Source organism: Ranitomeya imitator, chromosome 3 (assembly GCF_032444005.1).
Source record: "Ranitomeya imitator isolate aRanImi1 chromosome 3, aRanImi1.pri, whole genome shotgun sequence".
NCBI lineage: Eukaryota > Metazoa > Chordata > Amphibia > Anura > Dendrobatidae > Ranitomeya > Ranitomeya imitator.
In genome coordinates, this window is record NC_091284.1 from 409881120 (window position 1) to 409953208 (window position 72089).

Here is a 72089-nt window from a genome sequence, read left to right on the forward strand (position 1 = left end):
CCCTTGTGAAAATAAAAACTTGGGGGCTAAAAAATCTTTTTTGTGGAAAAAAATATATTTTTTATTTTCACGGCTCTGCATTATAAACTTCTGTGAAGCACATGTGGGTTCAAAGTGCTCACCACACATCTAGATATGTTCCTTAAGGGGTCTAGTTTCCAAAATGGGGTCACTTGTGGGGGGTTTCCACTGTTTAGGCACATCAGAGGCTCTCCAAACGCGACATGGCGTCCAATCTCAATTCCAGCCAATTCTACATTGAAAAAGTAAAACGGCGCTCCTTCACTTCCAAGCTCTGCGGTGCGCCCAAACAGTGGTTTACCCTCACATATGGGGTATCGACGTATTCAGGAGAAATCGCACAACAACTTTTGTGGTCTAATTTCTCCTGTTACCCTTGTGAAAATAAGAATTTGTGGGCGAAAAGATCATTTTTGTGTAAACAAAAGCGATTTTTTTTTTTTTTTTTTATTTTCACGGCTCTACGTTATAAACTTTCACAGAAAAAATGCGATTTTTTTTTTCACGGCTCTACATTATAAACTTCTGTGAAGCACATGGGGGTTCAAAGTGCTCACCACACATCTAGATAAGTTCCTTAAGGGGTCTAGTTTCCAAAATGGTGTCACTTGTGGGGAGTTTCCACTGTTTAGGCACATCAGGGGCTCTCTAAACGTGACATGGCGTCCGATCTCAATTCCAGCCAATTCTGCATTGAAAAAGACAAACGGCGCTCCTTCACTTCCAAGTTCTGCGGTGCGCCCAAAAAGTGGTTTACCCCCACATATGGGGTATTGGCGTATTCAGGAGAAATTGCATAACAAAATTTATGGTTACATTTCTGTTTTTACACTTGTGAAAATAAAAAAAAATGGTTCTGAATTAAGATGTTTGCAAAAAAAAGTTAAATGTTCATTTTTTCCTTCCACATTGTTTCAGTTCCTGTGAAGCACGTAAAGGGTTAATAAACTTCTTGAATGTGGTTTTGAGAACCTTGAGGGGTGTAGTTTTTAGAATGGTGTCACACTTCATTATTTTCTATCATATAGACCCCTCAAAATGACTTCAAATGTGATGTGGTCCCTAAAAAAAAATGGTGTTGTAAAAATGAGAAATTGCTGGTCAACTTTTAACCCTTATAACTCCCTAACAAAAAAAAATTTTGTTTCCAAAATTGTGCTGATGTAAAGTAGACATGTGGGAAATGTTATTTATTAACTATTTTTCGTGACATATCTCTCTGATTTAAGGGCATAAAAATACAAAGTTTGAAAATTGCAAAATTTTAAAAATTTTCGCCATATTTCCGTTTTTTTCATAAATAATCGCAAGTAATATCGAAGAAATGTTACCACTATCATGAAGTACAATATGTCACGAAAAAACATTCTCAGAATCAGCGGGATCCGTTGAAGCGGTCCAGAGTTATAACCTCATAAAGTGACAGTGGTCAGAATTGCAAAAATTGGCCTGGTCAGTAAGTACTAAATTGGCTCTGTCACTAAGGGGTTAAAGATTTCCCCTGACCCCTTCTATTTATCACAGGACACTGAAACTGCACGTGTAATGATATAAGTCTCTATAAGTTACATGCCAATTTGCAACTCAGAACTGATATCGGTCTTGATTTGACAGGCACTAAAGTGGTGGAAAACAGAGCAGTCATCAAGTTCCTTTACTTGAAAGGCCACACACCAAAGGAGACATTCAATGAGATGAAAGAGGTTTTGGTGATGATTCCTCATCATGTGATTTAGTAAAGAACTAGCATTGTGAATTCAAATGTGGTCGGACTTCGGTGCAAATAGCTCCAATTCCAGGGCGACCCCACTCTGCTATTGATGAACACACCATCCAGCAAGTGGAGGTCGCCATTTAGGAAAATCACTAAGTAACCATTCGCCACCTAGCCCAAAATGTCAAGATTAGTGTGGGGTCTGTGGAAAAAATCATCCAAGACCATTTTCACATGCATAAGGTATCCGCTTGCTAGGTTCCCCGGCTGCTCACACCATTCCAGAAGCAGGAACTAGTTGAATGCTCTCAGGTTCTATTGACAATGTGCCATGGAAACCAGGAGGACTTTTTCAACAGACTGATCACACAGGATGAAACCTGGGTCCATCACTGTGATCCTGAAACTAAAGCCCAGTCGATGCAATGGAAACTTCATGACTCACCGCCTCCAAAGAAAGCACATGCCCAACCCTTGGCAGTCAAGGTCATGCCCACGGTATTTTGGGACAAGCACGGAGTAGTATTGATGGATTTCCTATAAAGGGTACCATGATCACTGGGACATACTATGCTTCACTGATGTGGAAATTGCAGGAGGCCATCAAAACCAAGAGACAAGGCATGCTAACCAAAGGTGTTCGCCTTCTGCAAGACGAGGCACCAGTTCACAACTCACATGTTGCCTAAATGGAAGAATGCTCCTGTGGGTTTGAAATTCCACCGCATTCCCCTTATTCACCTGACCATGAATTTTTTTTTGAAGGGCAAACATTTTCCAGATGATGAGACTCTGATTCCCGAAGACACAACGTGGCTTTTGGAGCAACCTGTCGACTTCTACAATCGAGATGTTTACAGTTGCTTAAAGAGATGGGAGAAGTGGGTGTCCCTAGGTGGCATCTATGTAAAGAAGGTCTAATAACTGTGCCATGTTTCATTGCTCTCAGTCCACAGGAAGTGGGTCATAGGTTCCGAGACAGCAAAATAAAGGGGCATGATCTGACTGTAGAATATGTTCAATCCTGATTGATAAGATCAAGGGTAATGCATTATGTTGAAGAAGAATATAATCCAGGAGGCTATATGAATCCTGTAGTCCCTATCTGAGGGGTGATGAAGCCTCCAGGAATCAAATAACTGAAGTAAAAGTGCTTTCTTAATTTGCTTGATATTCGCATAAGAAAGATGGGAATGAGCCCTGGAGTTATCCAACACTGGATCAAGAGTGGCCCCAAAAAGTAACACAGCCCCTTGGATCAATAGAAGGGTAGTATCAACCAGTTTGTCACTGAAGTTAGCCTGGTTTTGGTTGGGGGCATATGAATGATTGTAAGTATTTGGCCTCTTATCGATAATGATAGAATAATGTATCTGGCCTCACCTATCTACTGTACAATCAATTACTTAGTGTGTCAGGGATTCATGGATGGAGATGGCAACTCCTATAGAGCATGAGTCTGGATTGTGGGTAAAATGTCAATTTGTGTAATGTCTATGTCTAATTGCACAAGAATGATTGGTTTTGAAGTGTGTCTCTTGAAAGTATATAATATGTACCTTTCATCAATGAAAATGGTGGAGAATCTGAGCCCTTTTTCAGGAGTGTTGACTCCTTTTGTGTTAAAGGAAGCAATTTTCAGGTCCGCCATTTATGCTTGGTTAAGAATTATTCAACATATTATAGTTAGATGAGAATATAGTGAGATGTGTCCAAACTACCTGGAACCCAAGGTCAAGCAGAAAACTGAAAATAAAGGTTAGAGGGGGTAGCCCTAAGTGAGAGAATAACAAAAACGTAGGGATAGCCTCTGCAGGGGAAACTCATAGAGTGCAATCACAACCAGGGAGTGTGTGTGCCCTCGGGGGCAAGACAGAGGCCCCCATTTAATGTGGGGAAAGAAAGGTTAGTTAGACATTATAAAGAAGACATTATCATAACAATAACAATCTGCATCTTTATAGTAAAATAGCATTCTCAGATAATGGGTATGGTGAATATTAAGAGAACCCTAATGACTCATGAGCCAAGAATCTAAAATAAACGAAGGGCTTGAGAAAACTAAAAACAAGGTTCTCTGCCATTATTCTATTATTCAGATTCCAAAGAAATGGTACTGAGAACATCACCAGACTTCAGCGGTTGGGAGGTTTCTCCAATGGCTACAGTCTGGAGTCAGGTAGCATCTCTTGGATCCTGGGATCTGTAAGGTGGACATCCCCTGTTTCCTTGGCATCCATCTATCCATCTACATTTCTATGCACACTCCCAGGGCCTGGTTGATTTATCGTCAAAGTAGGCCAGTGGGGTAGAATCACTTTTGGTAAGTCCAAACTGGATTCAAATGCTGGCAAGTCCTCTTGGCTGTGTAACATAAAGGACTACATTCCTATGTGGACTGTTAAGCTACTTTCACTCTGGCGTTTTTTTTAAATACGTCGCAATGCGTCATTTAGGGGAAAAAACGCATCCTGCAAAGTTGTTTGCAGGATGCGTTTTTGCCCCATAGAGTTACATTACCGATGCATTGCGACATATTGACACACGTCGCAACCGTCTTGCGACGGTTGCGCCGTGTTGTGGCGGACCGCCGGGAGCAAAAAACATTAAATGTAACATTTTTTGCAGCCGACGAACCGCTTTTTCCGACCGCGCATGCACGGCCGGAACTCCGCCCCCACCTCCCCGCACCTCTCAATGGGGCAGCGGATGCGCCGGAGAAATGCATCCGCTTCCTCTGTTGTGCGGCACAACAAATGCTAGTATGCTTTGCACAACTGCGGGCAAAGCAGAAAAGCATTAATGCGCATGTGCCGGCGCACTATGTCCCGGAAGTATTTCGCTGTGTTCCGGGACATAGTGCGCCGGCACATGCGCATTAATGCTTTTCGGCTTTGCCCGCAGTTGGGCAAAGCATACTGCGCGTGCGCAAGACGAGATTGCACTGCGCACGCGTGTACTACGGAGGAAACCTAATCAAATTCAAGACAATATTGCGGCCAGCGGGAAAGGAAGGGGGGCATGAAAGAACTGAAAACACCGCCCATCTGACCATTAACAGAGCCCGCCAAATTCAGGTGACAGAGTCCCTTTAACCATATATAATTATGTAGTCACTATTTACAGCAGCATCCAAGGGGTTAAACAGATTTGGACGGTGCAAACACTGATCTTGGCTGATGCAGAAAGTTGTCAGCTATAGTGTACAGCCGACAGCTACTGGATTGTTACCTGTATGGGGAGGCTATTCTCTTATATCTCAGGTCAGTTAAAAGACGTTTTGGCTGTCACTAAGGGGTTAAAAACAACAGTATCACTGTTCTTGATTGGCCAGCAAACTCACCTGACCGTAACCCCATAGAGAATCTACGGGGTATTGTCAAGTTTAAGATGAGAGACACCAGACCCAACTAAGCAGACGAGCTGAAGGCTGCCATCAAAGCAACTTGGACTTCCGTAACACCTCAGCAGTGCCACAGGCTGATCACCTCCATGCCACACTGCATTGATGCAGTAATTGATGCAAAAGGAGCAAGTACCAAGTACTGAGTGTATTTACTGAACATACATTTCAGTAGGCCAACATTTCGGATGTTAAAATCATTTTTTCAAGCTGGTGTTATAAAGTATTCTAATTTACTTAGATAATGACTTTTGGGTTTTCATTGGCTGTAATCCATAATCATCAACATTAACAGAAATAAACACTTGAAATACATCACTCTATTTGTAATAACTCTATATAATATATGAGTTTCACTTTTTGTATTGAGGAACTGAAATAAATTAACTTTTTGATGATATTCTAATTTTGTGAGATGCACCTGTACAGTGTCTTCAATAAAATGGTGCTGTATAGCGCAGTATGTGCATGCGCTAACTTCGGCGACATTTTATAATACAATTGTGCTCACAACAAAAATTTTTACCAATTAGATGGTATTTACACTCGGCAAAAAATAGAAGTGACCAAATAATTATAAAAACAATTTTTATTTAGAAAAAACAATAAAAAATTCAATAAAATTCAGGAATAGGTATTGGAAAGAAGAGAAGACAAAGGCTCCAACATGTAAATAACAAAGTAGGTATTCAATGACTGTATAATTATATGATTTAATCCTTCATGCTATAAAAAAAAATATACATACAATTGTATCTTGGATTTGGGAGTGTTTTTGGAGATATAGAACAAATTATACCATCATAAAGGAACTATCTGTTCCTAATTTTCACTTGCATCTCCTCAGAGAGACCAAGCAACAGTTGTAATTATTTGGACTGGCCAGTAGATGGCAAGAAACCTAAGAAATATACAGTGCTTGTGCTTGTGGAGCCATGCAATACATAAAATGAAGATCACTATAGTATACAGAGATTAACCATGTAATACATGAAAATCTTCATTCTCGTGGCATATATTGGTGCATTAAAATCGTTAAATATAATTGCTTTAGATCTATTGAATAGACCTCACTAACCTTAAAAACATAGTAAAAGATATATCTATGCATCTCAAATACTCAAACAACTGGCTGTTTGTCATAGGTTAACGGCTTGCATGAGCTCAGTAAAAGGAGATACCACCTTCTGGCCCAATTAGACCGGTAACCTGTCACCAGAAATAATGCTGTTATTATGCTGCCAGGCACCTGCACGCAGCCGAATGCAACATTCAGTTTCAATCATGGAGGCTGAGGCGCCGTGGGTTCAGTCATTGCTCTGAGTATACAGAGCAGCTGCAATAACCGCGCCACTGGGCCTGACTGACACTATGTTGAGCGGTAACAGCCGTGGTTCTGTATTCTCAGAGTAATGACTGAACCCGCGGCGCCCCCGACATCATGACTAAAGCCCAATTCTAGCTGGAAGAACAAAGTTTATTTTCTCCCCACTGTATTCGGTTGCGTGCAGGTGTCGGGAAGCATAATAACGCTGTTAACATGCAGAGTGGCCGCATAGCATATCTGCAGAGTTAATTTTGATGACAGGTTCCCTGTACCAATAAATGTATCAATAAATGTACCAATAAAAATGCTTGCCACCTGTGCGTAGAATGGATTAAATAGCTAGTCCTGGCATACGGTCTCCGATCCTTGTATATGATCCCCCAAGCCTTGAATATGCTACCCCCAGCCTGGTATATGCTTCCCCAGTCTGGTATATACTCCCCCAAACTATTATATGCTCCCTCATCCTGGTCGCTCATCCTATTATATGCTCCCCAATCCTATTATATATTCCCCCAGCCTGGTAAATGCTCCCACATCCTGGTCCCCCATCCTATTATATGCTTCCCCATCCAGGTCCCCCATCCCATTATATGCTACCTCAGCCTGGTCCCCATCCTATTATATGCTTCCCCATCCAGGTCCCCCATCCTATTATATGCTCCCCCAGCCTGGTCCCCATCCTACTAGATGCTCCCCAGACTGGTATATACTCCCCCATCCTGATCCCCTATTTTATTATATTCTCCCCCATCCCATTATATACTCCCCCATCCTGCCTGTACTGCTGTTGTTCAATACATACATACTAACAGAAAAAAACTCCTACTCACCTCTCCCCCACTCTCTTGCAGCATGTTGTCTGCATTAAATAATTAAATAAAATGGCGTCGGAGTCAGCGTGTGTGCATACCGCGCTATCTGGTTCCATTTTGGTGAAGACACTGTATGAGAATTTATCTTCAATAAAATGGCTCCGGAGATCGCAGTATGCGCAAGCGCTGACTCTAGTTGACATCCCAGGTCCACTAAAAACAGCTTGACCAGATCAGAATGAGTCTCCAGGATAGCATCAGACAAAACATTGTTCCCAGTCAGACTGCATTACATGTCAGTTAAATTCAGAGATAGGAATTATCCTCCAAACTACACAAACATGAAAAAAACAGGACTTTCACCAATCCACCCTCATGCACCCAAGATTAGAAACCTAAACCCATACCCTTTGTCCACACACATCACCTCCTTATGCCCGAAATTCACAGGATTATTCAAGCATTGGCCACTCCTACATCGAGCTTATCCATCTTTTGAGGCATTCAAATCACCAGCCCTCATGTGCACCTGGACACACAGGAATATTAAGGACAAGCTTGTCAGAGCAGACATAGGCAGCTCTAAATTTTTGCCCACTCAACATTTTCTAGGTAGTAGGAGAATGGGGACATTCCCTTCTCTCAGTTGTGTGGCATATTCCAATGTCATTAAATCCAGTGAGGTCCTACACCCCAGAACAGGTCACTCCTTCCGAAAAAAGGGATATTTCACATATGAATCTAACTTTGCAGTGTACATCAAGTACCTTCTTTATGTGAGCGAAACAACACAACACTTCAGGGATCGCATAGCCAGCCACAAATCTACCATCTGCTGAAGCAACAACTGGTTACCTCTTCCTTCTCTTTTTTTATAAGCTAGACACACGGTATCACAGTTATGTTTTCAAGTCCTGGAGCAAGTCTCCAGACCATGACGTGGGGGCAACCACGTTAAATTAGTCAAACAAAGGGAGGCTTTCTGGATCCATAAACTCCAGGCCCTGACCTTCTGGTCCTCAATAGAGAATTGGACCTTATTGACTTAAATTTTCTAACCATCATTCTTAACTCTCACACAGATCTGATAATTCCCTTTCCACAGGAACCATTTTCCTCCTTGTGTCCCCGGCTGGGTAAATTTCTTGCTTTTCACTACTGTACTCTCTCTCCTTCTCATTTTCCCCTTGCTTGTCCCTCCTCCCTCTAGCCCTCCCACCCCAATGCTCCTCTTTCTTTTTTTCCTCCACTTTCCCACCCCTTTTTTCTTTTCCCTCTTCTCCATTCCCACACTTCACATCCTCATGTTCGCTATCTCCCCACTGTCAACACTATGTATTTCTTTATTCCTCTCTATTCCCCTGTTCACACTCCACAACACATTACCATAATCCACTCACATCGTAACCTATCGTACCACCCGCTAACATAATGACATAGAACTAACAGGACGCACAATACACCATCACACGTCTCCATAGCAATGGGTCATGTGATGCGTGATGTGGCATCACTAATAGTGATGAGCGAATATACTCATTACTCGAGAGTTCCTGAGCATGCTCGGGTGTCCTCCGAGTGTTTTTTTAGTGCTCAGAGAATTAGTTTTCTTTGCCGCAGCTGAATGATTTACAGCTATTAGCCAGGCTGATTAAATGTGGGGATTCCCTAGCAACCATGCAACCCCCACATGTACTTATGCTGGCTAATAGCTGTAAATCATTCAGCTGCGGCAAAGAAAACTTAATCTCCGAGCACTAAAAAATACTCGGAGGACAACCAAGCGTGCTCGGCAAATCTCGAGTAACAAGTATATTCGCTCATCACTAATCACTAACACTCTGCCCTTTATAACTGGCTTTTCCACATGACTCTGACTTCATCTATTTGCCATCCTTTATGATGCATGCTTCTCGCCTCATGTGATGCCGATGTCATCATCATTCTGCCTCCATCAGGACGCTTGTGGAGCGCCCCCCCGTGTAGGGCAATGGGGTACTCGGATCCAGGCCCTTCTGTTCTCAGTGGGGATGTCACGGTGGCTGACCCGGTCCGTGGCCCTAGGGGACGTCCGTTGAATTTGTGGAGGGAAGGTCTTTAAAAGGATAATGTTCATGACGCCACCTGTGGTATTCGGTCAGGGTGACCGACACTGCTTAGGGGTCCGCTGGGGTGATGTGATGGCAGCTAGATGGTATACCTTCCCACAGGTGAAGTATGTCCCCAGGGCTTCCCAGAGTGTAGATGGTGAATGGCGCAGCATCCACAGTCCAGGGTAGGGACCACAGGGTAGGCAGAGTCCGGCCGGTCTGAAGGCAAATCCAGAGTCCCCTTGTCCAGGTGGAATTTAATAGCCTTCCTATGCGCACAGGAACACAGTAGGTCCCTACTTGCATAAGCTCCAATAAGGTCCTCACTGTTATTACTCCTCTCACTGTTCCCCGTAGTCGGATAGAACAAAACACATATGACTGGTGGCCTGAGGCTTTTTACAGGGACCCTAGAGACGCCCCGGCCTCCACAAGTTGCCACCGTGCCTCCTGTGTATGATGGGTCGGACAGCCAATGTGGAATCAACTGCCCTGCCAGTCTCTGAAGTAAAGCGTAGAGTCTATTACTCCCTTGGTATTCTGGCTACCGGTTCTGCGCTTCAGAAGGAGGCAGCCTCTCACAGGACAGGTCTCCTTCTGGTTTCCTCTCCTTTTGCTATAACTTCGCTTCTCACTCACTGCAATACACTTCTCTTCAATGTCTCTTACTTTGGATGCTGCCGCACGTGGGGCAGGCGCAGCTCCGTGGACCCTCGTCCTCCTCAGACCGCAGTCTGGATTTGACTGGAGATCACTCCAGCCAGCTCAACCTGGAGACCTTTCCATCTCGGTCTCCAGCCAGGAACTCTCTAACTTTCCCTCCAACAACCAGTTTTACCTAACTGTGACGAGTGGCCTAGTAAATAGAACCTTTGCTCCCCATGGTGGCTGGAGTGTGAAGTGTGTGTAGTGGTTGTGATACCTGGACAGAAGATCTCCTCCATTGCCTTCAGACATAACATCACTCCCCCTGGTGGAAGAATAACATTACTGCAACGAACCAGGACTCTGGGGCGCTGCACTTGAACTTCTAACACTTGACCCAAACGAACAGCGCCATGAAACATGTGGCACCAAGACAGAGGGCATGGATTATGGCACATGTTATATATAACTGGCATTTATGACCCCACCCTACCATGGCTTGCAAACCAAAAGTAAAGGTGCGCACACCAGAAAACTATAACCAAGGTAATTCCCATGGGTGTTGTGAATTCTGTGGCAGAGCTCCCTCCTGTGGTCACAAGTGGTACTTCTGCTGATTCTCTCTGTGAGCTTCCGTTGGTGGAGGGAAGTGGTACTGCGGCTTCTGAGTTTCCTCCCTCAGGTGATGTGGTGAGGTCGTTAGGTGCTGCTCTACTTAACTCCACCTAGTGCTTTGATCCTGGCTTCCTGTCAATGTTCCAGTATTGGACTTGTTTTCCTCCTGGATCGTTCCTGTGGCCTGCTGCTCTGCATAGCTAAGTTTTCCTTTGCTATTTTGTTTGTTTTTTTTTCTGTCCAGCTTTTCTATTTGTTTTGCTGGAAGCTCTGGGACGCAGAGGGTGTACCTCCGTGCCGTTAGTTCGGTACGGAGGGTCTTTTTGCCCCCTTTGCATGGTTTTTAGTGTTTTGTGTTGACCGCAAAGTTACCTTTCCTATCCTCGCTCTGTTCAGAAAGTCGGGCCTCACTTTGCTAAATCTATTTCATCTCTACGTTTGTCTTTTCATCTTAACTCACAGTCATTATATGTGGGGGGCTGCCTTTTCCTTTGGGGTATTTCTCTGAGGCAGGGTAGGCTTATTTTCTGTCTTCAGGCTGGCTGGTTTGTCAGGCTGTGCCGAGTTGCATGGGGAGCGTTAGGCGCAATCCACGGCTGCCTCTAGTGTTTGTTTGAGAGGATCAGGGATTGCGGTCAACAGAGTTCCCACGTCTCAGAGCTCGTTCTATGTTTTTGGGTTATTGTCAGATCACTGTATGTGCTCTGACCTCTATGTCCACTGTGGTACTGAATTGCCTAGTCATAACAGTACAGGAAGCCAAAAGTACTAATGATTCTCAATAGAGGGAAAAAAGAAGTTCTGAGACCATTTTTTTTTCTCTGCACTGTGTTTTGCCTTTTTTTTCCCTAGACATTTGGGTGGTTCAGGACACAGGTGCAGCAATGGACATTAGAAGTCTGTCTTCATGTGTGGATCAGCTCTCGGCAAGAGTACAAAAAATTCAAGACACTATCGATCAAAAATCTATGTTAGAACCAAGAATTCCTATTCCTGATTTGTTTTTTGGAGATAGAACTAAGTTTCTGAGTTTCAAAAATAATTGTAAACTATTTCTGGCCTTGAAACCTCGCTCCTCTGGTGATCCAGTTCAACAGGTTTTGATCATTATTTCTTTTTTGCGTGGCGACCCTCAGGACTGGGCATTTTCTCTTGCGCCAGGAGATCCTGCATTAAGTAATATCGATGCATTTTTCCTGGCGCTCTGATTGCTGTACGACGAACCTAATTCAGTGGATCAGGCAGAAAAAAATTTGCTGGCTCTTTGTCAGGGTCAGGATGAGATAGAGTTATATTGTCAGAAATTTAGAAAGTGTTCCGTGCTCACTCTATGGAATGAATCTGCGCTGGCAGCTATTTTCAGAAAGGGTCTCTCTGAAGCCCTTAAGGATGTCATGGTGGGATTTCCTATGCCTGCTGGTTTGAATGAGTCTATGTCTTTGGCCATTCAGATTGGTCGACGCTTGCGTGAGCGTAAATCTGTGCACCATTTGGCGGTATTACCTGAGCTTAAACCTGAGCCTATGCAGTGCGATAGGACTTTGACCAGAGTTGAACGGCAAGAACAAAGACGTCTGAATGGGCTGTGTTTCTATTGTGGTGATTCCACTCATGCTATCTCTGATTGTCCTAAGCGCACTAAGCGGTTCGCTAGGTCTGCCACCATTGGTACGGTACAGTCAAAATTTCTTCTGTCCGTTACCTTGATCTGCTCTTTGTCATCGTATTCTGTCATGGCATTTGTGGATTCAGGCGCTGCCCTGAATTTGATGGACTTGGAGTATGCTAAGCGTTGTGGGTTTTTCTTGGAGCCCTTGCAGTGTCCTATTCCATTGAGAGGAATTGATGCTACGCCTTTGGCCAAGAATAAGCCTCAGTACTGGACCCAGCTGACCATGTGCATGGCTCCTGCACATCAGGAGGTTATTCGCTTTCTGGTGTTGCATAATCTGCATGATGTGGTCGTGATGGGGTTGCCATGGCTACAAGTCCATAATCCAGTATTAGATTGGAAATCCATGTCGGTGTCCAGCTGGGGTTGTCAGGGGGTACATGGTGATGTTCCATTTCTGTCAATTTCGTCATCCACCCCTTCTGAGGTTCCAGAGTTCTTGTCTGATTACCGGGATGTATTTGATGAGCCCAAGTCCGATGCCCTACCTCCGCATAGGGATTGTGATTGTGCTATCAATTTGATTCCTGGTAGTAAGTTCCCAAAAGGCTGATTGTGTAATTTATCTGTGCCTGAGCACGCCGCTATGCGCAGTTATGTGAAGGAGTCCCTGGAGAAGAGGCATATTCGCCCGTCATCGTCGCCATTAGGAGCAGGGTTCTTTTTTGTAGCCAAGAAGGATGGTTCGCTGAGACCTTGTATAGATTACCGCCTTCTAAATAAGATCACGGTTAAATTTCAGTACCCCTTGCCGTTGTTATCTGATTTGTTTGCTCGGATTAAGGGGGCTAGTTGGTTCACCAAGATACATCTTCGTGGTGCGTATAATCTTGTGTGAATTAAGCGAGGCGATGAATGGAAAACTGCATTTAATACGCCCGAGGGTCATTTTGAGTATCTTGTAATGCCATTCGGACTTGCCAATGCTCCATCAGTGTTTCAGTCCTTTATGCATGACATCTTCCGAGAGTACCTGGATAAATTCCTGATTGTGTACTTGGATGACATTTTGATCTTCTCGGATGATTGGGAGTCTCATGTGAAGCAGGTCAGAACGGTTTTTCAGGTCCTGCGTGCTAATTCTTTGTTTGTGAAGGGATCAAAGTGTCTCTTTGGTGTGCAGAAGGTTTCATTTTTGGGGTTCATCTTTTCCCCTTCTACTATCGAGATGGATCCTGTTAAGGTCCAAGCCATCCATGATTGGACTCAGCCGACATCTCTGAAAAGTCTGCAAAAGTTCCTGGGCTTTGCTAATTTTTATCGTCGCTTCATCTGCAATTTTTCTAGTATTGCTAAACCATTGACCGATTTGACCAAGAAGAGTGCTGATGTGGTCAATTGGTCTTCTGCTGCTGTGGAAGCTTTTCAAGAGTTGAAGCGTCGTTTTTCTTCTGCCCCTGTGTTGTGTCAACCAGATGTTTCGCTTCCGTTCCAGGTCAAGGTTGATGCTTCTGAGATTGGAGCAGGGGCTGTTTTTGTCGCAGAGAGGTTCTGATTGCTCAGTGATGAAACCGTGCGCCTTCTTTTCCAGGAAGTTTTCGCCTGCTGAGCGAAATTATGATGTGGGCAACCGAGAGTTGCTGGCCATGAAGTGGGCATTCGAGGAGTGGCGTCATTGGCTTGAAGGAGCTAAGCATCGCGTGGTGGTATTGACTGATCATAAGAACTTGATGTCACGCCCGCACATACTTACCCGGCTTCTCCCATCCCTCGGCGCGCTCACGATCCTGTCCCGTGCCGCTCTGCCTCCTCCTTCGCCGGCTCTCGGCGTCTGGTCTCTTCGCGCATGCGCGGTCGCGTCTCCCCCGTCGCTGAGCCTTCTGGGAGGTCGCGACCCGGTGGCTCCGCCCCAACATGGCGGCGCCCATCGGGTATTTCTTCCCGGCGTCTTCCTAGGTAAGACGCCTTTGCTTTGTAGGTGCACTGTCTGCCGTCAGTGTCCCTATGCCCTAGGCTCCCCTGTACCAGTGTCTTTTCTCAGCCCAGTCCTTGCTTTGTCTCTGTATCCTGCCAGTCCGTGTTCCTGCTGTGTCCTGCCAGCCCGTGTTCCTGCTGTATCCTGCCTGTCCGTGTTCCTGCTGTATCCCGCCAGTCCGTGTTCCTGCTGTATTCTGCCAGTCCGTGTTCCTGCTGTATCCTGCCTGTCCGTCTTCCTGCTGTATTCTGCCAGTCCGTGTTCCTGCTGTATCCTGCCAGTCCGTGTTCCTGCTGTGTCCTGCCAGCCCGTGTTCCTGCTGTATCCTGCCTGTCCGTGTTCCTGCTGTATCCCGCCAGTCCGTGTTCCTGTTGTATCCTGCCGGTCCGTGTTCCTGCTGAGTCCTGCCGTTCCGTGTTCCAGACATTCTTTCAGTTAAGTCTTGTTTTCCTATTATTCCCTGCCATCCTTATAGCCTGTGGTTTCCTTCTTTATTTTGGGTCGTCCCTTTGGCTCTAGCTGTTGTGTCTCCATTCCCCCGAGGTCCTGCTCCTAACACTCCCTGTATAGGGGGTGATTCCATCTGGTCCGCTCGACCCCGGGGGCTCTAGAGTCACGACCCAGAGGGTCCACTCTCGGATTTCTGTCCGAATACTTACAGGAAGCAAAGGCCATGGACCCCGCTGGGGCCTCTGCTACACAAAAAGAGCTACTCTTTTTGCGGGAGAATCAGTCCCGTATGATGTCCTTTATGAAGGCTATGGATTCTCGTTTGTCCACGCTCCAGTCCTCCGATCCTGGCAACGCCGCTCTACTCATTGGCTTACAGCAAGAGTTAGCTCAGCAGCGTGACACCCAGGCCCATATACTTAGTTATATGTCTTCTATTGACGATCGGCTGCTTTCCATCCAGACAGCCGCTTCTACGTCTGCTCCTGCTTCCCACCCTCCACCTCGCTTGGCTAAACCGCCTCGGTACAATGGGGATCCTAAGTCCTGCCGAGGATTTCTAAACCAATGCCGTCTTCACTTTGAGCTTCTGCCCCAGCATTACCCGACGGATCGGTCCAAAGTTGCGTTTTTGATTTCCCATCTAGAGGGTGACGCCTTGGCATGGGTTAATCCACTCTGGGAGCGAGACGATCCCCTAGTCTCCCAGTTGTCTGAATTTTTGGAGACTTTCCGTCTTGTCTTTGACGAACCTGGACGACTGGCCTCTACAACTGAAGCCCTATTCTCTCTCCATCAGGGATCGTTATCCGTAGGCCAGTACGCTATTCAGTTCCGCACCCTCTCCTCTGACTTGGGCTGGAACAATGAGGCGTTGGTGGGTGCTTTCTGGCGGGGTCTCTCTGGGCGCATAAAGGATGAGTTAGCTGGTCGGGACACCCCTACGGTTCTGGAGGAATTAATTTCCTTAGCGACCCGTATTGACCTTCGGTTCCAAGAACGCGCTCGCGAGCGGAGGTCTCTTCGTCCTTCTTCTGCCACCCGTAAGCCACTCAGTCCACAGCCTAGAACCTCCTCTCAGGCGTCCGCACCGGAACCTATGCAAGTGGACCGTCTTAAAATGTCCGAACAACGTCGTAAAGAGAGGCGCACTCAGGGGTTATGTTTTTACTGCGGAAGTGCTGCTCATTTATTGCGCTCTTGCCCTGAACGTCCGGAAAACTCCTCCGCCTAGGTCAGGTAAGAGAGGCCTCCCTAGGTGTGTGTGATTCCTCTCAACCCCTTACTTTGTCCGTTCTTTTGCATATTGCGGGCAAGGGCGTTTCTCTGGATGCGTATGTGGATTCGGGCGCTGCAGGGAATTTTATTAGGTTGGAAGAGGTTTTGAAATTCTCCGTTCCAGTCAGAACCTTAGAGGCTCCTGTGATTCTAGCATCTGTGGATGGTAAACCTTTACAGGAGACCATTACTCAAGTGACACTTGAGGTGGAACTTCAGGTTGGGGCTCTGCACAAGGAGAGAATTGCATTTTATGTTTTAGCGGGTCTGTCTCATCCTATGCTCTTAGGTCTTCCTTGGTTACGGAGCCACGAGCCCATTTTAGATTGGCGCAATGGTAATATCTTGCGCTGGGGTGAGCTTTGTCGGGAACGTTGTCTGCTGCCGGTGCGTCCTGTGGGATATTCCTCTAATTCTTCTCCTTCTTCTTCCTTTCCCGCCTTACCCTCTGTCTACAGCGCTTTTTCTGATGTCTTCAACAAGAAGGAGGCTGAGGAGCTTCCGCCTCACCGTCTCTATGATTGTCCCATAGATCTCGTGCCTGGAACTAACCCGCCCAGGGGCAGAATCTATCCTCTCTCTCCTGCTGAGACTCAAGCTATGTCTGAGTACATTCAAGAAAATCTTGCTAAAGGTTTCATCCGCAAGTCTTCTTCTCCGGCCGGAGCAGGGTTTTTTTTCGTGAAGAAGAAAGACGGTACCCTCCGTCCCTGCATTGATTATCGAGGCCTAAACAACATCACGGTGAAGAACAAATATCCTCTGCCACTCATTCCGGAACTCTTCGACCGTCTTCGGGGTGCGCAAATCTTTACCAAATTAGATCTACGTGGCGCATACAATCTGGTTCGTATTCGTGCAGGCGATGAGTGGAAGACCGCCTTCAATACTCGTGACGGTCACTACGAATACTTGGTTATGCCGTTTGGTCTCTGCAACGCCCCCGCGGTTTTCCAGGAATTTGTGAACGATGTATTTCGGGATCTTCTCTACTCCTCAGTCGTGGTTTACCTTGACGACATCCTCATCTTCTCTCCGGATCTCTCCACTCACAGGCGAGATGTCCGCCGAGTCCTGCAAAGGCTAAGAGAGAATCATCTGTTCGCTAAGATTGAAAAGTGCGTCTTTGAACAGTCCTCTCTTCCCTTCCTTGGGTATATTGTCTCAAGATCTGGCTTAGAGATGGATCCAGAGAAGGTTTCTGCTGTCCTGAATTGGCCTCGTCCTCTTGGAACAAAAGCAATCCAACATTTTCTTGGCTTTGCCAACTACTATAGACAATTTATTCCTCATTTTTCTTCCATGACCAAGCCTATCTCTGCCCTAGTTCGCAAGGGAGTCAATTCCAGCCTTTGGACCCCTGAGGCTGAAGAGTCTTTTTTGTCCCTTAAACAAAGTTTCGCTACGGCCCCTGTGCTTCATCGTCCTGATGCTAATAGACCGTTTGTCCTTGAGGTCGACGCATCTTCTATTGGAGCTGGAGCAGTACTTTTGCAAAGATCTTCGTCCGGACGTTTGGTGACCTGTGGTTTCTTTTCTAAAACTTTTTCCGCTCCTGAGCGTAACTACTCTATAGGGGATAAGGAGCTATTGGCTATCAAGCTAGCCTTGGAAGAATGGCGTTATCTTCTTGAAGGGTCTCTTCATCCATTCATCATTTACACTGACCACAAGAATCTGGCCTATATTCAGTCTGCCCAAAGACTAAATCCACGACAAGCCAGATGGTCTTTATTCTTCGGACGATTTGAGTTTGAACTTCATTTCCGACCTGGAAATAAGAATGTCAAAGCAGATCCTCTTTCGAGATCCTTTCAACCTCAGGACATGGAGGATTCTCCGGCTCACATCATTGATCCTGCGAGGATCGTCACTCTTGCTCCTCTAAGAGTGATTCCTACTCCTCCTGGCAAGACTCTTGTGGCTAATCAAGACAAGGAGAGAGTTTTACGTTGGGGTCACTCCTCCAAAATTGCAGGACATGTAGGAGTCAAGAAGACACTGTCTCTTATCTCTCGGCACTACTGGTGGCCATCTCTCCGTCAAGAAGTCACCAAATTCATCGCTTCTTGTCCTTCTTGTGCTAAAAATAAAGTCCCTAGGCAGCTTCCCTCCGGTCTCCTGCATCCTCTGCCTGTGCCTTCCGTTCCATGGAGTCATATCGCTATGGACTTCATCACTGATCTACCTTCTTCCTTGAATTGCTCTGTCATCTTGGTTGTTGTAGATCGGTTCTCTAAAATGGCTCACTTCATCGCTTTGCCTGGTCTGCCTTCCGCTCCTGAGTTGGCAAAGATCTTTTTACACCAAGTCTTCCGTCTTCATGGTTTTCCACATCATATTGTCTCAGACCGTGGAGTACAATTTACCTCACGTTTTTGGAGAGCTCTCTGCAGTCTATTAAAGGTTAACTTGGACTTCTCTTCCGCCTATCACCCTCAGTCCAACGGACAAGTGGAGCGAGTTAATCAAGTTCTGACTACATATCTGCGACACTTCACCAATGCACACCAAGATGACTGGGTCTCTCTTCTCCCTTGGGCTGAATTCTCTTACAACAATCTTCCCAGCGAGTCTTCCTCCAAATCTCCCTTTTTCGTAGTCTATGGTCAACATCCGAACATTCCTCTTCCTGTTTCTCTTTCCTCGGGGGTACCGGCAGCGGATTTCTTGTCCCGGGAATTCTCTACGATTTGGAATGAGACCAAAGTGGCTCTTGAGAAAGCTAGCCTTAATATGAAAAGGTTTGCTGACAAGAAGCGTTTGGATGCTCCGCCATATTCTCCGGGTGATAAAGTTTGGCTCTCCTCTCGCTATATCAAGCTTAAAATTCCCTCTTACAAACTGGGTCCTCGCTACATTGGTCCTTTTCCTATCTTGAGTCGCATTAATGATGTCTTTTATAAGTTGAAGCTACCTGCCTCTTTGCGCATCCCCAATGCCTTCCATGTGTCTCTTCTTAAACCCGCAGTCTTTAATTGTTTTCACTCCGCTACCTCTTCCTCTCCTCAGCTCTGTACTTCTGATGGAATCTTTAATGTTAAAGATATTCTTGCCAAAAAAGTAGTTAGGGGTAAAACTTATTTTTTGATTGATTGGGAGGGATTTGGTCCTGAGGAGAGGTCCTGGGAGCCCCGAGAGAACATCAACGCTCCCCTTATCATGAAAAGATTCCTTTCTAGCCTTAAAAGGAGGGGGACTAAGGAGGGGGGTACTGTCACGCCCGCACATACTTACCCGGCTTCTCCCATCCCTCGGCGCGCTCACGATCCTGTCCCGCGCCGCTCTGCCTCCTCCTTCGCCGGCTCTCGGCGTCTGGTCTCTTCGCGCATGCGCGGTCGCGTCTCCCCCGTCGCTGAGCCTTCTGGGAGGTCGCGACCCGGTGGCTCCGCCCCAACATGGCGGCGCCCATCGGGTATTTCTTCCCGGCGTCTTCCTAGGTAAGACGCCTTTGCTTTGTAAGTGCACTGTCTGCCGTCAGTGTCCCTATGCCCTAGGCTCCCCTGTACCAGTGTCTTTTCTCAGCCCAGTCCTTGCTTTGTCTCTGTATCCTGCCAGTCCATGTTCCTGCTGTGTCCTGCCAGCCCGTGTTCCTGCTGTATCCTGCCTGTCCGTGTTCCTGCTGTATCCCGCCAGTCCGTGTTCCTGCTGTATTCTGCCAGTCCGTGTTCCTGCTGTATCCTGCCTGTCCGTGTTCCTGCTGTATCCTGCCAGTCCGTGTTCCTGCTGTGTCCTGCCAGCCCGTGTTCCTGCTGTATCCTGCCTGTCCGTGTTCCTGCTGTATCCCGCCAGTCCGTGTTCCTGTTGTATCCTGCCGGTCCGTGTTCCTGCTGAGTCCTGCCGTTCCGTGTTCCAGACATTCTTTCAGTTAAGTCTTGTTTTCCTATTATTCCCTGCCATCCTTATAGCCTGTGGTTTCCTTCTTTATTTTGGGTCGTCCCTTTGGCTCTAGCTGTTGTGTCTCCATTCCCCCGAGGTCCTGCTCCTAACACTCCCTGTATAGGGGGTGATTCCATCTGGTCCGCTCGACCCCGGGGGCTCTAGAGTCACGACCCAGAGGGTCCACTCTCGGATTTCTGTCCGAATACTTACACTTGACTTATCTCGAGTCTGCCAAGCGGTTGAATCCTAGACAGGCTCGTTGGTGGCTGTTTTTTGCCCGTTTTGACTTTGTGATTTCGTACCTTCCGGGCTCTAAAAATGTGAAGGCGGAGGCTCTGTCTAGGAGTTTTGTGCCCGACTCTCCAGGTTTGTCTGAGCCGGCGGGTATCCTCAAGGAAGGAGTAATTGTGTCTGCCATCTCCCCTGATTTGCGGCGAGTGCTGCAAAAATTTCAGGCTAATAAACCTGATCGTTGTCCAGCGGAGAAACTGTTTGTCCCTGATAGGTGGACGAATAAAGTTATCTCTGAGGTTCATTGTTCGGTCTTGGCTGGTCATCCTGGAATCTTTGGTACCAGAGAGTTAGTGGCTAGATCCTTTTGGTGGCCATCTCTGTCGCGGGATGTGCGTACTTTTGTGCAGTCCTGTGGGATTTGTGCTCGGGCTAAGCCCTGCTGTTCTCGTGCCAGTGGGTTGCTTTTGCCCTTGCCGGTCCCGAAGAGGCCTTGGACACATATCTCTATGGATTTTATTTCAGATCTCCCCGTCTCTGAAAAGATGTCAGTCATTTGGGTGGTCTGTGATCGCTTCTCTAAGATGGTCCATTTAGTACCCTTGTCCAAATTGCCTTCGTTCTCTGATTTGGTGCCATTGTTCTTCCAGCATGTGGTTCGTTTACATGGCATTCCAGAGAATATCGTTTCTGACAGAGGTTCCCAGTTTGTTTCGAGGTTTTGGCGAGCTTTTTGTGGTAGGATGGGCATTGATTTGTCTTTTTCCTCGGCTTTCCATCCTCAGACTAATGGCCAGACCGAACGAACCAATCAGACCTTGGAAACATATCTGAGATGTTTTGTTTCTGCTGATCAGGATGACTGGGTGTCCTTTTTGCCTTTGGCTGAGTTCGCCCTTAATAATCGGGCAGCTCGGCTACCTTGGTTTCGCCATTTTTCTGCAACTCTGGGTTCCATCCTCGTTTCTCGTCAGGACAGGTTGAGTCTTCGGACTGTCCTGGTGTGGATACTGTGGTGGACAGGTTGCAGCAGATTTGGACTCATGTAGTGGACAATTTGACCTTGTCCCAGGAGAAGGCTCAACGTTTTGCTAATTGCAGACGCTGTGTGGGTCCCCGACTTCGTGTTGGGGATCTGGTTTGGTTATCTTCTCGTCATATTCCTATGAAGGTTTCCTCTCCTAAGTTTAATCCTCGTTTCATTGGTCCGTATAGGATTTCTGAGGTTCTTTATCCTGTGTCTTTTCGTCTGACCCTTCCAGATTCTTTTTCCATACATAACGTATTCCATAGGTCATTGTTGCGGAGATACGTGGCACCTATGGTTCCATCTGTTGACCCTCCTGCCCCGGTTTTGGTGGAAGGGGAGTTGGAGTATATTGTGGAGAAGATTTTGGATTCTCGTGTTTCAAGACGGAAACTCCAGTATCTGGTTAAGTGGAAGGGTTATGTTCAGGAAGATAATTCCTGGGTCTTTGCCTCTGATGTCCATGCTCCTGATCTTGTTCGTGCCTTTCATGTGGCTCATCCTGGTCGGCCTGGGGGCTCTGGTGAGGGTTCGGTGACCCCTCCTCAAGGGGGGGGGTACTGTTGTGAATTCTGTGGCAGAGCTCCCTCCTGTGGTCACAAGTGGTACTTCTGCTGATTCTCTCTGTGAGCTTCCGTTGGTGGAGGGAAGTGGTACTGCGGCTTCTGAGTTTCCTCCCTCAGGTGATGTGGTGAGGTCGTTAGGTGCTGCTCTACTTAACTCCACCTAGTGCTTTGATCCTGGCTTCCTGTCAATGTTCCAGTATTGGACTTGTTTTCCTCCTGGATCGTTCCTGTGGCCTGCTGCTCTGCATAGCTAAGTTTTCCTTTGCTATTTTGTTTTTTTTTTTTTCTGTCCAGCTTTTCTATTTGTTTTGCTGGAAGCTCTGGGACGCAGAGGGTGTACCTCCGTGCCGTTAGTTCGGTACGGAGGGTCTTTTTGCCCCCTTTGCGTGGTTTTTAGGGTTTTGTGTTGACCGCAAAGTTACCTTTCCTATCCTCGCTCTGTTCAGAAAGTCGGGCCTCACTTTGCTAAATCTATTTCATCTCTACGTTTGTCTTTTCATCTTAACTCACAGTCATTATATGTGGGGGGCTGCCTTTTCCTTTGGGGTATTTCTCTGAGGCAGGGTAGGCTTATTTTCTGTCTTCAGGCTGGCTGGTTTCTCATGCTGTGCCGAGTTGCATGGGGAGCGTTAGGCGCAATCCACGGCTGCATCTAGTGTTTGTTTGAGAGGATCAGGGATTGCGGTCAACAGAGTTCCCACGTCTCAGAGCTCGTTCTATGTTTTTGGGTTATTGTCAGATCACTGTATGTGCTCTGACCTCTATGTCCACTGTGGTACTGAATTGCCTAGTCATAACACATGGGTCTCTGCCACCCTTATCCAAGAATCTTCTTGAGGTCCCTTACAGTTCTATAACTACTTCTTTACTTTTTAGGAGAAACCTCTCTACTTAACCCCTCAGGGACTAACAGGATCTTTGGGCAAGTTCAGCACACCAAGTTATAATCCAGGTCTTTTCAACTTTTCCTCTCATCATTCCATTCTTCAGTCATTTTTTTCTTTCATTTTGTATTTTTAATTTTGTTTTACTATTTTTACTTTTTATTTTTCTATTTTTTTCATACTTACCCTCCCATTCCCTCTATGAAATACCCAAATACTGGTTCTACCCTCTGGTTCTGTATTTTTTTTTGCAATATTTTCCACATTGCCTTTCTGTATGGAATCATGTTCAGTTATTCAAATCACTGCTTGTGGAGCGCCCGCCAGGGCCGTGGGGTACTTGGGCCAGGTCCAACGGTTCTTAAGTGGGTGGTCACTGCAGCAGTGACCTGGTCCGTGGCCCTGGGCGTCCAATAAAACTGAAATGAAGGAGCATTGAAATTAAAGGGAGATAAAGTTTATGGGAAAAGAGGAATTGTTTGCGATACTACTTGTGGCATTCGGCAAATAGGAGATGTTAGCCAACGCTGCTTGAAGAGACCACTGGGGCTGATGGTGATGCAGCAGTGTTGTTACAGCTCTCCACAGGTTGAGCTACACCCCAGGGCGGTGATGGTGTTAAAGGTGATGATGGTAGGTGTAGTTTAGCGCAGGTGATGCTGCTGTAATAATTCAAAGGACACAGCAGGGTGCAGTTTCCACATGTTTTCTCACAGTTCTTAGATGTAGTCCCCAGCTGGGGTGCTGTGTCTTCAGGTCTGTGGTCCAGCCAGCTCTCAAGTAAATTGGGTGCACCTGCCAGAACCCACTTTCTATGTTCCTTTCCTGGCCGTCTCGCTGCACTAGCTCTCACCCTCCTGCCCTCCGCCTTCACACACAGTGTCTCAATCCAGCAGCCTCAGATCTTTTCGGACGACACCCTCTGTTGGTCCCATGGATCCTATGTGGCTGCCTTTTCAGCGAATGTGTTGGATGTGGCTGCAGCACATTCAGATGCTGCCGCCTCCAACTTGCTAGCTGAGTCTTGTAGTCCTCCACTAGTCTTGAGGGGCCAGTTCCCCCACGGCAACCTGGTCCCTCCATCTGGGGATGGTCAGCTTGGATGTGGGCCCCACGGATGCATTGCTCACTACCTGTGCCCCTAGGACCCCTTCTCTCTCTCTTCTTTCTGTCAGGAGCTTTTCTCTCTTTTTCTTCTTTCTGTAGCTCCCTCTGACAGGTAGCTCCCTTCTGCACATCTCAATCTATCTCTCTCCTCTCACAGACTGACTAACTTTTTTGACCGTTCCTGACTCCTCCTATTTCCATGATATCTCTACTCTCTCCACCCACCCCCTCTACCTAGTAACCCTCTCCAGACAGGGATGAGGCCATCCTCCCTTAGAGTACACCAAGATGCCCTGACTGGAGTGATGTGGTGTTGGATGCAGGTGTGGAGTCCTGGTTAGTGCCCCCTTCTTACCCGAGAGTGGAGTCCCACACCTCTGGATGAGGTGGAGTACGTCTGTGGCAACCAGACCTCAGGGGCGCCACACTTGTATTAAAGAAGTAATGCAGATGTTTGCCTGATGATGTATCCCTATTGTGTGACATGCACAGTTCAATGTTTGTTGCTACACTAATGGAGATTCCAAAGACTCAATTTTTGGGCCTTTTTGATTGTGTATATTGTCTATATGTGTTGTCTAACAGTATGCCTATTTCTTCCTCTCCCCTCCAGAGCCACTTTGTGAACAAGACTTGGGACCGGGTCAAAACGTTTGGTCGAATTCATAATTTGCTTTTTATACCTAATCTGGGCCTATGTCTACCTGCACTTGAATTTTGAAATGAAAAGTAATGCATTCGACACAAGAGTGTGCGGTTAATTTACCTCACTAGATGTTCCATGGGCTCACTAGCATTTTCCACCTGCACCTCGCCTCTACCACTGTGTGCTCGCCAATCCTCCTTTGCAGACTGACTTCGGTGCCACACTCCTCCTCGTCCACTTGGTGCCAGAGATAGGCGCTGACTTCGGCTAGCACAACACTCGTTCTCCAACCTTGTCCTCCTCTCTGTCACCTCGAGGCACTGGACTGTCGGTGTGTTAGCGCTGGATGCATCCTTCTGACTCTGTCCACACTGTGCAGGTGCAGTCTATACCAGCTTTTGGACAGAAGGACGCATCCAGCATTATATTATAGATACTGCAATACCACAATATTCCAGTATGTAGTGAAATCACTGTTCTCCTATGAAGCTCAGCCTTTGGATGAACTTCACAGGAGCAACCAGAGGGTAGTTACATGTGTCTTCAGCAGGCCCCCGACTGTCATGGTAACTCATTGGATTAACCATGGTGTAATTTAAATATTTCTGCTGGTTCAGGCTTCTTACTTTTCTTAGTGACTTAATGTATGGTAACAATGTATGTCATTGGGACCATACAGGAGAAGGGCCCGTTGATGCCATTTTCATCAGGATGTGCATCTCTGGACACTCATTCAGGTGAAATGTATTGTGACCCAGATACCCACCTGGTCCCTGAGCTGCAAAACACGCCAATCAGTCCTGAAGCAGGTGTGCCAGTGATGCATGGCGCATGACAGTGACGCCTTGCTCTACCCATACCTGCTCAACGAAATTAGCTGCACAGGCTACAGAAGAGGATATTGCATGGCGTGGGAGCGAAGGAAGGTCAGGAGATTGTTTGTTTATTTTTACAATGTGCTGGAGAAGAACTGAAGGGGCCCAGGATGGGCGACATAACAGGATAGGGGCATCATACCAGGATGGGGGACATTATATCAGAATGGGGACATTACACTAAGATGAGGATATTATACCAGGATGAATACAATACACCAGAATGGGGACGTTATACCAAGGTAGGGGTTATTATACCAGAATGGGGACAATATACCAGAATGGGGTCATTACACCAGAATGGGGAGATTATATGAGAATTGGGGACGTTATATCAGGGTAGGAGACATTATACCAGAGTGGGGAAGTTATACCAGGGTGGGAGACACTATACCAGAGTGGGGAACATTATGCCAGCATAGGGGACTGTATACAAGGATGGGGACATCTGGGATATTATGCATGACTTGCATGGAGGGACATTATCACAGAATGGGAGACATTATACCAGGATGGGGGCATGATCAGCTTGGGGACATTATACTTGCATAGGGAACATTATACCAGGATTGGGGACTGTTGTTCTGTAGAGTCTCTCTGGAAACAGAGGCAAATCCACCTTTTATAGTTCACAGCTTTTATTCAAGCATTTTTCCACAGGATTGGGGGAAGGTGGCAGGAGGTCATTGTTTGAGTATTTTATAAATCTGCATAGTTTGTCCTTCACTGTTTGTAGGTCAACAAACTGCATGGCTTGGTATAATGGGTAATCAACATATTAGCTACATTGATTGTTCATTTTGCCTGCATCCCTGTCTTCCAAAGATAACAGACAATAACCTGTAGGAGCTGATATAAGAGGTAAACAGCAGCCATAATTTACAAACATCAATTCAAGTGTCAACGTTCAGATTCATATGAACAATAGTCTGTTTCTTGACCTACTGAAAATATACTTCTGGCATAATTAAGGTTAAATGCTCTGTTGTCACAGTGGCATTATATCAGGATGGGGACATTATACCATGATAGGGACATTACACCATGAAGGTGTCCAGGATAAGGAAAAATCTTATAGCATGGGGCCCAGGATAGGGGAAGTTATTATTACATGGGAGGTGAACAAATACCCTGCAATTCTGTCAGATAATACTCAGTTTCTTCCTGAAAATGATTGCTATCACAAATTCTTTGGTATTATTATTTTCATTTAATTTGTCTTAAATGAAAAAACACAAAAGAGAATGAAGCAAAAAGCAAAACATTGATCATTTCACACAAAACTCCAAAAATGGGCCAGGCAAAAGTATTGGCACCCTCAGCCTAATACTTGGTTGCACAACCTTTAGCCAAAATAACTGCGACCAACCACTTCCGGTAACCATCAATGAGTTTCTTACAATGCTCTGCTGGAACTTTAGACCATTCTTCTTTGGCAAACTGCTCCGGGTCCCTGATATTTGAAGGGTGCCTTCTCCAAACAGCCAATTTTAAATCTCTCCACAGGTGTTCTATGGGATTCAGGTCTGGACTCATCGCTGGCCACCTTCTCCAGTGCTTTCTCTCAAACCATTTTCTAGTGCTTTTTGAAGTGTGTTTTGGGTCATTGTCCTGCTGGAAGACTCATGACCTCTGAGCGAGACCCAGCTTTCTCACACTGGGCCCTACATTATGCTGCAAAATTTGTTGGTAGTCTTCAGACTTCATAATGCCATGCTGGATTTGGATGTTTCGCCCCCAGCAGTTCGCCCCCAGCAGTTTGCCCCCAGCAGTTCGCCCCCAGCAGATTGCCCCTGGGTACATTTTGCCCCCGAACATTTCGTCCCCAGCATTTGGCCCCCAGGATGTTTCGCCCCCGCACATTTCACCCCTGCTCATTTCGCCCCCAGCAGTTCGCCCCTGGGTACATTTCGCCCCCGCACATCTCGCCCCCGGCAGTTTGCCCCCAGATGTTTGTACCCTTGTGATTCATGAATTCCCGTCTGTCATCAATGTTTCACCCCCAGCAGTTCGCCCCCGGTAGTTCACCCCCAGAAGTTTGTACCCTTGTGGTTCATGAATTCCTGTCCATCATCAATCTTTCGCCCCCAGCAGAACGCCCCCAGCAGTTCACCCCCGGATGTTTGGACCCTTGTGGTTCATGAATTCCCGTCCATCATCAATGTTTCGCCCCCAGCAGTTCACCCCCGGTAGTTCACCCCCAGATGTTTGTACCCTTGTGGTTCATGAATTCTCGTCCATCATCAATGTTTCACCCCCAGCAGTTGACCCCCTGCAGTTCGCACCCGGATGTTTGTACCCTTGTGATTCATGAATTCCCGTCAGTCATCAATGTTTCGCCCCCGGCAGTTCGCCCCCGGATGTTTGTACCCTTGTGGTTCATGAATTCTCATCCGTCATCAATGTTTTGCCCCAAGAAGTTCACCCCCAGCAGTTCGCCCCTGGATGTTTGTACCCTTGTGGTTCATGAATTCTCATCCGTCATCAATGTTTCGCCCCCAGCAGTTTGCCCCCGGGAGTTCACCATCGGATGTTTGTACCCTGTTTTGCCCCCAGAATTTTGTGTTTGGATGTTTTCCTAGTTTGTCCTTGTGGTTCAAGAATTCCCGTCCATCATCAATCCATATGCCACAAAAGTACTGTACAGAGTGCTGTACTTTTGTGACATGTTAAATCAACTGTTTCCATCTGTTAACCTCACATTTGATTGCATTATAGTGTCAGAGCATTTTGCCCGCAAACTTAACAAGACATTTTCCAAAACTTTTCTAAAACGTTTTTGTGTTACAAAAACATAACACGAAAAAAATAAACGGATTAAAAAAATGTAGTGTGAATGAGGCCTGATTTAGGTGGGGAATGTAAACCACTCTAAAATCAAAACATTTTGTGAATTTTTAACTGACCCAGCACTGACCTGCTTGTTTGCAAGTTTTGTTGCAGATGTAACAATTTTCATGTCAGGTTTCCTCCTGCAAGTTACCTTAGACTAGCTTTTATTCCATCTTTACATCAGAATATAGCAGTGTCTAAAATCTCTACAAAGAGAGAGGTGTACTAGCACAAAAAATCAGTCAGCTTCCACAGCAATTCACTTTGTACAAGTATGAATTGAGTTCTATCCAAACGTGGGAAGAAGAAGTTGGTCTACGAGAATCACATTTACGTATTTTTCAAACGAACGGCCGACGATGTCCATTCCACCTGGGTGTGAGAAAAACAGTCGGACTTGCAAGGGACGTGTTTGGACCAATGAAGCGGTGAAAGTAACCAATTCCCACAACCACGCAGCACAAGCAGCAAGACCTGAAGCAATCCGACTTGTCAATGAGGCGGTCACCAGGGCAAGGACATCACAGGAGACACCACAACAGATTCTCACAGAAGTCATTTCAGGAGCCCATTCTAATGTTGTAGCTTTTCTCCCAAAGAAAGCATCACTGAAGAGAACAATACGATTATCAAGGCAACTTGGCAATATTCTAAGGTTGCCCCAAACCCTTGATCAACATGTTATTCCCCAGGAGTTCCAGGGGCTCAATATTGATGGCAGTTCCTTCTGCATGAGTCTGGTAAGCATTTAACATTTCCATTATGCAGAATTATTGCAAAGTTTATGTTGCACAAATGTGAAAATTTATATACTTTTGTACTTTTGAGCTGATATAGAATACTATGTGATTTTTTTTGCGTTAAAGGTTAACTTTGAGGATAGTATAATGTAGGATGAGACCTACTGATTCCCACTATGCCTCACTTATTTAGATGCAGTTTAATTCTCTGCTCAGCTACAAAGTAGAAGTCCTGCCTTTAAGATACAGTGGTCTGCCATGTTCATAAGCAGAGTGGTAACCTTGTCCACCAACCATGATTTGCAGGTATCCAGCCATTGTCAATCACAGCCAGAGGACAAGGCTGTTGCATCAAACCCGCATCACTAGATGTTAATTTTAGTGTAGAATTTTCTGCTATAAATTAGCTGCAACTACTTAGTGCATGTGAATGGACCTTAAAAGGAAAATGTCACCCAATTTTTCACCTATAAGCTGTGGCCACTGGCATCAGGGGCTTATCTACAGCATTCTGTAATGCATTCTGTAATGCTATAGATAAGCCCCCGATGTATCCTGAAAGATGAGAAAAAGAGGTTTGATTATACTCACCCAGGGGGGGTCCCTGTTCTGTTCTGGTCCGTTGGGTGTCCGGTCCGGGGCCCCCATTATCTTACGATGATGTCCTCTTCTTGTCTTCACGCTGTGGCTCCGGCACAGGCGTACTTTTCCTGCCCTGTAGAGGGCAGAGCAAAGTACTGCAGTGCGAAGGCACCAGGAAAGGTCAGAGAGGCCCGGCGCCTGCGCACTGCAGTACAATCTTCATCTACTGGCCCAAAGTAAAGAGTGGTTTGCCGATGGCATTTTTTTCACTACACTATCCCTGTTCAAGCAACTTTATACAAATCATGTAGTCCACAGTGGCCTTGTTGTTCCTGTAGTGTACGCCTTACTGACAGACAAGAGCCGTTCAACATACCAGAGATTGCTACAAGAGCTGAAGAACATGCAACCTGGACTGCAGCCACACAACCTGATGTTAGATTTTGAACTAGCTGCAATCCAGGCATTTGAGAATGAATTCCTCAACCTCAAGAAGACCGGTTGCTTCTTCCACCTAACACAGTCAGTTTGGTGTAAAGTTCAAAATGAAGGACTCAAGGTGAAATATCAAGGTGACCATGAATTTGCACGTTGGATACGCATGATACCTGCCCTTGCCTTTCTGCCTTCATTTGAAGAGTTAGTGGAAAATCCTGAATTTCCACAAGAAACCATACCCATTGCCAACTATTTTGAAGATGCCTATATTGGTCAAATGACTCACAGAGGACATCACACACCTTTGTTTCCAGTTGAACTTTGGAATATGTATGAATGAACATTAAATGATCAACAGCGAACAAATAATGTTAAAGGATGGCACCGTAGCTTTCAAGAAACATGTGGTACTCTTTTCCCAAATATACACCAGTTCATTAACTGTCTGAAACATCAGCAAGAGCTCCACAGTTTATAAATTATTCAGATAATAGCAGGAAATCCCACCACTACAAGAAACAAAAAATACGCTGCAATTTCAGCATGGGTTAAACGCTTTGTGCAAGATTTCAGCAATAGAAGCATGATAGATTATCTGAGAGGCATCACCTACAGCTTTGAATTTTAGTTGATGGTCATATATTTAGCTGTAAAATAATTCAAACATTAACACCTGCAATTTTTCTTTTCTTTCCTCTTTTTCTCTAACCCTTCCCCCTCTATACCATTTATGTTTCTTGTTTAACAGTTTTAATTTATACAGTTAAAGCATACCTCTAAAAAAAAGCAAGTTTTGCTATGTTATAGTACCTGTGGCACTAATCTTCTTTTCCAATGGAGAACCCCTTCCAGAAACTTCACTTCTGAGTAAAAAGTCCCATCCAAGTTTCAGCAGCAGCTCCATGTGTTGTGCAGGATTTCAGTGGCTAATAAGGAGGTTGTTTTGCCTTAGTAGCAGAACTTGTGGATCGACTCTAGGGGGCATGGCTACACGGGACGTGCAACTGGTAGGCCTCTTTCAGACTAGCGGTTTTGCTGGCGATTATCGCAGCAGTTTCAAACTGCGGCGGTAGTCGCCAGCAAAACCACTACATAGCACTCAATTTTCCCTATGCAAGTCAATGGGCTCAAATCGCGGGAAAACTGTGCAGCAAAAGCCGAACGGTTTTCCATTTTAAAACATGTTCTATCTTCCTGGCAATTACCGTTTTAAACTGCTGCGGTAATCGCCAGGAAAACAGCAAGTCTGAAAGAGGCATCAACGTGCTCCCTATGATGTATACAGGGCTGCTGGTTCCCAGCCCCCTGCAATGCTCCCCAACGCCCCATGTGCTCAGTCCATTATTGGCTTTACACAGGGGGAAGCCCTCCTCTTGTCCAGGACCTAGCACATGAGGGGAGGGGGAAGAGGAACTTTCCAGAGGGCTGTGATCGAACAGCCCTGAATGTATCACAGGAAGCCTGAATCTGCCCACAATTTCTGCTACCAAGGGGGCCCGACTTCCTTAGTAACCACTGAAATCCTGCAGCACATAGAGCCTGCTGCTGTAACTCGGATGCAACTTTTCACACAAAACTAAATAAAATTTACAAAATATTACATTTAAAAAAATAAATTAAAGCTGCTGGAAGGGGTTCTCCATTGGAAAAGATCAGTGACCCAGGTACTATAACATATAATAAGAAGAAGAGCAGCATCCATACCAGGTGATAAATATCCAGGAAAAGTCTTTATGCTGCCATCATAAAATACAACGTTTCGGCCGGGTTGGCCTTTGTCAAGTATACACAATATCAAAAGTGGCCATCTTAAATAGTGTGGAGCCCACATGAGCACCAATCACCATCAAGTGGCGGCCTTTATTAAATATACATCAAATCTAATATTATATGCTTAAATATCCACTAACATATCTTTACATAACCAATTACAGCTAAACATCATATCTACTATCCATAACGCTTAAAAATACATACACAGAAGAACATAACAAGAGTCCACAGCCCAATGGTTGTATTTGTTGCCTTGTTGTCATGGTGATACCTCCACCAATCGCTAGATGTCCTCAGGCCAATCCCCTTCCTCATCCAATCACTGTATACTGGGAAAAAGGCGCACAATATATCCCCAGCCAATCCTGTCCAAACCTGCAGAGATGTGTCCAGACGCCATAGAACACCGGCGCATGCGCACAAGGTGCACCACAGAGACGATCACCTGACCGCCCCACAATGCAACCAAGCGCGCACGCGCCAAGCGTCCCAGGCCGGGCGTCAACGCCGGAGACACAAGACCCAGTGACACATCACATGACCGGACCAGAGACACCACAGCGTATACACGCTAGGATCCCCAGCCCGCCCACATGCAGCACTGAGCCTGCGCTCCCAGAGAGGACGCAGACACAGCCAACTCCATGGCAACCACCCCCACTGAACAAACATAATGGTTACACAGCGATTTAACAGGCAAGGAACACAGGGAGGAACAAAGCAAAAAATAATAAAAAATAAAATCTTTTTTATAAAAAACAACCAAGGCAAACAAAATATCCAATAGATATCCTCCATCTGTTCCTCGGATGTCAAATCTCAACATTCTGTAAAATAGAAAAAAGAGAAGGAGGGAGGAAAAAATTATAATAAGACAAAACAATAAATACAAACAAATATAAACCAAAATTACAAAAAATAATGCAACAATAAAAATACACAAAAGGGAACACGCTCAATGAGCAAGTAGGGGGGATCACGATATCCATAAGTGTTGACGCTAGATTCATATAAAGCCTATCAGACTCAAATATCATTGTCACAATTATGTCATACAGATCTGCAAATTATAATCTATATTGAGCCCTTTGGGCTGTAGCGTTTCCAATACTGAGATCCACCTCAATTCTTTTTGTTTCAATTTGAGTTTCCTATCACCCCCTCTCCTCAGAGCCGGGACCCCATCTATGACTCTAAAGCGCAGCTGGTTGATAGAATGCCTACACTCACTGAAGTGCTTAGGGATTGGTAAGTCATGTAAATTCGTGCGTATTGTGCTCTTGTGTTTACTTATTCGTGCTCTCACTTCCATCGTTGTTTCTCCAACGTATATTAGTCCACATGGACACACTATTAGGTAAACAACGAATTTCGACGAGCACGTATACCGTTCCTTAATCAAAAATATCTTACCGGTTCGAGGGTGGCAGAAGCTATCACCCTTAAGCATATTCCCGCAGCATGCACAATTGAGACAGGGAAAGTTGCCCATCCGAGGAGGACATAAAGTCCTCTGGACGGCAACCCTCTCTGTCCCAATATCTGACTTAACCAGTAGATCTTTAAGGTTGCTTCCCCGTCTGTATGAGAGAATAGGACAAAAATCTTGGATCTGAGGCAAACCCCTATGTAGAATCCCCCAATGTTTGTTAAGGATATTGGCAATGCCATTACTGGCCGGACAGTAAGTGGACACAAATGGCACACGTTTTTGTTTGTCCCTATTATTATGGGTTTGTAAATCATCCTCAGTCAATCTAGTCGCCCTCTCCCTATGGCCCATCACCATCACCTGTGGGTACCCTCTCCATATAAATTTGTCGCACATTTCGTCCAATCTTTTGTCACAAACCTCTGTATCCGTAACTATTCTGCGTACCCGGATTAACTGGCTCCAAGGCAACGAATCCATCATTCGTCTAGGATGGTAGCTATCATAGCACAGAAGACTATTCCTGTCAGTCACCTTGGTAAACAAATCAGTGCAAAGTTTGCCGTCTTGCTTATAGACCGTAGTGTCCAAAAATTGCACCCTATCCATCGAGCAGGTCATAGTAAATTTCAATTCCGGATGTATATTATTAAGTTCCACCAAAAAATCAAGGAGGTCCTCATGGGTCCCCTCCCATATACAGAAAATGTCGTCGATGTAGCGCCACCAGGCCCGGACGTGACGCCAGAAGATGGATCTGTACACATGTTGGTCCTCGAGTACCGCCATATAGATATTGGCATAAGTGGGGGCCACATTGGACCCCATGGCGGTACCCCGTAACTGCTGGTAGTAATCATCCCCAAAGAGGAAAAAATTCCTCCTGAGGATGAACTCCAGCAGTTTGAGGACCAACCGTGCACAATCCGGCGGCACGTCCGAGCCCGATAGCGTCACACCGACAGCATTCAAACCTCTTTCATGCTCGATGGAGGTGTACAATGACACAACGTCAAAGGATACCAAAAAAGTTGAAGCACACACAGAGTATTCAGTTTCTCTAAAAAATCATTTGTGTCCCTAATGTAGGAACAAGCAGAAGTCGAGAAGACTGGTAGAATTTTGTCCAAAAAAATAGAGACTTTGTTACACATAGAACCCCGGCCCGATACAATAGGGCGCCCGGGGGGATTTAACAAATCCTTGTGTATCTTTGGCAATGTATACAGGACTGGGGTAATTGGCGTGGTAACAAACAGAAATTCGGACAGCTTCTTATCGATGAGTCCATTGTGTAAGGAGTCATCGATCAGAAGCTGTAACTCTCTCTGGAAAGCAGCAGTCGGATCACATTTCAGCTTCTTGTAGACCGCAATGTCCGATAATTGTGTCATGATCTCTGCTTTGTATTTCACAGTGTCCATAATTACCACCGCACCGCCTTTATCGGCAGGTTTAACCATCAGTGCAGTGTTATTAGAAAGGCGATCTAAGGCTTGTCTTTCAGCACTGGACAGATTGTTAAATCCATCATTACGAAACCTCTCCCTCAGTTTCTTGATGTCCCTCTCCACCAGAGTAATATATGACTCAACAAACTGATTTTTTACCTGGGGTTGAAAAGAGCTTTTGTTGAATAAACCAGCCCCTTTAAGCGTAAAACCCCCCATAGCCACATCCGTTGGTTCATCAACATTCAGCTGTACCTCAGAAAAATAAGAAGTTAATCGTAACCTTCTATAAAAGGCAAATAAGTCACATTCAATCTGGAACCAATCGGAAGAGTTATTTGGACAAAAAGACAAGCCTTTAGACAACATATCGTATTCGGTATTTGTCAACTGTACAGATGATACTGTTGTGAATTCTGTGGCAGAGCTCCCTCCTGTGGTCACAAGTGGTACTTCGGCTGATTCTCTCTGTAAGCTTCCGTTGGTGGAGGGAAGTGGTACTGCGGCTTCTGAGTTTCCTCCCTCAGGTGATGTGGTGAGGTCGTTAGGTGCTGCTCTACTTAACTCCACCTAGTGCTTTGATCCTGGCTTCCTGTCAATGTTCCAGTATTGGACTTGTTTTCCTCCTGGATCGTTCCTGTGGCCTGCTGCTCTGCATAGCTAAGTTTTCCTTTGCTATTTTGTTTGCTTTTCTTCTGTCCAGCTTATCTATTTGTTTGCTGGAAGCTCTGGGACGCAGTGGGTGTACCTCCGTGCCGTTAGTTCGGTACGGAGGGTCTTTTTGCCCCCTTTGCGTGGTTTTTAGTGTTTTGTGTTGACCGCAAAGTTACCTTTCCTATCCTCGCTCTGTTCAGTAAGTCGGGCCTCACTTTGCTAAATCTATTTCATCTCTACGTTTGTCTTTTCATCTTACTCACAGTCATTATATGTGGGGGGCTGCCTTTTCCTTTGGGGTATTTCTCTGAGGCAAGGTAGGCTTATTTTCTATCTTCAGGCTAGCTAGTTTCTCAGGCTGTGCCGAGTTGCATAGGTAGCGTTAGGCGCAATCCACGGCTGCCTCTAGTGTTGTTGGATAGGATTAGGGATTGCGGTCAAAAGAGTTCCCACATCTCAGAGCTCGTTCTATGTTTTTGGATTATTGTCAGATCACTGTATGTGCTCTGACCTCTATGTTCACTGTGGTACTGAATTGCCTAATCATATGAAATCATAAATTACCCTAAAAGAACAAATTTTATTAAATGTATATCTAAAAAGCCAACAACCAATGACTATACGCGTTTCGCCTCGCTGGCTCATCAGGAGGCCCGATTGCTATTCATGTTTCTCGATATGATGTGATAAAGTTGAGTCATGATAGTGTTACCTTGCTTTATAAACCCAAGATCCCGGAAGTTCCAGTGTTAGTTTGTACTTCCTATTCCTCGGTACAGGGTGCACCTAGGGTCCGTTCCCCCGTAACAGGGGAGAAAGGTTCCGCCTCAAATCCATTACATATTCCCCGGCGTACCTACTATTCCTTTCCTCTCTCTCATCCGGCGTCTCTACTACTTCCGGGAATGTGCGTACCGCCCACCTCCCAGTGCGCACGCTTCGGCTGGAACGCTATCTATTGTTTTTCGTTCCATAGACTCTACATCAGCGTAATTGCTGTTGCGCACGCGCCGGGTGCTCTCAGGATGCCTGCATGTATTTGACTGGATCGTATATTTTTTCATATACTGACGGTCCTGCGCTTGCGCTGAAGGGAAAAGTTATCTCCCTTTATTTGGGAAGTCCTTTGAGGAAAGTCCATTCCGTTTGCACCAAGTGCTCTATGAACCCTGTAGCTGCATATATTGCATTTCCTCCCACATGTTCTCTACTCCCTATCTGTACCTTTGTACGGGCGCTATATGAATCGCCCTGTCATATCCAGTATCACAGCCCTTCTCCACCGTGGCTCCCGATATCGTTATATCACATCCAGATAAGTTCTCATTTTTATATCCCCTTTTTTTTATTATTACTGTGACAAAAACACTATTTAAGAATAAAAATATACTAATGTCGGGATATCCCAGATACCATAGCCGGAGAGGGGGGGGGGGTTTAAAAACGAGGATTTTTATTAGAACTATCTTACACACTAATCTGTGTCACATCCCCCTTTCCCCAAGGAAAAAGAGGCGACTGTCCTGGCCGAGTATGTCTACATTCCCCAAAACATTATTCCCGGATACCATCAATTCAGGCTTTTTTATCTTTCAAAATCCCTAGCACCTGACATTGACGCCTATACATTCTACAGAAAACAAGCAAATGACATCTGTTCGTTTAGTCCATTTGGGGTCATCGTATCCAGTCTGAACGTCCATTCGCATTCTCTTTGCAAAATGGTCCTATCCAGGTCACCCCCTCTTGGACTCGGTTTCACCACTTCTATTACCATAAATTTAATGTTTAAAATATCTGTGGGATGTTGAAGTCTCATATGTCTGGCAAGTGTGGTATCCCTGTCATTTTTAATATCACCCAGATGTTCACCTACCCTCCTGCGACATTCTCTTTTTGTTTTCCCAATATAATTTTTGGGACATGGGCATGTAGCCATATATACAACTGCTGTTGATTTACAATTCGAATAATCTCTTTGATAAAAGATCTTCCCTGTGGATGCACTCATGAAAGATTTACCGGGTGTCATCCAATTGCAAAATTTACATCCCCCACATCGATAAAAACCACAAGGTCTCCTTTCTAGCCACGTACCTTCTATTTTTGGCTTCATGTAGTGGCTATGTACCAGCTGGTCTTTAAGGGATCTCCCTTTTCTGAATGTAATGTCAGGAAATTCGCCTATTACATCTCTGAGGTCTGGGTCCATCCTTAAAATGTCCCAACGTTTTTTAAAAACCTCTCGTATTTTCTGATGTTGATAATCAAAGGTCCCTATCACTCTCACTATCTCATTAGCCGGTGGGGTTTCTTTTTTCTGTAGTAGTTGTTGTCTCTTTGAATTAGCCGCATGCTGGTATGCTGTTTTCAACACGGAGGGGGGATAGTTCTTCTCTTGGAATCTATTGATCATATCCACTGCCTGACTATGAAACGTCCCACTATCTGAGCAATTTCGCCTGAGTCTTAAGAGTTGCCCCTTCGGGATTCCCCTTTTTAGTGGTGTGGGATGGTGACTGTTCCAATCAAGAAGGCTGTTAGTACTGGTCGTTTTCCGATAAATGCTTGTTGTCAGATGGCCCCTTTCTGTCTTTTTAATAAGTACATCTAAAAATGCCAGTTGCTCTTTCTGTATTTCCCAGGTAAATTTTAGATTGATGTTATTGACATTCAATTCTGTAATAAATGTTGTAAATTGTTCCTTGGTGCCCGTCCAAATCACTAAAACGTCATCTATGAACCTTAGCCACAACGCCACCAGTTCATGCCACCATTGTGTGGCCTCACCAAACACCACTGTTTCTTCCCACCAGCCCAGGAACAGATTTGCGTACGATGGGGCACAGGGACACATCTTTTGGGACACTTTTCAGAACCTCATATGTGGTTTTATCCTGTAGGATGTTTTGACACATCTCACAGTATATCTTATGGTCCATGATGACCAAATTTCCACCCTTGTCGGATGGTTTGATTATCAGTTGATCATTTTTTCTCAATTTCTCCAGTGCCTCCCTTTCTCTTATATTCAGATTATCGACTATATTTTGATCTTTATTCCCAATTTTTTTAAGATCTCTCTCTACCATTTGCAGAAATATGTCAATGTTCGTGGTCTCTCCCTGTGGGGGCATCTTGACACTCTTATTTTTCAGTTTGGTAAATGGTCCTTTACCGGAATTCAATTCTAAATCATTTTCCCTCAGAAGTCCAACTAGAGCTTGGAAACTTTCCACATCATCCTCCTGCAGGCCCTGTTGAATGCACTCCTCTCTGTTCTCATGCACGAAGAACTTCTTCCATTTGAGTTTTCTACAAAAGAGGTGCAGATCTTTAACCCATCCAAAACAATTAAATCTATTGGTGGGGACAAAATTGAGCCCCCTTTGTAGTATGTTATATTCATCAATCGAGAGGGTGTACGTGGATAAATTAATAATTTGTCCTCTGTCTAGTTGGACTTTGTTCGTAGGAAATATCCTGTCTTTATTCCCTGCTCTAAAAAAGAGGAGGAAGATGGTGGTTGTGAGGAGGAAGAGCCTGGTCCTGACATATCTCTCGGGCTGGGAAGGAAAGTTTTTGATAATAAAGACAGGATATTTCCTACAAACAAAGAATAAAGACAGGATATTTCCTATGAACAAAGAATAAAGACAGGATATTTCCTACGAACAAAGTCCAACTAGACAGAGGACAAATTATTAATTTAAAGGACCATTTACCAAACTGAAAAATAAGAGTGTCAAGATGCCCCCACAGGGAGAGACCACGAACATTGACATATTTCTGCAAATGGTAGAGAGAGATCTTAAAAAAATTGGGAATAAAGATCAAAATATAGTCAATAATCTGAATATAAGAGAAAGGGAGGCACTGGAGAAATTGAGAAAAAATGATCAACTGATAATCAAACCATCCGACAAGGGTGGAAATTTGGTCATCATGGACCATAAGATATACTGTGAGATGTGTCAAAACATCCTACAGGATAAAACCACATATGAGGTTCTGAAAAGTGACCCAAAAGATTTGTATAAAAATAAATTAAGAGAGATACTTGAGCCGGCCCTCATTGAGAAACTTATATCAAATTCAGAGTTTGAATTTTTGTTTCCGAAATCTCCTCTGCAGGCGACCTTCTATACGATGCCCAAGATACACAAGGGATTGAGCCCTCTAAAGGGACGCCCTATCGTATCTGGGATTGATTCACTTACACAAAACTGTGGCCTCTACATTGAGGAAATTCTTAGACCATTTGTCATCTCTATCCCTTCATACCTGAGAGATACGACGGACCTGCTGCAGAAAATCGAGGGTTTACAACTAGACAGTGGCTCATGGTTGGCGTCAATTGACGTCGAGGCACTGTACAGCAGTATCCCACATACGGCAGGTTTAAAGGGAATTCAACATTATTTAAAACAGAGGTCGGTCACGTGCAGGAAGCATAATGACTTTGTCATCTCCCTTTTGAACTTTGTCCTGACCCACAACGCCTTCCAATTCAACGGCAGACACTACCACCAGCTCAGGGGCACTGCGATGGGCTGTCCCTGTGCCCCATCGTACGCAAATCTGTTCCTGGGCTGGTGGGAAGAAACAGTGGTGTTTGGTGAGGCCACACAATGGTGGCATGAACTGGTGGCGTTGTGGCTAAGGTTCATAGATGACGTTTTAGTGATTTGGACGGGCACCAAGGAACAATTTACAACATTTATTACAGAATTGAATGTCAATAACATCAATCTAAAATTTACCTGGGAAATACAGAAAGAGCAACTGGCATTTTTAGATGTACTTATTAAAAAGACAGAAAGGGGCCATCTGACAACAAGCATTTATCGGAAACCGACCAGTACTAACAGCCTTCTTGATTGGAACAGTCACCATCCCACACCACTAAAAAGGGGAATCCCGAAGGGGCAACTCTTAAGACTCAGGCGAAATTGCTCAGATAGTGGGACGTTTCATAGTCAGGCAGTGGATATGATCAATAGATTCCAAGAGAAGAACTATCCCCCCTCCGTGTTGAAAACAGCATACCAGCATGCGGCTAATTCAAAGAGACAACAACTACTACAGAAAAAAGAAACCCCACCGGCTAATGAGATAGTGAGAGTGATAGGGACCTTTGATTATCAACATCAGAAAATACGAGAGGTTTTTAAAAAACATTGGGACATCCTAAGGATGGACCCAGACCTCAGAGATGTAATAGGCGAATTTCCTGACATTACATTCAGAAAAGGGAGATCCCTTAAAGACCAGCTGGTACATAGCCACTACATGAAGCCAAAAATAGAAGGTATGTGGCTAGAAAGGAGACCTTGTGGTTTTTATCGATGTGGGGGATGTAAATTTTGCAATTGGATGACACCCGGTAAATCTTTCATGAGTGCATCCACAGGGAAGATCTTTTATCAAAGAGATTATTCGAATTGTAAATCAACAGCAGTTGTATATATGGCTACATGCCCATGTCCCAAAAATTATATTGGGAAAACAAAAAGAGAATGTCGCAGGAGGGTAGGTGAACATCTGGGTGATATTAAAAATGACAGGGATACCACACTTGCCAGACATATGAGACTTCAACATCCCACAGATATTTTAAACATTAAATTTATGGTAATAGAAGTGGTGAAACCAAGTCCAAGAGGGGGTGACCTGGATAGGACCATTTTGCAAAGAGAATGCGAATGGACGTTCAGACTGGATACGATGACCCCAAATGGACTAAACGAACAGATGTCATTTGCTTGTTTTCTGTAGAATGTATAGGCGTCAATGTCAGGTGCTAGGGATTTTGAAAGATAAAAAAGCCTGAATTGATGGTATCCGGGAATAATGTTTTGGGGAATGTAGACATACTCGGCCAGGACAGTCGCCTCTTTTTCCTTGGGGAAAGGGGGATGTGACACAGATTAGTGTGTAAGATAGTTCTAATAAAAATCCTCGTTTTTAAACCCCCCCCCCCCCCTCTCTCCGGCTATGGTATCTGGGATATCCCGACATTAGTATATTTTTATTCTTAAATAGTGTTTTTGTCACAGTAATAATAAAAAAAAGGGGATATAAAAATGAGAACTTATCTGGATGTGATATAACGATATCGGGAGCCACGGTGGAGAAGGGCTGTGATACTGGATATGACAGGGCGATTCATATAGCGCCCGTACAAAGGTACAGATAGGGAGTAGAGAACATGTGGGAGGAAATGCAATATATGCAGCTACAGGGTTCATAGAGAACTTGGTGCAAACGGAATGGACTTTCCTCAAAGGACTTCCCAAATAAAGGGAGATAACTTTTCCCTTCTGCGCAAGCGCAGGACCGTCAGTATGTGAAAAAATATACGATCCAGTCAAATACATGCAGGCATCCTGAGAGCACCTGGCGCGTGCGCAACAGCAATTACGCTGATGGAGAGTCTATGGAACGCAAAACAATAGATAGCGTTCCAGCCGAAGCGTGCGCACTGGGAGGTGGGCGGTACGCACATTCCCGGAAGTAGTAGAGACGCCGGATGAGAGAGAGGAAAGGAATAGTAGGTACGCCGGGGAATATGTAATGGATTTTGTCATGATCCGTTCCGGAGTTTAGTTCTGTCTGCCTTTTCTCTGGGTGGATCATGTCAAGGGTTAACTTTGATCTGCCTCATTCTGGACTCGGGTTTGCTATTTAGCTCCCAGGTATCCTGAGGGTGGTGTCAGCTATAGCTCTGTCTTTGGCGTGTGAACCTGACTCTGGAAGCCCTTGGTATGTCCTACTGTGAACCCTGACTTGTCCTGTGTCTGTTATCCCCCCGCCTGCCCTTTCCCAGTGTCTCTTTGTCTGTCTGTTTATCTGCTTGACTCCCTGGTTATGATATCTTGGCTTGACTCTTTGACTCTGTTTCAGTTTATCCCTTTGGTACCGTATTTTGCCCGTCCTGGTTTATTGATCCCTTGCTATAGCCTGACTATCCGTTTTGTCTGAATCCGTTTGTACTGTTGTGCTCTGACTTGGTTTTCCTGACCTTGCTCTCGCCACTAGGTGGCGTCTGTTCAGCTGCTCTGTGTGTGCAGTCTGGCTTCACTACCAGGCTCCCCCTGGTGGAGGTTGCGCTGTACTGCACTGCAGCTGCATGACATTATAGCTGACCAACACATTTAAAGTGATTTCTGCATTTTTTTTTCTCTGCTCTGTTTGCTATGGATCCGCTACATACCTTGGCAGATCAAATGGATAGCTTGACTGTTATGATACAAGACCTGTTTGTGGAACAGAGGGCCTTGTCCTCTTCTCATAACCACCTGCAAAGGGAGCTTTCAGACACTGTTAAATTATTGCAGACTGACTTTAAACTATCTGACACTGTTGATGTCTCTTTGCACTCTCCTGAACCTACAGTCAAGCTCCCAGATACCTTCTCTGGGGAGAGGGAGAGATTTTTTACTTTTAAGGAGAGTTGCAAGCTTTTTTTTTCTCTTAGACCTAGATCTTGTGGTAATGAGAGTCAGCGAGTGGGGATAATTATTTCCTTACTGCGGGAGGGACCTCAGTCATGGGCCTTCTCTTTACCTACTTCTGCCCCTGAACGTGTGTCTGTGGACAAATTCTTTGAGGCTTTGGGACTGATTTATGACGAACCAGACCGGGTCAGGGTAGCAGAGGACATGATCATGAGTCTCTCCCAGAATGAACTCACCGCTGAACAGTACTGTTCTGAGTTTAGGCGGTGGGCTGTTGAGGTGTCTTGCGGTGACTCTGCTCTGAAGCGCCTGTTTGAGAGAGGACTTTCTGATCATCTCAAGGACGCGCTGGCCCTTCATACACCACCCAGTTTCCTGGTAGAGGCCATGACTCAGGCCATTCGTATGGACCGGAGGTTGCGGGAGAGAAGAATTATCCAGCGTGAGATTTCTGCTTTGCCTGCCAAGTCTGAGGTGATGTCATTCAAGGAGACTATGGAAGTTGGTGCCATCAATTTCAAGGAGATGGAGCGGAAACGGCGACGTGATGGGAAACTATGTTTTTACTGTGGAGATCTGGGACATTGGAAGAAGGACTGCCCCTCTTGTCCATCGTCTAACAAGCTGCCGAGTCTGGGTGATGGTCTAGGAGGTCATCCAGACTCACAGGTACCATTTTCGTCATTTCAAAAAGTTTTGTTAGAGGTGGAACTGTGTTATGGAGGTGTCTTTGCATCCACTTCAGCATTTGTGGACTGTGGATCTTCCATGAACTTCATTGACTATAGTCTGGTGTCCAAGTTAAAGTTAGGGACAGTTAGGTTAGAGACTCCCATCCATATCGTTGGCTCAAAATGTCCTTAAATTTGTCTCTGAGGAGTTCCTCCTCAAGGTGGGTTCTTTGCACCAGGAACGAATTTCATGTTATGTTATGAATAATCTTCCTGCGGGACTGGTGCTGGGGTTCCCATGGCTGCAGAGACATAATCCTGTTATAGACTGGGGATCCCGTGATATTGTTAAATGGGGTCCTAATTGTTTCAATGGTTGTCTTTCTGCTGTGTTTGTGTCCACCACTAGTCCGGAGGGTATTCCGGAGTACCTAAAGGACTTTGGTGATGTGTTCTCCGAAAATGAGGCTGAGGTCTTACCACCCCATCGTCCTTATGATTGTACCATCAACCTTATTCCGGGTTCTAAATTGCCCAAAGCCCGTTTGTACAATCTTTCTGGCCCGGAACGTACTGCTATGAAAAACTATATCTCTGATAGTTTACGCAAAGGTCACATCCGTCCCTCTGTCTCACCTGTGGCCGCGGGTTTTTTCTTTGTCAAGAAGAAAGATGGTGGTTTACGCCCATGCCTCGATTTCCGGGAACTAAATAAAATTACGGTGAGAAATAACTACCCTCTCCCACTCATTCCTGATCTCTATAACCAATTGTCTGGGGCTGTGGTTTTCCAAACTCGATCTTAGGGGAGCATATAATCTTATCCGCATTCAGGAAGGGGATGAGTGGAAAACTGCATTTCTCACCTCTGAGGGTCTATTTGAAAATTTGGTCATGCCCTTTGGTCTCACAAACGCGCCCGCGGTGTTTCAGAACTTCATGAATGATGTGTTTTCTGATTTTATCGGGCGCTTTATGGTTGTATACCTGGATGATATCCTTGTTTTCTCGCCTGACAAGGAATCTCACATTGGTCATTTACGTGCTGTTCTTCACCGGTTACGGGGAAATTCTTTGTTTGCTAAACCAGAGAAATGTTTGTTTTGTGTCCAGGAGCTTTCTTTTCTGGGGATCATCCTTTCTGCGAATGGGTTTCGGATGGATCCCGGAAAGGTACAGGCCATTGTTGATTGGGTGCAACCCAGAGACCTCAAGGGGTTGCAACGTTTTCTGGGTTTCGCCAATTATTACCGAAAATTCATCAAAGGGTTTTCTCAGGTAGTCAAGCCACTCACCGATCTCACTTGCAAAGGGGCTGATCTCAAAGTTTGGTCATCCTTGGCAGTTGAAGCATTTATTACTTTAAAAAAATGTTTTATGTCTGCTCCTGTGTTGGTTCAGCCCGATCCATCTAAACCATTTATTGTAGAGGTGGATGCATCAGAGGTGGGAGTAGGGGCGGTGTTGTCTCAGGGACCCATTACTTTGACCAACTTGAGACCATGTGCCTTTTTCTCCCGCAAGTTTTCTTCTGCTGAGAGGAACTATGATGTTGGGAACCGGGAGTTATTGGCCATTAAATTGGCTTTTGAGGAATGGAGGCATTTTTTGGAGGGGGCGGTTCATCGGATCACGGTGGTTACTGACCACAAGAATTTGTCTTATATTGAAACCGCCAAACGGTTAACTCCTTCTCTCGTTTTCATTTTTCAATCACTTTTCGGCCTGGTTCCAAGAATGTCAAGGCTGATGCCTTATCTCGCAGTTTTGATCCGATATCACCCCCCGAACCTCCTTCCTCCATTCTTCAGCATGGGGTGGTTGTTGCGGGGGTATCCTCTGAATTGGAGCAGGAGATTCGAAAGGCTCAGTCTCTTGCTCCTCCCTCTTTGCCTGACAATAAGCTTTTTGTCCCAGTTCAGTACCGATTGAGGATTCTCCAGGAGTTCCACAATTCTGCTCTTAGTGGTCACCCGGGGATCTCTGCCACCCGAAAAGCTGTTGCTAGGCTGTTTTGGTGGCCCTCCATGAATTCTGATATTATTGAGTTTGTGTCTGCTTGTGATACCTGTGCCCGTGCTAAGAGCTCCCATAACCGGTCAGCCGGGGAATTGGTGCCATTGTCAATTCCAGATAGACCTTGGACTCATTTGTCCAAGGATTTTATCACTGATCTCCCTCCTTCCAATGGCAAAACTGTAATCTGGGTAGTGGTTGACAGATTTAGCAAGCAAGCACATTTTGTACCTCTGGCAGGATTGCCTAATGCTGAGACACTATCTAGATTGTTTGTTGAGCATGTAGTACGGCTGCATGGTGTGCCTTTGAATGTGGTTTCTGATAGAGGGGTTCAATTTGTGTCCAAATTTTGGAGGGCATTTTGTAAGAGATTGGGTATTTGTTTGACCTTCTCCTCTGCTTACCATCCTGAGACCAACGGGCAGACGGAGAGGACCAATCAGTCACTTGAACAGATTTTGAGGTGTCTTGCTACCTCTCAGCAGGATGATTGGTGTTCTTCATTGCCCGTGGCTGAATTTGCGTTTAATAATAGGATTAACCAGTCCACGGGCACCTCTCCATTCTTCTGTAACTACGGTTTTCATCCCCATTTTGGTGAATTTTCTAGGCTGGATTCAGGATGTCCAGGGGCTGATACGGCAGTGCAACGGTTGGGGGAGGTGTGGAGGGAGGTCCAGAAGAACATTGGGAAAGCTCAGGGCAAACATAAACTTTTTGCTGATAAGCGACGGTCTGTAGGACCTATATTCCTGGTAGGAGATAAAGTGTGGTTGTCTACCAAGAACATTCATCTAAAGATTCCTTCTGCTAAGCTTGGTCCCAGGTTTATTGGTCCTTACGAGATCATTGAGGTGGTCAATCCAGTTGCTTTTCGTTTACGCCTTCCTCAGTCACTTCGGATCCCCAATGTGTTCCATAAATCCCTTCTTAAGTCCTTTGTACCATCTTCCATTGGGCCTCCATCCCTTCCGCCTCCTGTCTCTGTGGATTGTCAGACCGAGTTTGAAGTAGAACGGATCGTGGATTCTCGCATGGTCCGTAGTTCCCTTCAGTATTTGATCCATTGGAGGGGTTATGGTCCTGAGGATCGATCTTGGGTCCCGGCGCGATCTGTCCATGCTGATCGATTGGTCCGGGCATTTCATGCACGTTATCATGGGAAACCTGGGGGTCCGGTGGCCCCCCCTTGAGAGGAGGGTACTGTCATGATCTGTTCCGGAGTTTAGTTCTGTCTGCCTTTTCTCTGGGTGGATCATGTCAAGGGTTAACTTTGATCTGCCTCATTCTGGACTCGGGTTTGCTATTTAGCTCCCAGGTATCCTGAGGGTGGTGTCAGCTATAGCTCTGTCTTTGGCGTGTGAACCTGACTCTGGAAGCCCTTGGTTTGTCCTACTGTGAACCCTGACTTGTCCTGTGTCTGTTATCCCCCCGCCTGCCCTTTCCCAGTGTCTCTTTGTCTGTCTGTTTATCTGCTTGACTCCCTGGTTATGATATCTTGGCTTGACTCTTTGACTCTGTTTCAGTTTATCCCTTTGGTACCGTATTTTGCCCGTCCTGGTTTATTGATCCCTTGCTATATCCTGACTACCCGTTCTGTCTGAATCCGTTTGTACTGTTGTGCTCTGACTTGGTTTTCCTGACCTTGCTCTCGCCACTAGGTGGCGTCTGTTCAGCTGCTCTGTGTGTGCAGTCTGGCTTCACTACCAGGCTCCCCCTGGTGGAGGTTGCGCTGTACTGCACTGCAGCTGCATGACAGATTTGAGGCGGAACCTTTCTCCCCTGTTATGGGGGAACGGACCCTAGGTGCACCCTGTACCGAGGAATAGGAAGTACAAACTAACACTGGAACTTCCGGGATCTTGAATTTATAAAGCGAGGTAACACTATCATGACTCAACTTTATCACATCATATCGAGAAACATGAATAGCAATCGGGCCTCCTGATGAGCCAGCGAGGCGAAACGCGTATAGCATTGGTTGTTGGCTTTTTAGATATACATTTAATAAAATTTGTTCTTTTAGGGTAATTTATGATTTCATATATATTACCATTACCCCTCTGTATGTTATTTTCAATATACTGAATTGCCTAATCATAACAAATTACCACCAGTTCATTGCGATTCAATTCGCTTTCCGTCGTTCGTCCATGTTCCGTGTTCTCATGGGGGATCTGTGAAATTTCCTCCGTTCTCTGTTCATGACGCCATCTCTTGTGTTTCCTCCCGCCTCTCCTGTTCCTCCTTTTGTTGTTGTTGCGGCCAATTGCTTGACCCCTAAAAAACTTGAAGAGGAAGAAGAAGCCCCCATATTAGAGTCATCCATTGAATCAGATTCTGCTGTCGTGAAACCAAATCTCTGTGGATCCCTCTCCTGCGGTCTCTTTCTCCTCTTCTGTTGGAGAGGTCCAGATCTCCTGTTATTAAATGATAGCTGTGTACCCGGATGCCATGAGAAAATTCGGCCCAATTTGTAATCTTCCATATCACGGAACCATTTAGATCTCTTTGTTTTCTCAATATCACTCCGAAATTTAACAAGATTCTCCTCCAATTTACTTTTATATGATGCCAAATCTGACACAGACATCAAACCAGTCAATTGTTGCTCCAAATCTATCACAGATAGTTTGATCAGCTCCATCTCCTTACGGAGAAATTCTATATTCAGGAGCATCAGGTCAAACGAATATTTGTTAGTGATAGACTCGAACTTTTTGCAAAATTGAGCATTGTCAACCAGCAGAGTGGGACGTAGATGTGGGCGTAGGCCACGAGGAATCCCACGGGCCTTGTAGTATTCAGTGAGTGTAGTCACATGTAACTCAAAGGAGATCAACCTCCTTGATTCACTCTCATGTTTTTTACATACCATGTCCGCAGTCGGTTTGCTTAAAAAAGCGTTGTCATTAGAAGTACCGGATAAGATCCGTATTGCATCCTCTTCTGTGTATGAGAAGATTGGGGCAGTATCCAGTTCACCCACCTCTGGATTAGTTACGGGCTCCATAGCCTTGATCCGGTGCACGTTGGTTAGGATCCACAGTAGTAATGTGCAAAAAAATCAACCACCAGCACTCAGATAAGGGATGCACGCTCCAAAGTCCAAGGATCCAATCGGACAAAAACGTATAATAAGAAGAAGAGCAGCATCCATACCAGGTGATAAATATCCAGGAAAAGTCTTTATTCTGCCATCATAAAATACAACGTTTCGGCCGGGTTGGCCTTTGTCAAGTATACACAATATCAAAAGTGGCCATCTTAAATAGTGTGGAGCCCACATGAGCACCAATCACCATCAAGGGGCGGCCTTTATTAAATATACATCAAATCTAATATTATATGCTTAAATATCCACTAACATATCTTTACATAACCAATTACAGCTAAACATCATATCTACTATCCATAACGCTTAAAAATACATACACAGAAGAACATAACAAGAGTCCACAGCCCAATGGTTGTATTTGTTGCCTTGTTGTCATGGTGATACCTCCACCAATCGCTAGATGTCCTCAGGCCAATCCTCTTCCTCATCCAATCACTGTATACTGGGAAAAATGCGCACAATATATCCCCAGCCAATCCTGTCCAAACCTACAGAGATGTGTCCAGACGCCATAGAACACCGGCGCATGCGCACAAGGTGCACCACAGAGACGATCACCTGACCGCCCCACAATGCAACCAAGCGCGCACGCGCCAAGCGTCCCAGGCCGGGCGTCAACGCCGGAGACACAAGACCCAGTGACACATCACATGACCGGACCAGAGACACCACAGCGTATACACGCTAGGATCCCCAGCCCGCCCACATGCAGCACTGAGCCTTCGCTCCCAGAGAGGACGCAGACACAGCCAACTCCATGGCAACCACCCCCACTGAACAAACATAATGGTTACACAGCGATTTAACAGGCAAGGAACACAGGGAGGAACAAAGCAAAAAATAATAAAAAATAAAATCTTTTTTATAAAAAACAACCAAGGCAAACAAAATATCCAATAGATATCCTCCATCTGTTCCTCGGATGTCAAATCTCAACATTCTGTAAAATAGAAAAAAGAGAAGGAGGGAGGAAAAAATTATAATAAGACAAAACAATAAATACAAACAAATATAAACCAAAATTACAAAAAATAACGCAACAATAAAAATACACAAAAGGGAACACGCTCAATGAGCAAGTAGGGGTGATCACGATATCCATAAGTGTTGACGCTAGATTCATATAAAGCCTATCAGACTCAAATATCATTGTCACAATTATGTCATACAGATCTGCAAATTATAATCTATATTGAGCCCTTTGGGCTGTAGCGTTTCCAATACTGAGATCCACCTCAATTCTTTTTGTTTAAATTTGAGTTTCCTATCACCCCCTCTCCTCAGAGCCGGGACCCCATCTATGACTCTAAAGCGCAGCTGGTTGATAGAATGCCTACACTCACTGAAGTGCTTAGGGATTGGTAAGTCATGTAAATTCGTGCGTATTGTGCTCTTGTGTTTACTTATTCGTGCTCTCACTTCCATCGTTGTTTCTCCAACGTACATTAGTCCACATGGACACACTATTAGGTAAACAACGAATTTCGACGAGCACGTATACCGTTCCTTAATCAAAAATTTCTTACCGGTTCGAGGGTGGCAGAAGCTATCACCCTTAAGCATATTCCCGCAGCACGCACAATTGAGACAGGGAAAGTTGCCCATCCGAGGAGGACATAAAGTCCTCTGGACGGCAACCCTCTCTGTCCCAATATCTGACTTAACCAGTAGATCTTTAAGGTTGTGTCCCCGTCTGTATGAGAGAATAGGGCGCGACCAAAAATCTTGGATCTGAGGCAAACTCCTATGTAGAATCCCCCAATGTTTGTTAAGGATATTGGCAATGCCATTACTGGCCGGACAGTAAGTGGACACAAATGGCACACGTTTTTGTTTGTCCCTATTATTATGGGTTTGTAAATCATCCTCAGTCAATCTAGTCGCCCTCTCCCTATGGCCCATCACCATCACCTGTGGGTACCCTCTCCATATAAATTTGTCGCACATTTCGTCCAATCTTTTGTCACAAACCTCTGTGTCCGTAACTATTCTGCGTACCCGGATTAACTGGCTCCAAGGCAACGAATCCATCATTCGTCTAGGATGGTAGCTATCATAGCACAGAAGACTATTCCTGTCAGTCACCTTGGTAAACAAATCAGTGCAAAGTTTGCCGTCTTGCTTATAGACCGTAGTGTCCAAAAATTGCACCCTATCCATCGAGCAGGTCATGGTAAATTTCAATTCCGGATGTATATTATTAAGTTCCACCAAAAAATCAAGGAGGTCCTCATGGGTCCCCTCCCATATACAGAAAATGTCGTCGATGTAGCGCCACCAGGCCCGGACGTGACGCCAGAAGATGGATCTGTACACATGTTGGTCCTCGAGTACCGCCATATAGATGTTGGCATAAGTGGGGGCCACATTGGACCCCATGGCGGTACCCCGTAACTGCTGGTAGTAATCATCCCCAAAGATGAAAAAATTCCTCCTGAGGATGAACTCCAGCAGTGTGAGGACCAACCGTGCACAATCCGGCGGCACGTCCGAGCCCGATAGCGCCACACCGACAGCATTCAAACCTCTTTCATGCTCGATGGAGGTGTACAATGACACAACGTCAAAGGATACCAAAAAAGTTGAAGCACACACAGAGTATTCAGTTTCTCTAAAAAATCATTTGTGTCCCTAATGTAGGAACAAGCAGAAGTCGAGAAGACTGGTAGAATTTTGTCCAAAAAAATAGAGACTTTGTTACACATAGAACCCCGGCCCGATACAATAGGGCGCCCGGGGGGATTTAACAAATCCTTGTGTATCTTTGGCAATGTATACAGGACTGGGGTAATTGGCGCAGTAACAAACAGAAATTCGGACAGCTTCTTATCGATGAGTCCATTGTGTAAGGAGTCATCGATCAGAAGCTGTAACTCTCTCTGGAAAGCAGCAGTCGGATCACATTTCAGCTTCTTGTAGACCGCAATGTCCGATAATTGTGTCATGATCTCTGCTTTGTATTTCACAGTGTCCATAATTACCACCGTACCGCCTTTATCGGCAGGTTTAACCGTGAGTACAGTGTTATTAGAAAGGCGATCTAAGGCTTGTCTTTCAGCACTGGACAGATTGTTAAATCCATCATTACGAAACCTCTCCCTCAGTTTCTTGATGTCCCTCTCCACCAGAGTAATATATGACTCAACAAACTGATTTTTTACCTGGGGTTGAAAAGAGCTTTTGTTGAATAAACCAGCCCCTTTAAGCGTAAACCCCCCCATAGCCACATCCGTTGGTTCATCAACATTCAGCTGTACCTCAGAAAAATAAGAAGTTAATCGTAACCTTCTATAAAAGGCAAATAAGTCACATTCAATCTGGAACCAATCGGGAGAGTTCTTTGGACAAAAAGACAAGCCTTTAGACAACATCGTATTCGGTATTTGTCAACTGTACAGATGATATATTTACCACCAGTTCATTGCGATTCAATTCGCTTTCCGTCGTTCGTCCATGTTCCGTGTTCTCATGGGGGATCTGTGAAATTTCCTCTGTTCTCTGTTCATGACGCCATCTCTTGTGTTTCCTCCCGCCTCTCCGGTTCCTCCTTTTGTTGTTGTTGCGGCCAATTGCTTGACCCCTAAAAAACTTGAAGAGGAAGAAGAAGCCCCCATGTTAGAGTCATCCATTGAATCAGATTCTGCTGTCGTGAAACCAAATCTCTGTGGATCCCTCTCCTGCGGTCTCTTTCTCCTCTTCTGTTGGAGAGGTCCAGATCTCCTGTTATTAAATGATAGCTGTGTACCCGGATGCCATGAGAAAATTCGGCCCGATTTGTAATCTTCCATATCACGGAACCATTTAGATCTCTTTGTTTTCTCAATATCACACCGAAATTTAACAAGATTCTCCTCCAATTTACTTTTATATGATGCCAAATCTGACACAGACATCAAACCAGTCAATTGTTGCTCCAAATCTATCACAGATAGTTTGATCAGCTCCATCTCCTTACGGAGAAATTCTATATTCAGGAGCATCAGGTCAAACGAATATTTGTTAGTGATAGACTCGAACTTATTGCAAAATTGAGCATTGTCAACCAGCAGAGTGGGACGTAGATGTGGGCGTAGGCCACGAGGAATCCTACGGGCCTTGTAGTATTCAGTGAGTGTAGTCACATGTAACTCAAAGGAGATCAACCTCCTTGATTCACTCTCATGTTTTTTACATACCATGTCCGCAGTCGGTTTGCTTAAAAAAGCGTTGTCATTAGAAGTACCGGATAAGATCCGTATTGCATCCTCTTCTGTGTATGAGAAGATTGGGGCAGTATCCAGTTCACCCACCTCTGGATTAGTTACGGGCTCCATAGCCTTGATCCGGTGCACGTTGGTTAGGATCCACAGTAGTAATGTGCAAAAAAATCAACCACCAGCACTCAGATAAGGGATGCACGCTCCAAAGTCCAAGGATCCAATCGGACAAAAACATATAATAAGAAGAAGAGCAGCATCCATACCAGGTGATAAATATCCAGGAAAAGTCTTTATTCTGCCATCATAAAATACAACGTTTCGGCCGGGTTGGCCTTTGTCAAGTATACACAATATCAAAAGTGGCCATCTTAAATAGTGTGGAGCCCACATGAGCACCAATCACCATCAAGGGGCGGCCTTTATTAAATATACATCAAATCTAATATTATATGCTTAAATATCCACTAACATATCTTTACATAACCAATTACAGCTAAACATCATATCTACTATCCATAACGCTTAAAAATACATACACAGAAGAACATAACAAGAGTCCACAGCCCAATGGTTGTATTTGTTGCCTTGTTGTCATGGTGATACCTCCACCAATCGCTAGATGTCCTCAGGCCAATCCCCTTCCTCATCCAATCACTGTATACTGGGAAAAAGGCACACAATATATCCCCAGCCAATCCTGTCCAAACCTGCAGAGATGTGTCCAGACACCATAGAACACCGGCGCATGCGCACAAGGTGCACCACAGAGACGATCACCTGACCGCCCCACAATGCAACCAAGCGCGCACGCGCCAAGCGTCCCAGGCCGGGTGTCAACGCCGGAGACACAAGACCCAGTGACACATCACATGACCGGACCAGAGACGCCACAGCGTATACACGCTAGGATCCCCAGCCCGCCCACATGCAGCACTAAGCCTGCGCTTCCAGAGAGGACGCAGACACAGCCAACTCCATGGCAACCACCCCCACTGAACAAACATAATGGTTACACAGCGATTTAACAGGCAAGGAACACAGGGAGGAACAAAGCAAAAAATAATAAAAAATAAAATCTTATGCCAACATCTATATGGCGGTACTCGAGGACCAACATGTGTACAGATCCATCTTCTGGCGTCACGTTCGGGCCTGGTGGTGCTACATCGACGACATTTTCTGTATAAGGGAGGGGACCCATGAGGACCTCCTTGATTTTTTGGTGGAACTTAATAATATACATCCGGAATTGAAATTTACTATGACCTGCTCGATGGAAAGGGTGCAATTTTTGAACACTATGGTCTATAAGCAAGACGGCAAACTTTGCACTGATTTGTTTACCAAGGTGACTGACAGGAATAGTCTTCTGTGCTATGATAGCTACCATCCTAGACGAATGATGGATTCGTTGCCTTGGAGCCAGTTAATCCGGGTACGCAGAATAGTTACGGACACAGAGGTTTGTGACAAAAGATTGGACGAAATGTGCGACAAATTTATACGGAGAGGGTACCCACAGGTGAAGGTGATGGGCCATAGGGAGAGGGCGACTAGATTGACTGAGGATGATTTACAAACCCATAATAATAGGGACAAACAAAAACGTGTGCCATTTGTGTCCACTTACTGTCCGGCCAGTAATGGCATTGCCAATATCCTTAACAAACATTGGGGGATTCTACATAGGGGTTTGCCTCAGATCCAAGATTTTTGTTCACGCCCTATTCTCTCATACAGACGGGGACGCAACCTTAAAGATCTACTGGTTAAGTCAGATATTGGGACAGAGAGGGTTGCCGTCCAGAGGACTTTATGTCCTCCTCGGATGGGCAACTTTCCCTGTCTCAATTGTGCGTGCTGCGGGAATATGCTTAAGGGTGATAGCTTCTGCCACCCTCGAACCGGTAAGAAATTTTTGATTAAGGAACGGTATACGTGCTCGTCGAAATTCGTTGTTTACCTAATAGTGTGTCCATGTGGACTAATGTACGTTGGAGAAACAACGATGGAAGTGAGAGCACGAATAAGTAAACACAAGAGCACAATACGCACGAATTTACATGACTTACCAATCCCTAAGCACTTCAGTGAGTGTAGGCATTCTATCAACCAGCTGCGCTTTAGAGTCATAGATGGGGTCCCGGCTCTGAGGAGAGGGGGTGATAGGAAACTCAAATTGAAACAAAAAGAATTGAGGTGGATCTCAGTATTGGAAACGCTACAGCCCAAAGGGCTCAATATAGATTATAATTTGCAGATCTGTATGACATAATTGTGTCAATGATATTTGAGTCTGATAGGCTTTATATGAATCTAGCGTCAACACTTATGGATATCGTGATCCCCCCTACTTGGTCATTGAGCGTGTTCCCTTTTGTGTATTTTTATTGTTGCGTTATTTTTTATAATTTTGGTTTATATTTGTTTGTATTTATTGTTTTGTCTTATTATAATTTTTTCCTCCCTCCTTCTCTTTTTTCTATTTTACAGAATGTTGAGATCTGACATCCGAGGAACAGATGGAGGATATCTATTGGATATTTTGTTTGCCTTGGTTGTTTTTTATAAAAAAGATTTTATTTTTTATTATTTTTTGCTTTGTTCCTCCCTGTGTTCCTTGCCTGTTAAATCGCTGTGTAACCATTATGTTTGTTCAGTGGGGGTGGTTGCCATGGAGTTGGCTGTGTCTGCGTCCTCTCTGGGAGCGCAGGCTCAGTGCTGCATGTGGGCGGGCTGGGGATCCTAGCGTGTATATGCTGTGGCGTCTCTGGTCCGGTCATGTGATGTGTCACTGGGTCTTGTGTCTCCGGCGTTGACGCCCGGCCTGGGACGCTTGGCGCGTGCGCGCTTGGTTGCATTGTGGGGCGGTCAGGTGATCGTCTCTGTGGTGCACCTTGTGCGCATGCGCCGGCGTTCTATGGCGTCTGGACACATCTCTGCAGGTTTGGACAGGATTGGCTGGGGATATATTGTGCGCCTTTTTCCCAGTATACAGTGATTGGATGAGGAAGGGGATTGGCCTGAGGACATCTAGCGATTGGTGGAGGTATCACCATGACAACAAGGCAACAAATACAACCATTGGGCTGTGGACTCTTGTTATGTTCTTCTGTGTATGTATTTTTAAGTGTTATGGATAGTAGATATGATGTTTAGCTGTAATTGGTTATGTAAAGATATGTTAGTGGATATTTAAGCATATAATATTAGATTTGATGTATATTTAATAAAGGCCGCCCCTTGATGGTGATTGGTGCTCATGTGGGCTCCACACTATTTAAGATGGCCACTTTTGATATTGTGTATACTTGACAAATGCCAACCCGGCCGAAACGTTGTATTTTATGATGGCAGAATAAAGACTTTTCCTGGATATTTATCACCTGGTATGGATGCTGCTCTTCTTCTTATTATACGTTTTTGTCTGATTGGATCCTTGGACTTTGGAGCGTGCATCCCTTATCTGAGTGCTGGTGGTTGACTTTTTTGCACATTGCCAGGTACACATATCAAAAGTTTTTGGGCTTTTTTTTAGAGTTATGCTTTAAATATATTTTTCTGCAATGTTGGTTGGTTTGACCAATAATTAATATTTTTCTGTCTGTTTTTAAAGTTACTTATCTAGAAAACTCAAAGTTTTGGAATTAAAAAAAAATCTGTAACTTGATCACATTTATACATCTTAGACCCAAAATATGATTAGTGAGAAATGAACCTGCCAGATTCAGCACCCCAAACTATCATCTCCATTGAACTCACTGGGTATGGAGACTCTAGGAGTGGAGGATCTGTCCACCACATCCTCATCACTAACCAGATAGTAAAAAGTAAATATATATATTGCTACTTACCCAGAGGCGTAGCTAGAGCTTTTGCCGCCTGGGGCTGCTCCCGAGTTTGGCACCCCCCCCCCCCCCCCGCTCAATACACACAAAGTTTACCAAAAATAGTTTTCCTGTTTTGTAGAACTTAAACTGGGCCTAATGGTGTCACCCCCACATGCCAAACCTGTGACTTTTAATTAATTAATATCAGAGAGAACAAATACATAGTAACATAGTAACATAGTTAGTAAGGCCGAAAAAAGACATTTGTCCATCCAGTTCAGCCTATATTCCATCATAATAAATCCCCAGATCTACGTCCTTCTACAGAACCTAATTGTATGATACGATATTGTTCTGATCCAGGAAGACATTCAGGCCTCTCTTGAACCCCTCGACTGAGTTCGCCATCACAACCTCCTCAGGCAAGCAATTCCAGATTCTCACTGCCCTAACAGTAAAGAATCCTCTTCTATGTTGGTGGAAAAACCTTCTCTCCTCCAGACGCAAAGAATGACCGCCATACACAACAGAATCCACTATACCAAGACCAATAAACCAATAATATCACATACAGGAAGAAACACCACCACACCATGACCAGACCACATAGTGACCGAATAATACTATATACAAGGGACAAATACCGCCTCACCATGACCAGATCACATATTACCACCACTTGGTGACCAAATAGCACATACAAGGGACAAATACCACAACACCATTTCCAGACCACATATTACCACCACATAGTGACTGAATACTACAATACTGATCAGTAATAAAGAAAAAAAAACACAATACTATCACCATAAGTGCCAGTATTCACAGGAGATCTGTACTTTGTATGCTGTGTCTGTGTAGAGGTAATACAACATCACTGGTGGTATTATACACAGGAGCTCTGTATATAATGTATAGGTAATACAGTGATCACTGGTGACATTGTACACAGGACCGCTGTATATAGTATATAGTGTATAGTGTCAGTGTATAGGTAACACTGACTCACCAGTGACGTCTCTAGATGAAGTCCTTCATTCATCTTTCATCCAGCACAGACCGCCATCATTTCTCCCAGCCAGCACTCGTTTCTGCAGGAAATAACACAGTTATCTCGAGCTCCGCTTGCAGAACACATTACTTAATTTTTAACAACTTCTACATTACACCACATGAAGAAAAAAAGGTGATATAGTGTCACTCTGCACACTAACAGGACCGCCCCCCATTTAAAACAGTATACTCAAAAAATAAAATAAATACATCACTGCAGTAATAACATCCCTTAATTAGCCCCTATGGTAATACTATTCCCCACCCTGGCCCCGTTTATCTCATTCCTGGCTCCAGCCATATGTTCTCGCATCCTGCCCTCATGAGTATCCATTCTACCCCATATGATCTCCCCATCCTGCCCCATCAGTCTCCATCGTATCCATCCTGCCCCATGATCCAATCCTGCCCCATGTCTTTCATTCTGCCCCATGTCTCCAATCATGCCCCGTATCTACATTCTGCCCATGCCTCAAGTCCTGCCCCCAGTGTGTCCAGCAATCTGCCCCAGTGTGTCCAGCAATCTGCCCCAGGGGGGCCAGCATATTACCCCCAGTGTGTCCAGCATATTACCCCCAGGTTGTCCAGCAATCTGCCCCAGTGTGTCCAGCATATTACCCCCAGTGTGTCCAGCAATCTGCCCCAGTATGTCCAGCAATCTGCCCCAGTGTGTCCAGCATTGCCCCCAGTGTGTCCAGCAATCTGCCCCAGGGTCTACAGCATTGCCCCAGTGTGTCCAGCATTGCCCCAAGTGTGTCCAGCAATCTGCCCCCAGTGTGCCCAGCAATCTGCCCCAGGGTCTCCAGCATTGCCCCCAGTGTGTCCAGCATTGCCCCAGTGTGTCCAGCATTGCCCCCAGTATGTCCAGCATTGCCCCCAGTGTGTCCAGCATTGCCCCCAGTGTGTCCAGCAATCTGCCCCAGTGTCCAGCATTGCCCCAGCGTGTCCAGCAATCTGCCCCAGTGTCCAGCATTGCCCCAGTGTCCAGAAATCTGCCCCAGGGTCTCCAGCATTGCCCCAGTCTGTCCAGCAATCTGCCCCAGTCTGTCCAGAATTCTGCCCCAGTCTGTCCAGAAATCTGCCCCAGGGTCTCCAGCATTACCCCCAGACAGACAGAGTCAGACAAAGAAAAAAAAAAAAGTAAAATCCTCACCTCTCCCGTTCCCAGGGCAGGTCCGCTGCACTCAACGTCTTTCCGGCTCTGCAACGCTCAGGACAGAGGCTGAGCGCGCAGTGATGACGTCATCGCACTCTCTGCCCTGAGACGTCGCAGAGTCAGAGGGCGCTGAAGACGCTGCAGCTACCGCGCAGCCGCAGGAACCAGGAGAGGTGAGTATTAGCGCTGGCACTGAGGGGGGGGGGGGGCGCCCGAAGACTTAAAGGGCACACATCTTTTTTTTTTCCCTCCTCCTGCAGCGCCGGCCGCGGCCCGGTGACCCGCCCCCCGCAGTATGCCGCCCGGGGCGGCCCGCCCTCCCCCGCACCCTCCTTCCTATGCCACTGTACTTACCCCTTTGCTGAGGTACCAGCAGACGTGGAGGGTCCTGTTCCATGCACTTCCACTTTGTGTGAATAGGTCATCCTATCCGAGGGAATCCCTTTCAGGATTCCTAACTAGGGATTCCCTTGGTCAAGAAGACTCTCCACACAGGTCGGGACCTCAGCAAAAGGGAGAGAAGTAATTTTTATTTTCTGATGAGCAAACTCCGAACATTGCCTGTTTGGGGTTGATGTGGTTGAACCCGAGCAGGCAATGTTCGATACAAACCCTGAACTTTCCAGATCGGGTTTGCTCATCACTAGATACAGTATGATATGTAATGGATAACAAAAAGAAGCCATTAAGTGTAACACCACTAGTACATGACAGTAAAATGATGGTCACTTGTCTTAGATCAGGGGTGTCAAACTCATATTCACCAAGGGCCACACCAATTTAATGGTTGTCCCCAAAGGGCAATTTGTTGCTGAAAGACTGAATGCACACAACCAAGTCCCATCCAGAACATGCATTTCTCTGCACAGAGCAGTGCATGCCCCTGTATAAGGCATGACACCGTGGGTCAGCTCTTTGCCAGGCACTGTCACATCTTTCTTGGATCTCACTGAAATCTTGGAGAGCTATGGCTGCAGCTTCCAGTCACTTGTCATTGTCGTTCGTGCTGAAAGTTGCTGATAAACAGTTGGTTCAATGCAGAATACAACTGGACCCTATTCTTGGCCTAATCTGAGGAATGGGTATCTATAGAACAACGGATCCTGAAGTGAGAATACCACTTTTATCTGCTGCTCCATTCTTTTGCATACTGGCAGAGTGTTCTGTGAGGGCTAATCCCAAAGCCCCCATCTGAAGACCTGATAAAGAGGTTCTGTAGAAGCAGGTTAACCACCACTTTAGTTCAGCAAAGCCAACATCTCAGTTCTGCAGAGATGGTTGGTGGGATTAACCCTGTAGTCAGTCAACAATCCCCCTGCTTCCATACATAGCCTGCATTAAAGGGGTATTCTCATGCCGAACAGCAAAATCAAAATATGGCAGCATGCTTCAGCAATCATGTTGCAGTAATCATGCTGCCGATCTTCCCCTCCTGGCACTTACCTAGAGGTCTTCTGCTCATCTTTGCCTAATCTTCTCCTGGCTGTGTGAGCAGGCGATGGCCATGCTGGATCCGGAGGCCACCATGAGTCTTGGTGACAGGAGATAGAAAAAAAAGCCGGTCATAGGAGCGCAGAAAAAAGGACTTTGACACCAGGATGAGTTGAGCCATCTTCTCCAGGTGGATCACCTGAAGAAGACACTGTATGCCGTTGAAACGCGTTGTGGCTCAACTCACCCTTGTGTCAGAGTCCTTTATTCTGCGCTCCTAGGACCGACTTTTTCTTCTATAACCTGTTATTATATCCTCTATTGGGGGTGCCCGGCTGGAGCTGTGGGGACTCGGCTGTCTACCTTCCCCTTCCTGGGACTACTGCCAGCGCTCTACTTACAAACCGCCATCTATTGATCCATATATGCAATTCATTGGTGACAGGAGAGACATCCTGCCCCCTGGATTGACTGATGAATGGGGCAGGAGTGACGTCATGTCAATGAGCGGCCTGGAGACATTTGGCCTCACTGCTGCGGCATTCATCATGCTTCATGGATCAGTGATCCAGGGAAGACGAAAAGACAGCCAGAAGCAGGAGAAGACATCACAGGGAACTGCTGGACTGCACTCCATGACCCAAGGAGCTGTAGCTGCGACAGGTAAGTATGTCCATTTTTTTTGTTCTAGGGTGATACTACTCCTTTAAAGCCACCGAGAAGAGATACTGGGTGAGCTGCTGAAAGGGCAGCCACAGGAATTCCCAGCAATTGGGGTCCTGTACATTTTACCCCCAGGTATGTTCCGCCCTAGATGTTTTGATCACTGCATGTTGACCCCAGGGTGAAACATCTGGGGTAAAAATGTTAGGTGCGAAAAATCAGATGGCGACACATCCAGGGACAAAATGCTGTAGGAGAAACATTCGGGAGTGAAACATCCATGGGCGAAATGCTGGGGGTAAACTGCTGGGGGCGAAACATTGATGACGGACAGGAATTCATGAACCACAAGGGTACAAACATCCGGGGGCGAACTGCCGGGGGCAAACTTCTGGGGGCGAAACATTGATGATGGAAAGGAATTCATGAACCACAAGGGTACAAACATCTGGGGGCGAACTGCCAGGGCGAATGGCTGGGGGCGAAATATTGATGATGGACGGGAATGCATGAACCACAAGGGTACAAACATCCGGGGGCGAACTACTGGGGGCGAAACATCCGGGGGCCAAATGCTGGGGAAACATTGATGACGGACGGGAATTCATGAACCACAAGGGTGCAAACATCTGGGGTGAACTGCCGGGGGGCGAAACATCCAGGGGTGAACTTCCGGGGGCAAAACATCCAGGGGCCAAATGCTGGGGGCGAAATGTACCCAGGGGCGAACTGCTGGGGGCGAACTGCTGGGGGCAAAATGTGCGGAGGTGAAATGTGCGGGGGCAAAACATCCTGGGGGCCAAATGCTAGGGATGAAATGTGCAGGGGCGAAATGTACCCAGGGACGAACTGCAGGGGGCGAACTGCTGGGGGCGAACTGCTGGGGGTGAACTGCTGGGGGTGAACTGCTGGGGGTGAACTGCTGGGGGTGAAATGTGCGGGGGTGAAATGTGTGGGGGCGAAACATCCTGGGGGCAAACTGCTGGGCGCGAACTGCTGGGGGCGAAACATCCTAAAACCATGCCATGCACATGGTCATGCAGTCCAGTGCCAGAGGCAGCAAAGCAACCCCAAAACATCAGGGAACCTCCGCCATGTTTGACTGTAGGGACAGTGTTCTTTTCTTTGAATGCCTCTTTTTTTTCCTGCAAACTCTATGTTGATGCCTTTGCCCTAAAAGCTCTACTTTTGTCTCATCTGACCAGAGAACATTCTTCCAAAACGTTTTAGGCTTTTTCAGGTAAGTTTTGGCAAACTCCAGCCTGGCTTTTTTATGTCTCCGGGTAAGAAGTGGGGTCTTCCTGGGTCTCCTACCATACAGTCCCTTTTCATTCAGACGCTGACGGATAGTACGGGTTAACACTGTTATACCCTCGGACTGCAGGGCAGCTTGAACTTGTTTGGATGTTAGCTGAGGTTCTGTATCCAACATCCGCACAATCTTGCGTTGAAATCTCTTGTCAATTTTTCTTTTCCATCCACATCTAGGGAGGTTAGCCACAGTGCCATGGGCTTTAAACTTCTTGATGACACTGCGCACGGTAGACACAGGAACATTCAGGTCTTTGGAGATGAACTTGTAGCCTTGAGATTGCTCATGCTTCCTCACAATTTGGTTTCTCAAGTCCTCAGACAGTTCTCTGGTCTTCTTTCTTTTCTCCATGCTCAATGTGGTATACACAAGGACACAGGACAGAGGTTGAGTCAACTTTAATACATGTCAACTGGCTGCAAGTGTGATTTAGTTATTGCCAACACCTGTTAGGTGCCACATGTAAGTTACAGGTGCTGTTAATTACACAAATTAGAGAAGCATCACATGATTTTTCGAACAGTGCCAATACTTTTGTCCACCCCCTTTTTATGTTTGGTGTGAAATTATATCTAATTTGGCTTTAGGACAATTCTTTTTGTGTTTCTTCATTTAAGACAAATTAAATGAAGATAATAATAACAAAGAATGTGTGTTTGCAATCATTTTCAAGAAGAAACTGAGTATTATCTGACAGAATTGCAGGGGTGTCAATACTTTTGGCCACAACTGTATATCATTATAGGATCTAGAACTTTACAAGGGTCAATACATCTAACCAACATGCCGGTGGGGGCCCAGGTCCAAATCTGGCAGTATGGGCCATTGGAGTTATGCCACAGATTACTAGGTAGAACTGACAAAGCAGGAGAAGGCAATAGGAAGATAGCAAAGCATTTTCAAGTTGCCCTTTCTTCATTTCAAAATGTAATTAAGAAATGACAGTTAACAGGAACAGTGGAGGTCAAGATAAGGTCTGGAAGACCAAGCAAAATTTCAGTGAGAGCTGTTCATAGGATTGAGTAGAGATTCAAATCAGATCCCCCGCTTGACTGCAAAAGGCCTTCAGAAAGATTTAGTAGACTATGGAGTTGTGGTACATTGTTCTATTGTTCAGAGACACCTGCACAAATATGTTCTTCATGGACGAGTTATCAGAAGAAAACCTCTCCTGCATTCTCATCATAAAATTTAGCATCAGAAGTATGCAGAAGGACATCTAAACCAGCCTGAAGCATTTTGGAAACAAGTCCTGTGGACCAATGAGGTTAAAATAGAACTCTGTGGCCACTATGATCAAATGTTTGTATGGAGAAAAAAATGCACAAAATTTCAGGACAAGAACATTTCGCCAATCATTAAGCATGGGGGGTGGATCAATCATGCTTTGGTGTTGTGTTGCAGCCATTGGCACGGGGAACATTTCATGGGTAGAGCGAACAATGGATTCAATGAAATTTCAACAAATTCTTGATGCCAACATAACATCTGTAAAAAAGCTGAAGCTAAAGAGGATGGCTTCTACAAATGGATAATGACCAAAAACCATAAACACATGTCAATATCCACAATAGACTACCTCAAAAATGGGAAGCTGAACGTTTTACAATGTCCCTCACAGTCCCCTGATCTGAACACCATTGAAAATCTGTGGCTAGACCTCAAAATAATAGTACATGCAAGATGAAAGACCAAAGAAATCCAACAGAACTGAAATAATTTTTCAAGCAAGAATGGATGAAAATCCCTCAAAAGAAAATTAAAAGTCTGGCTACAAAAAGCGTTCACAAGCTGTGATAATTTCAAAAGACGGTGCTACTAGGTACTAACCATGCAGGGTGCACAAACATTTGCATTGGACCATTTTTCTTTTTGTAATTTTTAAAATGTAAAAGATGAAAATCTATATATATTTTTTGCATAAAATACAAAAGAAATGTGTCATTTTTAACTTTATGCCTTTTAGAGATCATTTCACCGTCAACTTAACTGTTCTCAATAATAGTAATTTTGACCGAGTGCCCATAGTTTTACATGCCACTATATAATCATGAAAAATGTCACGACTCTGTTGTCAGGAGTCTTGGGACTAGGAGCTCCTTCCCTGTCCCTAGCGCTAGGGTTGCCCTAGCTCGCCCTGTTCCCCAGATTACTTCTAATGGTGAAAATGCCAGGGCCACGTACCTTGCTTTAGTTTCTGAATCCGCTCTCAGTCTGAATCCTTCCCCAACCCAGGTAAGAGGGGAGTTGTAGTGGAAATCTTCAAAAAGAACCTGAAGACCTACCTCTTCCGACATGCCTACAACCTGAATTAACCACCGATTGACCAAACCGCTGCATAACCAGCTCTACCCTCACCTACTGTATTCTCACCCATTTCTTGTAGATTGTGAGCCCTCACGGGCATGGTCCTCTTTCCTCATGTACCAGTCGTGACTTGTATTGATTAAGATTATTGTACTTGTTTTTTATTATGTAAGTGCAGCGCCCCAGAGACCTGGTCGTTGCACTATGGCACTCTGCCGCTAAGGGGAGTAGCGGTGTGTCTGATGGCACTAAGGAGTTCTCCTGACCAGGTATCACCAGAACACATTACACTTCACACTCCGGCCACTAGGGGGAGAAAAAGGCTTTATTTATTGGGCCACTCCTCACACTGGTAAAACTAGGGGCTGGGGAGGAAGTTAGTCAGACGCTGACTGGGTTGGATTCAGGCAACATCCCGTGGCAGGGGGTGTTGCAGGGAGAAGGCCCAGGGGTGGTCCCTGTCAGGCGTGGGAACCTGGCAGGTGCCTAGCGAACAGAACAGAACGTAACGGAACCGCGCCTGCACACCCTGCGGCGGTATCCTAAGAAAGAGACACGAAGGGAAGGATATTGTGGAACCGTGTAAACGAGATCAAGCACAAAGGAGAGCCAGTAAGAGTCGTGCCGAGAGAGAGAGAGGCAACATCTTGCTGAGGCCCGTAGTCGGTGGCCGGAACACCGTAGGAGTAACTGACTTCAGGCTTAACTTCAAACTCCGCTGGACAGTTAATCATAGGTTGGCTGTCTACCTTACTACACCTACGAAGACATAGGGGGCAACATTGGGAGAGGGGCGTCTCTAGGGTCCCGGAAGACCTCCAAGCCTTTCCTGTCCTAGCCATAACATACCTGGGGGACGTTAGAAACTAGTAACATCTGGAACCAAAGAACGAGAGAGAGCTGTAGAGAACGAACGAACGAGAACAGCAGTTGTGAGGACTATTCCGAATGCTCAGCAGGGTAGGACTACAACACACAGGCGCTAGTGGTGGGCAACAATTTCCATCTGCGAAGGAAACTCTGGATGTGCCCATCGGACCGGCCAGTCTCTGAGAGCCCTGTTAAACGTACTCTGGATTGAGGATCCTGAAGCCTTCAGTAAAGAGGTAAAGAGACTGCAACCTTGTGTCCTCATTATTGACTGTATCTCACACCATCATCATCCACCTTACTGGGAAGCCCTGGGGACATACTTCACCTGTGGGAAGGTATACCATCCAGCTGCCATTCCATCACCCCAGTGGACCCCATAGCAGCGTCGGTCACCCTGACCGAACACCACAGGTGGCGTCACGAACCCCTGACAGACTGCTTTACTACTTTCATTGGACGCTCCTTAGCAGGGTCGCGGACCGGGTCTAGCCACCGTGACAGCCTCAGAACTGAATCAGAGGGGCCCGGTACCGAAATGCGTGGCCCTGTGTCTGGGGGCGCTCCAACTTGGCGTCACGAACAGGATTGTACTTAAGCCTGAAGAATTGGGTCATGTGTGCCTTGGAATTGTGATTGAAGCGTGTTTGGACTGTGGTTATTGCAAAGACTGTGTATTGCTATCTGCCGCAAGATTCCCGCCAAAACCGCCGCCATTGCCGCGCCACGAGGAGCGCAAGAGAAGAAGAAGGGCATGGAAGTGGGCGTGAGCAAGCTGAAGAGCGTGAAAAGTAATGGCCGCCCTGTCTAAATATTTCTGTACTTTGAGGACGTGTCCATCAGCAGCCGAGATCCGCCTCCTGATCCTCAGTGGAGGGCAGAGACAAAGAAAACGAAACCGCCCACGAAGAAGAGCGCGGGAAAAGGACAAGGAGGGAGAAGAAGTGAGTCACGTGGAGGACGCCATGACAAGCCGCCCGGGACCTGAGCGTGAGGTCGGAGTCGAGGACTCCCTCAGCTACCCAGAGAGATACCGCGGCCAGGCGTCACCTGTTGGCCCCGACTTCCTGCCGGCTGAAGTGGACGAGCTCAGCGATCGACTCTGGCAGACGCAGCTGAGCACTGAGGCCGGGTGGAAGGAGATCGGCACCGGGGGCCTCACCAGACGTTTGTTGGCAGCCTCGTCTGGTCCGGAGCAAGAAAGAAGTTCCAGCGCTCCGAAGCCAGAAAGCAAGGCCGTGCAGAAAAGCGAGATACTGCAAACAGAGATGACGACGCTACAGCGCAAGGCCCCGCAGTCAGCGTTCCAGATCCCAGCGGAGAAGGAGCAGGCCGGCACCGGAGGGACCGCATCTGAAGCAGGTATGAAGAACGACCCTGCCCCAGTGACAGAAGACCTACTGATAAGCTTCGCAGCAGCGGCACCTGCTGCCATGACTAAGATTAACTCTGAACTGACGAATCCTGATACTACTACCACAGTGGGCATTATTGCCGCTACTGAATCTACTACCAAAATTGACACTCGAACCCAGATTATACCTGAAGAACTAATTAGTGACATTGATACCGCATCGGATGAGAAAAGAGATATGCAAAGCTATAAGGCCCCCATCTGGAGTGAGGGAGCGCCTTATGTGGAACCTGGTAGCCTCCAGTATCCAGCTGGGCTACTCCGACTGGTGCTACCCTCTGAGTTACAGTAACAAACCTCGAAGATCCGAAGATGTATATAGTTAACTGTTTCCTGCTGTTGCTGCTACTTTAAACCCGACCAGAGTTAACTCCTAGGGATCCCTTTGTTTACCCGGGATCCCTAATGTATTCTATTTCTTTTCTACATTTGTACAAGTTCATCAGTGTTTAAAAGACTGCCGGATCATGGACGGTGAATGATTCAAAACTGTTTTTGTATATAGTTTGCACCTTCTTAAAGGTGCTCCCTACTGGTTTTACAAGAGAGAGAAGACTTTGCGAAGATGATGCTTCAAGATATGACGCAGAAGGTCTTGCTTTCGGTGGACTGGCAGACAGAGAGAGAATCTGCACTAGAGACTTGGGTTCCTCTTAAAGGGAATGTTTACATGATGGCTTTAATAAAAGTTGAACGTTGATAATGTTAAAATTTAGAAAGTTAGATAATGCTAATAAAGATTGAGGACAGGAAAGCTTGAAGTGAACCCGTAGAGGTTAGAGAGAGAGTCCTCCTGAGAGATGTAGAAAGATGGTCGGCACAATGGCAGTAGGCCCAGCCAAGGAGCTAGGCGGTCCTGCATTGGTGAAGTTGGAACGGAAAGAGAAGTTGAGTTATATAGCATTTTGTGGTAGGCCTTTAGTGGGTTCAGTGTGTACGCCCTTAAAGGAAAAGTTAACTTATTGTTCAGAGTTTGCACTTAGTAGACCACCCGGCTGGTTACTGAGAGTTATTTATAGTCAAAAATGTTATTTAAAAACATTTAACCTTGTTTTTGTTTGTAACGTTCAAGTGTCCTTACCTCCCATAGAGGGAAGCACCTTTTCTATTTACTTGTTCTAAGCATTCCAAAAATTTGTATGTCTTTTGCTGTATTATATTGTTGTTCTTCTTCCCAGTCCAGGAGTACTGGATTTAACCGGGGGGGAGTGCAGCGCCCCAGAGACCTGGTCGTTGCACTATGGCACTCTGCCGCTAAGGGGAGTAGCGGTACGTCTGATGGCACTAAGGAGTTCTCCTGACCAGGTATCACCAGAACACATTACACTTCACACTCCGGCCACTAGGGGGAGAAAAAGGCTTTATTTATTGGGCCACTCCTCACACTGGTAAAACTAGGGGCTGGGGAGGAAGTTAGTCAGACGCTGACTGGGTTGGATTCAGGCAACATTCCGTGGCAGGGGGTGTTGCAGGGAGAAGGCCCAGGGGGGGTCCCTGTCAGGCGTGGGAACCTGGCAGGTGCCTAGCGAACAGAACAGAACGTAACGGAACCGCGCCTGCACACCCTGCGGCGGTATCCTAAGAAAGAGACACGAAGGGAAGGATATTGTGGAACCGTGTAAATGAGATCAAGCACAAAGGAGAGCCAGTAAGAGTCGTGCCGATAGAGAGAGGCAACATCTTGCTGAGGCCCGTAGTCGGTGGCCGGAACACCGTAGGAGTAACTGGCTTCAGGCCTTACTTCAAACTCCGCTGGACAGTTAATCATAGGTTGGCTGTCTACCTTACTACACCTACGAAGAAAGAGGGGGCAACATTGGGAGAGGGGCGTCTCTAGGGTCCCGGAAGACCTCCAAGCCTTCCCGTCACACGGGTGTCGTCCTAGCCATAACATACCTGGGGGACGTTGGAAACTAGTAACATCTGGAACCAAAGAACAAGAGAGAGCTGTAGAGAACGAACGAGAACAGCAGTTGTGAGGACTATTCCGAATGCTCAGCAGGGTAGGACTACAACACACAGGCGCTAGTGGTAGGCAACGATTTCCATCTGCGAAGGAAACTCTGGATGTGCCCATCAGACCGGCCGGTCTCCGAGAGCCCTGTTAAACGTACTCTGGATTGAGGATCCTGAAGCCTTCAGTAAAGAGGTAAAGAGACTGCAACCTTGTGTCCTCATTAGTGTTGAGCATTCCGATACCGCAAGTATCGGGTATCGGCCGATACTTGCGGTATCGGAATTCCGATACCGAGTTCCGATACTTTTGTGGTATCGGGAATCGGTATCGGATCCATAGTGATGTGTAAAATAAAGAATTAAAATAAAAAATATTGATATATTCACCTCTCCGGCGGCCCCTGGACATCACCGCTGGTAACCGGCAGGCTTCTTTGTTTAAAATGAGCGCGTTTAGGACCTGAGAATGACGTCGCGGCTTCTGATTGGTCACGTGCCGCTCATGTGACCGCCACGTGACCAATCACAAGCTGCGACGTCATTCTCAGCCACTAAACTCCTCATTCTAGGAATTTAGGACCTGCGAATGACGTCGCGGCTAATGATTGGTCGCGTGGCGATCACATGAGCGGCACGCGACCAATCAGAAGCCGCGACGTCATTCTCAGGTCCTAAACGCGCTCATTTTAAACAAAGAAGCCTGCCGGTTACCAGCGGTGATGTCCAGGGGCCGCCGGAGAGGTGAATATATCAATATTTTTTATTTTAATTCTTTATTTTACACATTAATATGGATCCCAGGGCCTGAAGGAGAGTTTCCTCTCCTTCAGACCCTGGGAACCATCAGGATACCTTCCGATACTTGGTGTCCCATTGACTTGTATTGGTATCGGATATCGGTATCGGCGATATCCGATACTTTTTGGGTATCGGCCGATACTATCCGATACCGATACTTTCAAGTATCGGACGGTATCGCTCAACACTAGTCCTCATTATTGACTGTACCTCACCTCACTGTACCTGTGGCCCTGTGTCTGGGGGCGCTCCATATACCCCTCCTCACATGTAAAGCGCCATGGAATAAATGGCGCTATGATAATAAATAATAATAGTCTACCGTAGTACACCAAACAGACTAAGGCTAACAAGATAAAATGAACTCTGATAATGAAAAATACCAATCTTACAAATATTCTGACACAAACAACAGAGGAATGCACCATCAAAAATCAAAAATTTTATGAAGGACAAAACACAAAAAACATGTTAAAAACACTTAAAAATTGCAAACATTCAATAAACACCTATACATATATCATGCCCTAATATAAGGGCAATGACAACCCACAAAAATGTCCCCTAAGGCAAAAAAATCAATATAATTTTGCTCCTAAGATGCAATCAATCTGAGCCATATTGTGCAATATCATGACTATGTTAATATCACAGTACCATATAGGCCCAACATAAGGTGCATAACCCTAGCGCAAAGCATACGTCCAGTTCAGGGCACCAAAAGAGAGCAAGTCCATTAGACATGTGGAGAGGGACAAGAGGAGAGGGAACTGAAAATGAAGAAGTGAAAACCTCAAACCAATGTACCCTCATACCAACAGTCCAGAGGTTCAGAGTGGAGCCATGTAAGCAGTGGGGGAACAGGATGTGGGATAGGTTCCCACGTGTATCGCCGCCCAAGTTGCGGCTTCTTCAGGGTACTCCCTGAGCAATATTATATTAATTTTTGTGCCGTAGGGGACATTTTTGTGGGTTGACATTGCCCCCATATTAGGGCATGATATCCGTATCGGTGTTTATTGCATGTTTGCAATTTTTAGGGGTTTATAACATGTTTTTTGTGTTTTGTCCTTCATGCATTTTTTGATGTTTGCCAATAAAGTATTGTATTCTTTATATACTGAGGTGTTTCCGTATATGTGGGCATGATCTTTCTTTTGCTTTTTGTCATATTTATTCTCAAGCCCATGGTGAATCCTCCCTTCTTGAATTGATTTGTGGTGCCCTCCACCCCTTCACAATTTCAAATGATGACGAACCACCACACCTCCTTTGAATCTCACAAAACGGGAGATTCTTTTGTTCAAAGTGCAGCGAGAGCGCTCGATTGCCGCTGCCTCAATGGCGCCTTGCCATGTCACACATGGGATAATTTCCGACCACACAAAAATCAGTTCTGAAAAAAGCTATTAAACTTGTCCATGTCCGACCTCGTGATTGTAAGTAGTTCAGCAAGATGCAAAGCACAAAGATCATTACCTCTTGCAAGGACAAGGATTGTCGGGGATGACACCACACGGGAAACACGAACCATTTCTGGCAACACTTGAGGCCATGTCAGTCCACGGATACCGCACCAATGTATGTCTATGCCGTGCCCCAAGATCCAAACGTTGGGTCTTCCACCCCGTATGAGGAAAAATATGTAATTGAATAAATCATTTGTCAAGCACAAAATCTGTCCTGTTGTACCTGTGAAAACAAGAGGAACACCACCTGCCAATACGCTGAATCTCAGAGTCGGGCAAACCGGCCCGAGAGGCTTCAGTGGCGGCCCCAATTCGGAACGAATGGGTGCCATAGTCCCCCAAGGGTAAACCCAAATAGCATATAATCTTCCTCAGAATTGAAAGGAATTGAAAACTTCTGAGGGGGGAACCATCCTCATGGGCAAAAAAAGAAAGGCTGGAGCTACGAATCGACATGTATTGACTGATCAAATGAAAAGGGAAAACTGGTCTGGGTATGGAAATAATCGTGAGCCAGGTGCCTAAACTAAATGGGTCAGTTTTTGATCGACGAATGCGGATCCGCAGGCACCCATTACATATTGCTACATCATCAAGCTGCAGATCACCAGGTCTCTTAGTAGAAAGGGAGACCAACTCGCTAACACGAAGTGCACCAAAAAATGCCAAACCAAAAGTGGCAGAGAGGAGGGTCACCTTGTAAGGAGAGGAGCAAATGGAGAAAGCATTATCAATAATGCGCCTTAAAAGAGAAAATTGAGCCCCTGTTTCCATCCACGAATGGCCTGGGGAATAATTAAGGATTTGGTAACATCAGTCCATCCGCGGAGGAAAAATGGAAAGCAATCCTGGAGAGGCGATGCTGAGCTACCACACTGGACAGGCCAGAACTCAATAAGCTATACAAGTAAGAACTCGTCATTTCTAAGCGAATGGTGTCGGATGACTCGACAGGCTTGCCCCTTACAAGCACACACCACTCATTCCAAGCCTTACCGTAAGCAGCCCACGTAGATGGAGCTAGGGAAGTTCTGACCAGCGGCAGGAGCTGTTCTTCACCACTTCCCACATGTAGTCCGGGCAACACTGGCCCTCCCCATCCGATGAGGGACACAACTCCCTGAACAACAGGAAATCGAAACGAGAGAGAGCATTAGCTACCAAAGTATGAACACCTGGAACATGGCGGGCCCTGAAGCATATATTGAAAGTTAGGCATTTTAGAACTATGAATCAAATCAATTTTGTAACCTGAAGTGAGGAGAAAGTCAAATTATTTATGGATAAGATGACAC